Genomic DNA, 60,948 nt, shown 5'->3' with positions numbered 1-60,948 from the left:
GTGCAAACGCGATGGGCTGACCTTCCCTTAGATACTGAGAGGTCCTCCTGGTTGGCCACCTCCCTCGTGTATGCGGGCCACACACCCGTGTCTGTGGGGCTGCCAAGTGGGGTGTAGCCTGGACGTCCTAACAGACGTGGAAGCTCTGGGTCTGCAGCGTCCAGCTAGCTACTCCATCCAGAGCATCGTGCTTCTGTGTGTTCTGAGGGGCCAAGGCAATGAAGCATCCTTCATTTTCAAGGACACTGCCTGTTCACACCATGACTCCCCCCGCCCATCCAGACTGAGACCCCCGCACACACGTGGGTAACTGAACAGTAGAGGATACGAGGGTCAGGGGCAGGTGGGTTTCCTGATGAGAATCACAACCCACGATGACCGGGCACCTACCGGGGCCCTGCGGGCCTGCGGACTGTCCTGATCCCCCAGTGCTTGTATCACATTTGGAAGGTAAAGTGGACACTCGTGTCCCCCCCTCCCAGGCAGGCAGAGATCACGCCCAGGGCCCTCAACCCCTGCTCCCCCTGGGCCAGGCCCTCTCACCACACTGTCCGCTGTAAACAGGGCTGCACACGAAGACCAGACTTACTGTCCTACACAAAACCCCAAACCCGCCTCACACCCGAGATTCCCAGTGTCACAGGGAGGGACCCCCAGGGCACCGTGCGAGCCCAGAGCCTCGGAACTGATTCATCCTGTGACTGCAAGTCCGTGTCCAACCTGGAGGGTACCGTGCTCCGTGAAATAAGCCAGACAGAGAAAGACAAACACTGCGTGGTACCACTTATACGTAGAATCTTAAAGAAAAAAAAACAAAAGTCAAACTCATAGAAACGGACAGAGGACTGGTGGCTGCCAGGGGCCCCGGGAGAGGCGGGCCTGTCGTCGTCGTCATCAGCGACTCGGCGGGGCTCCTGACAAAGACACTGCGCTGGCTCCATTCTTTTCGACAAGCATCTCATCCCTCAATTGTGAAAATTGTGTAGCTGTCTGGAAAATCGACAGCACACGGAGGATGGAGTTCAAGTCTGTGCTGCTCTTAGGTCAGCAGTGTGGCTCCAGAGCTCAGATCCGTGGTCTGGGCCTTTCCATCTGAGAAAGGTCTCCTGGCTGGGTTTTGCTGAATGTTCCTTTCAGATCAAATACGCCAGGAGTCTGAGTTAGGCTTTGAAAACTCTCTTCTGAAAAAGTTTTAAAAGTGAAGCAGCAGAACAAAGCTAAAACATTTTAAGTAATTATTTTCAGAAGGCGACCTTCACAGCATCGCATCTTAGAGTACGTCATCTCACGAGGCAGCCGCCCAGCCGGCCCTGGTCTCCCGTGTGCCCCTCGCTTTCCCGAGAGGGACTCTCAGCGCTTCTTCCAGGTGAACTTCCTGCGGGCGCCCTCCTGGCCTGGCTTCTTACGCTCTCGGACACGGGGATCCGTGGTGAGCAGTCCAGCTGCAGCATAAAAAGAGACGCCTTTAGGAACCACAGAAGACGCAGGGAGGCAGTTGAGTCGCGTGAACCGACAGCTCCTGGAGTAAGAGGAAGCACCCAGGCCCACGGCCGACTCCCCGCCTCACATAAACCTCCAGACAGCAGCGTGCTTTCCCTTTTCGGGGCTATCTTCCTGATTTCTGGGACAAACACCAGGCACATTATTTGAGTCTGCTTGTCTTCTGCTCTGAGAGCTATGATCAATTCCTCTTTGGTTTTAAAACCTGTTCAACTAAGGACAAAGCTGTTCCTGTTTGGCATCACTAGTCACTGCAAGGAAAGCCGCCTGGCGCGCTTACCGTTACAGAAGCGCAAGTCTTACAGACACTGTGACTGTAAAGGTCTATACTGCCACACACTTCACCATCCAGGAGGTTTTTCTTTTCTACCTCTGGTCTCCATTATGTACAAGTAACATATGACTTCACGAACACATTTGAGAAAAGAAACTTACACTTTTTAATTTGTGTGACAATAGTATTTCTTGGGACTTTGTTTCAAGATCTAAAAAAAAAAAGTTTTAGAGTTGTGTTCTCAGCACAAGACTTCCATTCTGGGAGAGTAAAGTCGGTCTTGCTGGTGGCTTCCGCTCTCCCAGTCCTCAGGAGTGATTGCGAGTCACTCTCAGCCTCTGTCCCTGATGTGTTTATAAGTATTACACAGGCTGGAGCTTTTCACTGTTTTCTTCACTCCTCCAACACTAGCACTTCTTTTCACTGTGTGCCAGGCTCACATATTTTGTTAAGAGTACTTTTAATGCTGCTGCTGCTGCTAAGTCACTTCAGTGGTGTCCGACTCTGTGCGACCCCATAGACAGCAGCCCACCAGGCTCCCCCGTCCCTGGAATTCTCCAGGCAAGAACACTGGAGTGGGTTGCCATTTCCTTCTCCAATGCGTGAAAGTGAAAAGTGAAAGTGAAGTTGCTCAGTCGTGTCTGACTCTTAGTGACCCCATGGACTGCAGCCCACCAGGCTGCTCCGTCCATGGGATTTTCAGGCAAGAGTACTGGAGTGGGGTGCCGTTGTACTTTTAATGGCCACACAGCAAAGGCAAAACTTCACTTAACCATATACCCATGGCTTTTGCACGTACTCGACTTAAAAGGTGTGGGAAAAAACAACGAGCTTGCATGGAAGGCAAACCAGACCTGTCTGAATTCTAGCTGAAAAGAAAAGTGCTGATGCTTTATTACTTTTCAGGGCTCACAGAAACTCAAACTAGCCGTACCTTGGCGCATCCATTCAACCTCATCCTCGGTGATGAAGCTGCACAGGGCTCTGGACATGGCCAGGCGGATGGCCCCCGCCTGCGACGACCGCCCGCCCCCCGACACCGTGCAGGTCACGTCGTGCTTCCCAAGCCGGTCGAGGAAATGAAAGGGGAACATGAGCTGCTCTCTGAGGACATCACAAGAGATGGAGTTAGATTTGCGGCATATACACATGACTTCACAGAACGCTCACACTCTAGTCGTTTATAGGAACCACAACACACGCAGAGACACTGCTGTTTCGGATACTCAGACACCGTGAGAGTGGGGTCGGTCTCTTTTTTTCGGGTGCAGTGGCACAGCTTGCCTCACTGAGGGTGAGTGACGATGCTACTAAGGGAAGCTCTGCTCACCTGCTCGTTTGGGAGCTTAAATATATATCTGCTTTAATTCCTGAAACTTTTAAGATTCCCAAGCAAATGCTTATAAACATAAAGAAACTGAGACTAAAGTTGAGAAAAAAATCAGGAGATATGAGAGCATTTGCATCAGGGTGGTCAAGGTGAGAAAGAACCCCCAGGAAGCGGGGTCTGCACAGTCAGGAGGCAGGTACCCAGAATACAGCAAAAGTCTATGAGGACAGGGAACCACACCCAAAGGGGAGTAGCTAAAAACGGTCCCTCCACTAGTGATCTGAATTAACCTGGACTGGAGCTTCCCTGGTGGCTCAGTGATAAAGAACGAGCCTGCTAATGCAGGAGGTGCAGGTTTGATCCCTGGGTGGGGAAGATCCCTCGGAGAAGGGAATGGCAACCCACTTTAGCATCCTTGCCTGAGAAACCCCACGGACAGAGGACCCTAGTGGGCTACGGTCCACGGGGTCGCAAAACAGTCAGACATGACTTAGCAACTAAACAACAAACAACAAAGAGAAGCAATTGGGCAAACGCCAGGAAATCATAAGCCTTGTTGATCGGGATGTATCATCAAGTGTATTTCCTTTAGGATCAAAAAGCCAAACCCAAACGCAGATCTCACCTGTCTTGGGTCACTGGGAAGTAGAGCAGGTAGTCGACCCCATTTATTTCTATCTTCCCACTGCCATGGCCATAAACAACCGCCTCTGCATTTGCAGTCTTTCTCTTACCTTGAAAAATACAAGACATCTATGCGGTGAACATCTTGAAGCCCAGTGCTCTGAGTGAGGCAAAACTACATTAATTTCCTCCCCTCAGAGTAACAATACCTAACACTCTATTTAGGAAAGTTCTATAATTATTACATGTCACACAAAAATAAAACAGGCAAACTATACCATAATTGATGTAATGAACTTATTATGGGGGTGTTTTGTCCTTTGATCCCATTTTAGAAGTACTAAAACCAAGTAATTCACATTTGTTTACATTATTTTTTTTTAATTAAATTTACCTAGTATTCTTTTTTAAATTAATAAGAATATACTGAATCTCAACTGTAAATTTTTACAATACATGAACAGTATAATAAAGTATAACTAAAAGAAAAGGAATAAAAGGTTGAAATAAAAGGAATCCTCAGGGAAGATTACACTTCTTTGAAAATATTAACTGAAAATGACAAAGGAAGTGATGTTAAACTTTTTAGAGCTGCAGATGGATCATTTAATAGCTCAATTCTTTAAAGTGACACCATGTCAAATGGCTCTGGGCATCTATAAGGAAGACGTGAGCTGAGGACCTAAAGTTTTCGGGTTTCGTAGTTTTGGCGTCTGACGGGCAGATTCACTGAACATTTTCAGTGAATCTAAGACACTCTGTGATAAACATCTTGTTGTTTCCACCAGCTGAAAATGTGAGAATACCAAGTGCTAACGTGATTGTGCAGGCTATGGGTCCACATCTTTTCTTGGGACATTAAAGGGTTCCGTTTTTCAAAATGTCAACAAGAATCTTAAAACCTTGGAAATCCAGTGTAACAACAGCAAAAATAAACAAACGGACACAATGAACAGCACAGGGCGAGAGCGCACACACGCCCCACCGTCTCCCCGTGCTCGGGGGCGGGCCTCGTCTCCAGGGCGCCTTACCTTGGCCTGTGCTGAAGGCCATGCCCTGCTCGTCATACTGCAAAGGCTCGATCAGATGTTTCTTTGACTGAACGGTCACTGTCCTGCGGAACCTGCCCACAAATTCCTCTTCAGCTGCATCGCACAGCAAGGCTGATAACCTTTCCAGCAGCCGGATGAACTGTGCATACTGCAGACAATAAAAATTCATTAGGAGATGGGAGTGTAATTGCATTTGCTAAGTTTTTTCTATTTTTATATACTTGATCTTTCCAGTGTTGCTTTTCTTGATGAATTCTGACAGGATGACACTCGCACTGCTTCTAAAACAGCGAGCAGGCGTGGCATTCTCCCTGGGCACCTCTGGTGCTCAATCGTTTCTTTAGAGAAACAAAGAGATGAACCTTTCAAAGAAAAATCCATTTTTCTGAATTGGGATATTACAAGAAAGTGAAATTTAAATTCCGTTTCAAAAAAATATTTAGATGATCTTTGAGTGTGACTTCTACTCTTTTACTAGAATTGCTATCAAGAGGAGCTTCATAAATAATTTCCAGTGAGTTTCGCACAGTAAAATGGGGAGAGTCTGATTTTGAGAAAATGTACCTCTTAAATTATATTTCATAATACACTTGGCAAATATATCTTTAGCTGTTCAAGCTGTGTTACTTTAATGTTTATGATTTCCTTTAAAACTGAACAATCAAGCTATTTAAAAATTCAAGAGATACTTGACTTAAAGGGCAACCTCTTGAAATAAATTATCCTTGCTACTCTGTGCATTTTTTTAATAGTTCTTGAACATGTGATTAGAAAGTAAACAACTTGGTATTAACCCCTTAAAATTAGCAGCAGAGCAGTCACTCTGAAGTGTTTATGCAGGAGGAGACAGCTGAAGCTTGACATCCCTGGTGAGCAGAGCGTGAAGCCCAGCTTTCTGATAACCTGATTTATGTTTTTGCCAACCCTAAAAATCAGGCTCGCCTTTATGACCTCTGCCTTTATAGTGAAAATCTGCCACTAATGATTTGAAATATATAAAAATCACACAGGTAAGATTCAAAGGGCTGCTTCAGTGATTGCCTCCGAGGATGTTAGGAGAGAAGCGGTCTAAGGAAGGGTGAGATACTTAGGCACCCAGCCTGGTAGAGCTCCATCGCCTCCATTCCACAGCTGTCCTTCCCCAGCTGCTCTCAGTTCCCCTGAATGTGCCGTGACACCCTCGAACCCACAAGCAGGTAACTACAGGTGTGACACAGCCAGCCTCAGGAACTGAGATCATGAGTCGGGCTATCACTGACCACTCCTGCCTCCTTCATCTCAACACCAGTTGTCAGCTTCAGGATTTCTTCCATTTGTCCAAAGTACAAAGGCCCCATATATTTACAGACAGATAGATGAATAGATGAGCCTATATATTTGGTTGTTTTGTTTTCATGGCTGTGCACCTTTAACAAAGTCTTTGGGATATTTCCAAAATGAAAACAAACTTGTTATTTTATTAAAAAATGAAAGGAGCCAGGAAATGGGAAACACAGAAATGATGCAGTCAGTTAAGAGGCAAAAGACAGATTTTTTTCAGCTGCACCCAACACAGCGATACCGACTTGGCAGTCAGGCTATTAGAAATCAACTCCGGCTCTACCACTCACCAAATGTCCAACACCTCACTTTAGCAAACTGCAACTTTTCCAACACATTAATTTCTGTAATAACGTAAGTGAAGAACAGAGAAATTTAAGTATATGACTTAAAATCTACATGGTGGCAAGGTGCTAATGTCAGTCACTGCCATTGGGAGGGAAAAAACCTTTCTTGAAACAATCTGTGAAATTTATCTATACTCTCATCTTCTAGAAATAATCTAAATCCAGAACATCAACATATTTAAAACATCAGATTTCCTCTGATAATTTTGAAATATGCAAGAATACTGAGCAAATAAGAATCTGGCTGAGACCTAACCACGGATCACCATCTTTACAGGCTTTTGGGAGCCTGCTAAAAATGTATATTCCTGGGTGATGCCGGTGGGAATTCTGAGGAAGGCCTGGACCGTGGGAGACCGAATTTTGTTCCCAGCATTCCAGGTGATCCTGACAATGGTGGTTTTGCTGATTCTAAGAACTGGCCACACAGACACTGCATATGCTAAGCAGGAAGGGCACCCTGTGCTTCGTTTCTTTCCTATTTCATCTGTAACGGCTCCTTATACTTACCATTGGCCTGTAAAATTAACACCCGCTCTATTGAAGGATGTAAAAAATGACACCCGCCACACTCCCCCCAAGACAACGGGCAGAGACACGGCCAGCACACTTGCAGGGGAGGGTCTGGGTCTTCTAGGCTGCCACCTTCCTGGCCTACGCACAGAATCAGCTTCAAATTTTTTTTTTTTAAAGGAAAACTGTCTTAGGAACACATGCCTCTTGAGGAACATTACTATTAGGATCCTAAATATTAATATAGTAATTGTCTACAATCTTACGGCACAGGTCCCCTTAAATTAAAAAGATTAATTACTCACGTCTTGATCTGACAGTTTTTCTACTAACATTTCTTCCAGTTCCTCCTTAATCAGCCATCTGCTGCCAATCGGGTCTCTGTTAAAATATCACATGTATTCTCTTTTAAATTAACCATGCAATGAGAGTTACACCATGAAAGATCCCACAAGTGGTAGCGATTCTTGACGGGGGAACACACTTTTGTATTAGTACTACACAGCTGTAAAATTCCATCCAAGTGAATAGTTTTTTTAGATAGGTTATTACATTTCCTCAGTCTACTTTAAAAGAAGAGATACCCAGTCTAGCAAATGTCCCGTTGGCAGAGTTAGACTCGGCAGTGTGAAACGTGCTGGATATTCAAGTCACCAGATTCCTCAAAAATTCAAATTGTGCTTGCTTTTCAATAATTTGTTTGAAAGGAGAGGTTACGGAAGCACAGTAATCTGTCAGTGGACTAAAGTAGTAATGAAAAGTAAAGAAAAGGCTAGGGGTAGTACTTACAGCCTAAACTAGCCGTGTTCCAAAACCGGGGTCTTTTGAACAAGAGAAAACACAGGAACGTGCTGTGCTCTGTGTGCTCAGTCAGGTCTCTGTGCCCGCAGGGCCTCCAGCCCGCCAGGCTCCTCTGTCCCTGGGATTCTCCAGGCAAGAATGCTGGAGTGGGTTGCTACTCCTTCTCCAGGAGATCTTCCTAACCCAGGGATTGACCCCACATCTCTTGTGTCTCCCCTGCATTGGCAGGCAGGTTCTTTACCACTGTGTCATCTGGGTCAAAAATTTGTGTCTTTTGAATAAGAGGAAATATATGACTAACCAGTCCAAAATTTAAAACCAGTTGGTCAAGTTGATGGATCTAGTCTATCACTGTTTGCTAAACGGATGCACAAATCTTTAAACACAAAATACATAAAACACACACACACACATACATACATAAGCACAAAAATTTTGAAGAAATAATATTCAAATATAGTAATTAAGTGCCATTTAATGTATAAATCTGGAATGAAGTAATATAAAAATAATAACCTTAATATTTACATCCTCTCAAACACACAAAAAATTATAAAGATTAATGCTGAAATAATGAACACATTTTTAAGCTTTATGTAATGCCTAAGAAACACCAATGATAAGTGGAATGTTTTTAGTTAGTATTTTAACACCAAGAAGAACTTACTTGGATTTAGATTTTTCTGAAAACAGACCCTTGGCTCGCAGCTGGTCCTGCCGTTCTTCTGCGTGGAGCACCTTTCCATACGCTTCCTATGGCAAGTAAAACACGCTAGACCGGGAGACAGCACGTTCTCGTCACTACTTTCTACCTCCCTTGAGTCCCCTCATCTCAAAAGTACCCCTCCTCAATTCTCAAGTCACAGCTGCACAGCAAGTACTGCTGAAAATGCTCTTCCACAATACTGTTTCTCACTCAAACTGAAGCATGGTAGAGTAATTTCAATGAGACTTTAGCATTCTGCAGAGTAACACACTTCAACTGGATTTAAATAGCTCTATAAAAGGTTTACAACTAGCTCAGTGAGGATATTAAACACAAAATAAAGTTATAAATGATTTTCCTTAAGAATTCCTCAAAACCAAAAACTTTCCTTAAAAAATTCCTAACTTATATAGCAATATGCCTTTAAACTTGGAGAAATACCACTAAAAATTATACTTAGCACTGAACAACTTTTCTAATATTTAATACTTATGTAATAGTTAAGTCTTCACCATGTAGTCTGTGTCTTTATAAGTTCTCTATTAATATTTACTTCTCTTTATTTGATTTCTATTAATTTACTTTCTAACAAAGACTTCAAATCTATGTCACCTGTTAAACTGTAATGCAAGTAAGGGAAATTTACCATTTTGTTAGAATTGTAAAAAAGCAATAATCTGGCAACACAGGTGATTAATAAAATACATTTTTCCAGGAAATGAGTTTACAACAAGCAGAATAACGCAACCGTCTCCCAGTTTTTTTGACTGAGCCTATGTGAAGACTCATGTTGAATCGGTGTGTACTCATTCATCATTTCATACTAATTTCATGTGCGTGTTCGTTTATAATATACTAATCGACGGAACAGACATGCTCAAAGGATGAACTAGAGATGATTTATTTTTTTTCTTGCTAAATCATGAGAACATCCACTAATCTCAGAAGACACAACTGGTTACTCCGAGATGCCTGTCTGTATTTCAAACAGTCTTAATAATCTCCAGCTTGGGGGACAACCTTGTGTGGGGGCTGATCAGAGCACTATTTTATATTCAAAGCTGCCGACAGAGAGTCTGCTCTAAGAACAGGAGTGTCCCTGGCTGCTGCCTCTGTACTGACCAGTGCTTACATTTTATTATCTTCATTCTGCAACCTTTTCTCAGGAATCCATTTCTTTCAAGTGGAAAAGGGAGAACGGGCAGACGAAGGAAGAAAGGATGTGAGGACTGCACCTTTGATTTGCATAAACATAGGTGAGAAAAGCCCAGATCATACTCCATGGGCTAGGAATGGTGAGACGAGGACAGAGCTCATTTCCTGTGGCTGGGAGACTCCTCAGAGTGTGTTTTGTGTTGTTTGTTCTTGGAAGGAGAGTAGAACTGATAACTTAGACAAGAAGAAGAAAAGCAGCCACATGTAGAAACTGTGAAGCCGGGTTGAGCATCTCCAAAATGGTGAAGAATCACTAACCAGTCAGAGGTTCTACAGCTAAGACACCATCAGTAAAGCCCAATACCAGGTCAGAAATGCACCGTCTCAGGCTCCACCCCAGACTTCCGGAAGAGGAACCTCTGACATGGGCTTACTGATCTGTTAGAACCATGCCCTGGAGTAATGTACACTGAAGTCCGGGTTTAAATACCGGAACTACGGAAAGAAATTAGGTTAATTCAATTCTATTGTCCAGATTAAAAATAACTACCTCTACAACTTGGACAGCAAGAAGATCAAACCAGACAATCCTAAAGGAAATAAACCCTGAATATTCATTGGAAAGACTGATGGCTAAAGCTCCAATACTTTGGCTGCCTGATGCAAAGAGCCAACTCACTGGAAAAGACCCTGATGCTGGGAAAGACTGAAGGCAGGAAAAGAAGGGGACAACAGAGGATGAGATGTTTGGATGGCATCACTGACTCAATGGACCTGAGTTTGAGCAACCTCTGGGAGATGGTGAAACACAGGGAAGCCTGGCGTGCTGCAGTCCATGCAGTCACAAAGAGTTGAACACGACTGAGCGACTAACACACCCAGCTTCTTAAAGATCTATTTAATTTTCTGGAATAACCAAGGCAACAAAAACAAAAATAGTTGACCTGCTTCATAGGTTAAGTTTCAAGTCAAAGTTTGGGCTGCTAAAGTTGTTATTGTTTGCTGGTGACTTCTGAGCAATGTTTACATTAAGTCCACATTTTTCTTAAACTTTTCACTCTGCTTTTATCTTCTGAAGTTCATATTTAGTTTCATAAAAATGCATAAATAGTGTATGTAAAATCACCAGAAAAAATGTCGAAAATGAGAAAAACCACCCATGAAGGTACACGCCAAATTTTGAACATGCTAAGTTCTAATCATTTATGGAGCTTCCCTGGTGGCTCAGATGTGCTTTGACAGTTGTGATCCATCAAGTCATATAATGCTCACATTAAAGCCCCTCATTCAGTTCTCTAAATATTTAGGAAAATATATGTAAAGTTCTTGGCACAATGCCTGGTCTATAGCAATGGCCAAGAAAGGACACAGGGGTGAGGTATGGCGTTTGGGTGTCAAATAAGCGAAACCACTTTATGTGCACGCCGTTTCTACCTTTCTTTCTCTTCTAAATAATAAACCCGCTCTTCAGAGCCTGTCCTGGCTACTCTGAGACAAGAGTCGTCTGGAAAGTACACCCTACAGCTTCAGCTCCCTGAAGAGGTATGTGCACTAATTTACATCAGAAAATCCTCGAGAGTATAAAATACGCCAGGCACTGCCAACATCACAGATTATCAGGACTGGCTTCTGGTCTATTGTTCAATTTCCACTTAATTTTTAAGGGGCGCCAGAGGATTAGCCGTGACCCCAGCCACGCTAAGTTTATATACTGTATTTAATAGTATAATTTTCAAATATGACAGGAATAACCCAGATGTGAAATGCTGAATCATTAATCACAGCTATGATTAATATTTCATAAAATCAAAGCCAGTCTATCTACCCCTCATGTCATCAGATTTCCATAATGTATGAGTCGCATTTAGAAGGTGCCTAATTTGAAAATACCAGATGCTCAGGGTGCAAAAAAGAAATGCTTAAACTAAACTCTTCCAAGAGCATGAGCAATACGATTTTTAGTCTAAAGAAATCTGATTTTAGGCTTCCCAAATCTGTGTTGGTTTATTAATCATGTAGAAGTTCCAATTTTAGGAAAGGCAAACAAATAACATTTCTTAGGAGGGTGATACAGAAAAAGTCTGTATGTATATATATATTTTTTGATATACAAAATATATACAACTAACAGTAATTACTATCTTAGCTACTAGTTCAATACAGTTGAGACTTTAAAATGTTTGTTGGGAAAAAGAAAATCACAGAAAATAAATTTCCTAAATAACAATCTTCTCAAAATTTTTTGGCTACTGGCATATACAAAACCAACTGAAATAAACATACATATAATTCATTTCTCGTGGATTTCATCATGCTGTTTATCTAGAGTTCCAAGAGACATATTTCCACGGGAGACCATGGCTATCACTTCATGAACACAGTATGCTATACAGGTACACTTCATGTACTGCTATTCAGCACAAACAAAACAGTCTCACATACAGGTCACAGAGACAAGTTTCTGGGAAAGTACACACCAGGAGTAACTACACAGGAGTGCTTGTGACTCGATACCATACATTTTTACTACCTAAAGCTCCATCATATATTTAGAAAAATAATTTTATAAAAGAAGTGATCTGATTGAAATGAACAGAGGCGGTAAGTTGAATCGGTTTTTAAAAATTGATTTTCCAACATACAAGATCCACAACAGTAATTATTCACATGTGAGGAAAACGTATATTAAAGATACTTCCACAACAGCAGATTCTGTTACTCAATTAGTTACCAAAGTAACTCTCCACTATTCTTGCCTGGAGAACCCCATGGACAGAGGAGCCTGGTGGGCTACATACAGTCCAAAAGGCTGCATGGAGTTGGACACAACTGAAGCGACACAGCACGCACAGACGCATGTCAAGAACGGACTGCAAGCACCACGCAGATGCATGTCAGCATGGTCTGCAGCTTTCTAAAAGGAAGCCCTTAATGTAGCTGTAAAGTGGAATTCTGTAACACGTCACTGTGGGAAGGGTCACTGCTTTAAGTCCGTTTTTAAGAAGTGCTGCTTCCAAAGTTTTCAACGTGCACTACCCGGTGGCAGGGAGGATGTAAACTAAGGAAGAATCTGGGTGCCAGGTCCCTGGAACTTTCGTTAGTTGGGTCTGCAACAACGTAAGTGGAGATACACACCCCTCTGGGGCTGCTGTGTGAACCCAGAAGTTATGTAAGTCACTTAAAATAAACTGGAGAATTTCTACATGAGCCAGGCAAATGAATCCTGTTTATACCTACACTATCAGGATTAGAATCATTTCTTTTTTTTTCCACATTTTTAACTTTTTCCCCCCTAATTGGGTAGAATAGTTTAAGTATATAATAATCTGCTGCTGCTGCTACTAAGTCGCTTCAGTCATGTCCGACTCTGTGCCACCCCATAGATGGTAGCCCACCAGGCTTCTCCGTCCCTGGGATTCTCCAGGCAAGAACACTGGAGTGGGTTGCCATTTCCTTCTCCAATACATGAAACTGAAAAGTGAAAGTGAAGTTGCTCAGTCGTGTCCGACTCTTAGCAACCCCATGGACTGCAGCCCACCAGGCTCGGGGATTTTCCAGGCAAGAGAACTGGAGTGGGTTGCCATTGCCCTCTCCAATCTACTTATTCCTTAATTTGACCCTTCTTTGGTTAAAAATTTCATCTGTGGCCATATACTTGCTTTGAATTATAGAAATATTATGGCAATACTCCAATGTTTACTGTAAGACAAGTCATGAAATATAAATGAGGTTTCTAAATTCCCAGTGTAGCTTTTAGAGATGAAGAACCTTATCTTAAAGGTTATGGTGGGGAGAGCTGATGGAAAATTTCAATAAATGCTGAATGTTTCTGACAGCTTACAGTGTTTTCGAAGTGTCTCACACCCTTTCCCGAGCTCTGGTTTCATGGGACGTGAAAAGGTGTCTGGGTGGAGAGGTTTCAGGTCACTTCCTTTACTATCTTTTTTCATTCTGCTCCTGAAAGCTTAAATCATGTCTGAGAAATATACAAGTTCTACTGGTGAGTGGCTGTTAAGGAGATGGAAAGTCATCTGCTTTGGGTAAAAAAGGCAGATGAGCACGGCTGTCCAGCATTGAGCCCCTTAATCCTCAGTGATCCTTTGAGAAACCATAAGGCTCTCATCTCCTCTTATTTAAAATGACCTTTACTGTTTTAAGAATGTACTCATTAGTACTGTTTCACACTTCATTCACTACATACGTACATCTTACTATTTTGTAAAATAGATGGTTTTTATTGACTTTCCCAGGAACCTGGAGACAGCTGCATGGCTGTGCCCACAGGAGGGAGTTCCAGCCAACCTGCCTATGAACTCTCCGGGTGTAACACACTCAGGGTATAACACGCTCACTCAGGGTGTAACACACTCAGGGTGCAACCCCCAAGGACCAGGACGTGCTCCTGCACCTTACATTCTCCCCGTAGCTTCACTTCTGGGCAAAACAATGAGCTGCTTCTTTCTGAGAATCCTCTGCTTCCCTCAAAACTGCCCCAACTTCTCCACAAAAGAACCGGATGGACTAACTTCAGGCCAGTGGGAAACAGTGCTCACTAAAGCTTTAGATCTCATCCTCAACTGGAAGCTGCAGCAGGCCTGTGTTGCATAACTTTAACAGGCAGGCAGTGATCAGACATGGGAAAGCGGCTCCAACGTCATTACAGAAGGTCAACAGATGCCACAGAGGCCCCCGGCAGAGCCGCACACAGGCTTGGGATTGGTGCTCTTCTGCCAAAAAGCCTGGCCAAGGATGCCCATGGCTCACACCATCACAGACTGCCCAGGACACGGGAGAATCAGAGTTTGGCTTAGAGTCTTTTACCCCGTCACATGGGAAGAAATGACACCGACAGCAAGAGACGGTGGCAACAGTGATTCACTTCCCGCCCACCTGTCAGTCTTTGGGGGTTCGATGCCCTGGGCTGTGGTGGATGGTAGTAGGGAGGACTCCCCTCCCACAGAGCGAAGGGCACCCCTCCCCACCGAGAGAGGGCAGAGCAACACAGGGAGCAGCTTCGAGGTATATTGTCTTATATCACATGCGATGCCTGGTTCACCACAAACAGGGAGTGTTTAGTCACATACACAGTTCAGGGTTACAAGCAGCTTCTTGCATGACGCTGACCCACACCGGCCTGGCAAGGACAAGTGTGATTAACAACATGTGCCCTGCATGAGGTGCAAGCACTTGGCATGCACTTAGGGAAACTCCTATCCTTTTTCCCACACATATAATTAGTTTAAAATTTCATAAGGTGCAGTTTTTGAAAATACAAATTTTATTATCTGAATTAATATGCTCAAATTTAACCAAAACATCTGTAATTCACAGGTGTAAACTGTTCTGATGGACAACAAAAACAAATACCAAAACCACAGTGTTTGGGGGTCAAAACACGCAACAGACAAGACAGAGCTAAATTACTAGATTTAACTAAAATGCAGAAGCCCAAAGAACTCTCCTGTATGTAATGAAACTATATGATGCATAAAGGAAGACCGTTGATAAACTGAGTGTAATCTGACATTTGAGTTTAGACTGGGGTAGTATCTGATTGGCTGAGAAACCGACCAGATTCTTGAGTGATCCCTTTTAAAAACATATAAACTAAAGTTAGGCCTCTTCTCCGATGTGTAATTTCTTCATTATGATGGAATGCAACCAAATACCATGCCCTGAGGTTGCTCCGTTTCAGCCCAGACAAATGCAAATGGCTTGTCGGGTGACAGCTGTTTGATAAGGCTCCTCTCCACGACCCGCACGCTTTACTTTTTCCCGTGAAACTTGGGATGAAAGGCAGAAGGCAGGAAGAGAATTAATGTAGCATACAGTCTAAAGGCAATGCTACAACCGTGATTAAGTAGAAAAGTTAAAAGGCACAGATTTTCCACAGCTTCGCTGCGTGCAAGCCATCCGTGTAACAAGCTGACAGCCGAGCGCGCCAGCTCCATCACCTCTCCGACAGCTACTGCGCCGCTGCGCCCCTTTTCAGGGGGAATTTGCGTCTGTACCATGAAGCGTTGTACATTATTTCTGAGCTCTGCGGGGGGCTCGAGTCCATATGGAACCTTCACAAATATTACCACAGATCAAACCAGCGGCGTCAGGAGGCAGATTTGACATACCTATTTAAATGAGCGGCAGGGGTCCCGGGGCGGCCGCGGGCGGTGCGGAGAGCCTGGGCAGAGAGCGCGGCCGGCTCCATTACTCAGCAAAGATGCCCTCCGCATCCATCATTCATTTCATTTCTGCTGGGGCAAGAAGCTCATTTGCCCAAGGTCAACAGAAAGTGAAAGGAAGGTTTTCTTTTTTTCCACGCCCCTCCCCAAGAAATAAATGCACCTGACAACTGGGGATTCTATCCTCTGGCTTTGCAGAGCGCAAACACCAGCCAGCTTGACAAAGCAGAGTACCCATGTGCGCGCGGGCCAAGCTGCCCGAGAGTGCACTGGGGCCATGGAGGCCTGGAGACTGTTTCCGTTAACTGGGAGAAGTCATACTATGAATAAAATAAAACTTGACACCGTGTTCTAAAGATGAAGCGGGGTCTGTTGTTTAAAACTGGGTATCAGCATCCAGCCTTTTGTCACTGTAACTGTAGGAGATGCCCCAGTGTGTACACCATCAAACACCTGGGCTCTGCAAGAAAATACAACCTGTTCTCAGGACAGGCAAATGCGGTGGGGGGTCAAAATGTAGTGAAATCACTTCTTTGTGGGTCCTCTAGACCCTGATTCTAGCCTCATACACCGTGCTAGCCTATGAAAAACAAATTGTATTTGAATAACTAATCATTTCATGGCAAATAGATGGGGAAACAGTGGAAGCAATGACATATTTTCTTTTCTTGGGCTCCAGAATCACTGCAGACAGTGACAGACAGAAATTAAAAGACGCTTGCTCCTCGTAAGGAAAGCTATGACAAACCTAGACAGCGTATGAAAAGCAGAGACATCCCTTTGCCAACAAAGGTCTGTACAGTCAAAGCTATGGTTTTTCCAGTAGTCATGTATGGATGTGAGAGCTGGACCATAAAGAAGGCTGAGCACCAAAGAACTGATGCTTTCAAACTGCGGTGCTGGAGCAGACTCTTGAGAGTCCCTTGGACTGCAAGGAGATCAAACCAGTCCATCCTAAAGGAAATCAGTCCTGGGTGTTCACTGGAAGGACTGATGAGGAAGCTCCAATACTCCAGCCACTTAACGCAAAGAGCTGACTCACTGGAAAAGATCCTGATACTGGGAAAGATGGGGGGCAGAAGGAGAAGAGGGGGACAGAGGACGAGATGACTTAGTGACTGAACAACGAGAGGGAAGGACTTTGCCTCTTCCCAGGTGAGTGAGTGCCCCATCACCCAATGATGTCTTTCCTGATTCTGGCCCTGTGATGCACACCCACACCTGGATACTGACCTGAGCATCTCTTTCTCAACACGACCTTTGGAAGTAAAACCGTTTTAAGGACAAGCCATTCTGACATAACTTCTCTAGTGCTTACCTTTAGCAAAGATAAATTAATAAGATATAAAGCCTTTTAACATACTGTCTTACCTCTAGAAGTCTTACTTTTTGTCTGTTATGAAACGTACTAGGTAAATTCTGAAGCTGAGCAAAATCCCTGGTATCATTAGTTACTTAGCTAACAGTTGATGTTATTTACCATAAGTGTGATATACTTACATGCATTAATGAATAGTATGACTGTTTGCCAGTGTAAAAGAGAAAATGAAATGGGCGGCCATCTTCTCCCCACTGGACAGCTAATAAAAACCAAATGAAAACAAATAAGAAAAATAAAAATACAGAGACCAAATAGCCTGCATTTAATTGCGGTTTTGTAATTCTGCAATAAGACATGCTTTTAATTCTGATTAACTTTTAAAATAACAAAAAAAAGCATTAATAATTAGAATTGAGTTTGGCAGGTTTAACCTAAATTTAGGATATTTAATATTTCATACCCATTGATACAAAACAATGTTTATATTCCATAAAACATTCCTAAACATTTCACCATGAGGGTTTCCATAATTTGTTTTAAATTAACACACAAAATACCAGTATTATCTTGCTAGAACAAAACAATTTGTTTGGTTATTAATATAATGCACTCCCATAATCTTAAAAAGGAACACCAATAAAGTCAAATGTAATACAGTTAGGAAAATATAACACAGAAGAGAACGAAATGGATTTGTCTGTGCCACTCTGTTTCAACTCTGTGGAGACACACCTCCCAGAGTTTAAGAAGTCTAAAATAGAAGGGGCCCCACACAGGATGTTATGTGTGGTTCCTTTTGAAATACAGATAATCATTCACATCCAATAAACAGCAAACAAGCTGAGAAATGGCGTTGTAGCAGTAGATGAAGCCAACGCTAACTCCATGTCCTTGTGTGTGTATGGCAATGTTACTCTGTTAACCACTGGCAAGAACTCCGAACACGGAGGTTATACTCTCTACTGCACGAGTTGTAAACGCTTTTCTCCCCATCTGCCCGCCTTCCGACCTTGTCTGGGGTGTCCCTCACAGCTGAGACATGCACAGTGCGGCAGTGGACTCTGTTCCTGTTCCTTTATGGCGGTGCTTCTCAACTGCTTTTTCATTATCATCCCTACTAAGGAACCCTTACTAGACACTTTCTCCCTCATCGCCTGTCTCCCCAGGAAAGCTGAACACTGTAGATGCACCGAATATCTGCTGACACACACTGTGGCCCTTTCCAGGGCCACAAACATAGTAACAGCTAAGATTTTTTTGCCTCCTATGAACCAATTTACACTCCCTTGGGGGCAATACCACCCTCATTGAGAAAACCTGCTCTAAGACTCTGGGCTGTCTAAAAACTATTTTCCTATATACTATCTTCTGGAATTTTTCTATGTTTTTTCTGATCAGAAATTTAATCAATATGCAATTTATTAACACATCTGTGAGGCAGAAATCCAAGTACAACCTATTCTGTCCAATAAAGAGGGTCATTACTCCATCAGTTTTTTAAAGATAATATGCTCTTTTCTTTTGAAATGTCACCTGTACAGCATGTAGGGTATCTTCCTCTTCTGGGATAACTGGATTATACACAGGCCAATTTAAGTGAATACACTTAAAATGAAGGCCATTTTATAATAAATGGTGGAAAACAGGTGTGTACTGGTATCTCACTGTTGCTTTAGTTTGTGTCTTCCTGAAGCATCTTTTCATCCGCTTTGTTTCCACCATCTGAGTATGTTCTCCGGTGATGTGTGCTACGGTCTCTGGCTCATTTTTAAAGCAGGTGGTTGTTTTCTTATTGTTGAGTTTTAAGAGTTCTTCATACATTTTAGGTAACAGTCCTTTAACAGATGTGTCCTTTCTAAATATTTTTCTACCGGCCTATGTCTTGTCTTTTCATTCTCTTGACCATGTCGCTCATAGAGCAGAAAATTTTAACTGTAATGATATCCAATTCATCAATTCTGTCATGAACCATGCCTTCAGCGTTGTATCTAAAAAGCCAGGGGCAAACCCGTCTTCTAGGTTGCTCAGTACTGGTTCAGTTTCTCTAACAGGTACAGGCCGGTTCACACTGTCTACTTCCTCGTGCTCAAATTTCAGCACATGGCCTTTCAGTGAACTGGTCCACTCCATCTGGGTTATCAAGTGGGTGGGCATAGAGCTGTTCACAGTATTCCTTGATTATCCTTTTAATGTCCCAGGACCAGAATCGCTGCCCCCTTCCTTTGCTGATAACAATATTGTGTCCTCTCTCCATTTTTCCAGCTATGCCTGGCTAGAAGATTATCAGTTTTACTGTCTTCTCAAAGAACCAACTTTTGGTTTTGTTCATTTTCTCCCTTAATTTCCTTTTTTTCAATTTCACTGACTTCTCTTCTAACTTTTAATGTCTCTTTTCTTCTGCTTACTCTGATTTAACTTGCTTTTCTGTTTCTACTTTCCTCAGATGGATGTTTAGATAACTGAATTTAGATTTTCCTTCTTTTCTAATACATGCATTCAGTGCTACAGATTTCCCTCTGAGCACGGCTTTGGCCCACTCTTCTTATCTTAATAATCTTTCAGATATTAGAATCCCCCCACCAGAAGCAAGCTTAGAGATTACTGCTCTGGACTCCTTCACTGCATTTACATATGCCCACCTTCTGAGATAGAGATGCTTGTTGTGTGTGTTTATAAGTAAAAGTGGCATCTCTTGATCTATCCAACTATTTGTCCCTCTATTAGAGAGTGTGTAATTGAAAGAACTTAGGCTGCAAAGTCAAACTTCTTTGGTTTGTTTTTTAGCTTCTTTACTTAATAGTTGTGACCGTAACTGGGTTATTAACTCTTTTGTGAATCAGGCTGCTCATTTGTGAAAAAAAAAAAAAGAAAAGAAAACCACAAAATAATCACGAGGATTATGAGAATAAATGAACAATACTTAAAACACATATATAAAAAAATACAGATGGCATCCAGCTGCATTCACATCACACACCTGCTGCAGAATGAATGTCTGTGCCCACCCCCACCTTGCAGGAGCCTTGAGCCCCATGGAGAAGCCGCTGCAATGAGAAGCCTGCATACCGTAAGTAGAGAGTAGCCCCTACTTGCTGCAACTAGGGAAAGTCCACACAGCAGCAAAGACCCAACACAGCCATAAATAAATAAATAAAATAAATTAAAATTTTTTTTAAAACCCAGAAAGTGAGAGTAATCCAAATGCTCTGCTGATGAAAATTCATCCTCACCAAAACAAGGTAAACTGAAGGAAACTTCTGGTGAAACAAGGAAACTGAAACACAACCCTCCGAACTGAATTAAATATCCTCAAGCAAACATTTGGAGTTTTTGGAGAACACTTTGAATCAACAGTTCAAAACTGAAAACAGAATGGACAAAAAACTCAAAGAAATGAGACAGCTTGATTAAATTCAGGGGAGAAACAGAAAAAGTTAAAAGAATCAGGAATGTAGACTAGCTTATAAGTAATTTAAAAGAGAATAGACTAAAACATAATACATTAAAAAAAAAAAAGGAAGCAACCCAAGAAATGAAAATGAGATAAAGAAGTTAAGAGTCAGAGTTGGTGTGACGGATCTGGAAGGCAACCAAGGAAGGAATAACACTTATATAATTGGAGTCCAAAGGAAAAGAATTAAAAGTGGAACAGAACTAAAATTTGTAACTGTTAAGAGAACTATTTCTGGATGTAAGGACTTGAATCTACCTATGAAGAACTATCACCACTGTAATCTAACCCTCAATAATAATCAACTGGATGCCACGCTTTCACAAAGCTACTAAATAGACAAAAAACCCTTTAGACCACCAGGGGAAGATGACTAGCCCAGAACTCCTCAAGGCAAGGCAACAACGGAGCAGCAGTTTCAGTAACTCAATGAAAGAAGTACGAACCAGAGACTTTCTCCTTCAGCGAAGCTGTCCTCCAAGTATCAAAGCTATGAAAAAACAATTTTAAAAACTCAAGAATTTCTATCCATGAGCCCTTTTGGAAAATCTACCAGGAAATGAATGAACTGCATTCAACCAACAGATGACCAGGGAAACCTTAGCAAAAGGAGCTGTGGATAGCATTTAACCTCCCACATCGGAAAACAAGAAAAACAACAGTTATCTACTCACTAAAGCTGTTGTGAAAATTATGAGTTAATGTATGCAAAACACTGAGAACTGTACCTGGTCTGCTCTAAGTTTCAATAAATACCAGTTGGTGTATTATTCAGGACACTTTTCAAATCAATTAGAATCAAGTTACCCATGACAATTTTATACTTTTAAATACCCTCTGAATATCATTATGGACATTATGTTTTCCTCTTAGGTTTTCTTCTTCCATTCACCAGACTTGCTAGCACTTGATCAATTTCACCAATTTTTCAAAGGGTTAGTTGGTTTTATTTTTCCTACCTTTTCTTTTAAATTCCTTTAATTCAATCATCCATTTCATTCTTTCTCTGCCTTCTTGAACTGACTACTGTTCATTTTATTTCTAGTCTTTCTCAAAGCTTAATAAATACGTTTGCCTCTGTGTTAAACATTGTCCATATCCCATAGGGTTTAATATGAACTGTCATATATTTTTCAGCAGTCTGTAATCTCAATTTTGATTTCACTTTAACCCCAAAGTTTTACAGTTCTAATCCACATAATTTCTATTTTTATAATTTGTTGGGTTTTCTCTACAACCTACTGCATCATAATTCTATTAATATTCCACTGGCATCTGCATAGAAAATGTATTCTTTGTACTTCAATCTGTAGCTATAAAATCATGCTGTGTTACTCGAATTCTTTAGAGCCTTAGTTAACAGCTTTTTGGTTTAAACGTTTCCATGCTAAATGCCTGGTGCAAAAAGGTTCATGGTCGTCAAAGCCACTTAATGGATATTAGGTTTTATCAATATAAATTAACATTCCTGCCTCACTGAACCCTTCCCTAAGCTCCCTGAGTTCCATTCTGTCTGGTATTAGGGGTTCCTCTTTGCTTCTGTCATCAACCGGGTACATATCTTTGTTTTTCCCAATAATTTTTTAATCACTTGCTTTAAACAGCAGAGCAGGATTTTATGTTAACTCAATCTAGAAGCTTCCATCTTTTGATAAGGGGAGTGGGAGCACATTCAAAGTGCCATAATCTATTCAAATCTAAAATTCAATGATACTTTTTAACATACAAATCAATTTGTTCTGTATTTACAAAGTATAGCAAAATTGGTAAGTAGGTCAATAGACAGATGGCAAATTCTAGCTGATTCTAAAGGTATAGTGTTTGAAGTGAAAGTGAGTGTTACTTGCTCAGTTGTGTCTGACTCTTTGCGACCCCATGGACTGTAGGTAGCCCAGGCTCCTCTGTCCATGGAATACTCCAGGCCGGGAATGCTGGAGTGGGTAGCCACGCCCTTCTCCAGGGGATTTTTCGAACCCAGGGATCAAACCTGGGTTTCCTGCATTGCAGGTGGATTCTTTACCATCTGAGCCACCAGGGGAGCCCCCAAAACACAGATAAATGTACTTAACTGAAATGTAAGAAAATCCTACCAACACGGACATGTTTCCAGGATAACACATGGGCATTTTGCAGGGACACATGGACACTTCAGTGGTTACAGTCCAGCTGACAGTAGCAAAAGCTTCCTACTACTGAGAAGCTGGTGTGACACCAAAGGACCAGGCTCAGAGGGGCAGACACACAAGAAGAGGCGCAACCAACAGAGACACAGAACAGAGAGAGAAGAACACAGGTGAGGAGCCTCCGGGGCTGAAAAATGGAGAAACCACTAAAAGAGGGGGAGCATCACTATCGTTACGATCATCTACAGAAAAGCTCTAAGTGTAAGCTACCGTGCACTATGCCTTCAGTTTTACTTCTAGAAAAGCTGAGTTGTGTCTTTGATTTACATTCTAAATATAGCCTTCATTTATTATCTTCCCAGAAACTATTAATTGATGTCACAGTTTATTATCAACCACATGTAAGAGTTCAGAAAATATAAAAGACAGAAAATATTTATTAGAAGATTCAAAATACCTCTAGCAGGATCCAAAATAAAAGTTATCCTGAAAAGAGTGAAGCAGAGAATGGCAGAATGCCTAGCTTTGAACAGAGGTGAACATTCAGCAAAAACAGCAATTTGGAACAAATTGATTTTTAATAGACATATCTACTCTCTTACCAATCAATTTATTGGCTCTGAAACACTCTAATGCCACCCACCAACTGAGCATCTGTGGCCAGAAGGCGCCCCTCCAGTGTCTCCACACATTTTCACTGCTGAGGTACACGCTTACTAAGAGTCAGTTGTGTTTATTCCCAAACGTGTTTATTATAATTGTACTCGCTCCTACAATTACATGAATTAAGTATTCTATAAACAGATGAAACCTGGGTGAAAACAGAAAAAGACAGTAGCTGCTTCTCTGAAGACTAAGTTGAATGCTTTAGAAAGATTCAAAGGCAAGTTACTAAAAAAAAAAAAAAAGGTTTGTTCAACTTCAGTGTGGTTGGGGGGACATCTGCAGAAATATAAAAATATTGCTCTCTCAGACTTCTTAAGGAAGTTTGAGTTCTTTGCTCCGGTGTAAGGAAAGCGAAACTGAAACCTTTGATGGCACATCAGCGGGAAAGGTGCATGGAAGAAACGAGGAGGGACAGACGCACCCTCAAAGGCAAACTCTCCAGGGTTACAGCAAGTCTGCTCAATACAAATCTCTATTTCAAATGTTTTCAAGAAATGATTTCTGGCTTTAGTACTTTTTAAAGTAACTGACAACCCACCTTCCCCCCAAGCTTATCCAGGAAGCTTCTAATCTGAAATAGAAATATATACATGCTATTTCCTGGTGACCTTAAAGTTTGCCCCATGCTTTCTCCAAGGTTTCAGTTGACATATTTAGAAGATAAAGAGAAAATCTTAAAAGAAACTAGAGAAGACAGGGGGCAAGAGAATAGTGATGACTAACTGCTCATCAGAAACAACAGATCACACAAATAAGACCAAAAATTTGTATTTAGTGAAAGTATGCTTACAAAATGAAGAACATGTAAAAATTCTCATATTTAAAAAAGCTGAATTTGTCTCCAGCAGATCTATACCCAATTCTTCTTCAAAAAGGCACATCAGAATGCAAATAAACTGACATCAGTATAGGCATAAACTCTAACCTGATCTAGTTTTAATATTATTTAGTGAAAAGGAAACAATCTGCAAAGCCCAGTTATTCATTATTAGTTATAAAATATTCCTGACTTCTTTCACAACAACCATGACACAGATTTCCACACACCTGAGTGACTGAGGATACCTAACAGCACTGTGGAAAGAAAGAGCTAGTTTATTCTTGAACAAACTCACCTCTCTGTTTTGGAAAAATCTCTTCGGGATGCTGTAAAATAAATTAAAAATGTATTAGGTAATTACTGTAACATAGAAAGCTAAGTGAAATTAGTAAAAAGTATTAATAAAGAGAACTACCTTCATTATGGGTCGGGCTCGCTTCTCAAACAAACCACTGGGAAAAAGGTAAGTGATCGCCCTCTGAAAAGACACACAAAATTAACACCAGTTGTAAAATCAAGTTCACGTTTATGACTAACAGTAACTGAGTGCTTACTATGTGCCAGGTACTGAACCAAGGGCTTCACGGGCACTATCTTGCTGTGTAGTCTTTTGAGTGAATTAATAAAACCACCACACACATATTCCCCAAAGGGCAGGCCCCAATCCCCCACCGCCGTGACACGTGGATGTTTTCAGAAGCTCTCTGAACGTTTCCTCGAACTTGGGAGAGGCTCTTCAACTATGTTTTCCCAAGTGCGTTCTCTTCAGTGCCTGCTTCTCAATGGGGATGCTCTTGGCATTTTGAAAGTGAGGCTGCCCTGTAGGCTAACTTCCCCCATACAGCAGGTCATTCTGTCATCCCTGGTCCTTCTCCCAAAACCTCCGGCAGGAACATACCCAATGCTCTTGACACATATCGCCCCGGCACGTTTCCAAATGCCCTTCACCTCCTGGGGGCAGTACTGCCCCCAACCTGAGATGGACCACGTAAGGCCCTGCAGTCTTCTCCAGCAGCCTCCTCACAATCAGAAGGAAAAGCAAACACAAAAAGCACGGGTCTTCATCCCTGCTGCACATCATCAGATGAAAGCCTGTGGACCCTACAACCCTCCCCGAGCTCAGGATGGACTGGCAGCCCCTGCGGCACCAGCGCTCTTCTTTCAGAACCTGTTTCTTCTGCACAGAAAACATGCTGGGGACTTCCCTGGTGGTCCAGGGACTAAACTCTGTGCTCCCAATGCAGGGCCCCAGGTTCGACTTCTGGTCAGCGAACTAGATCTCACATGCCACAATCAAGGCTCCATGCAGTCAAAGAAATATATATTTAAAGAAAATGTGCTAGACCAGATCCTGCCCCTAGAAGTAGGGCCTATAAATTCTGGGGGGGGAGAGGTGGCAAATTCAATTACACTAAGGAGCCTAGGTGTGTCTCTGGGTCAAGTTTTACTCATTCTGCCTTCCGGCAATAAAACCAACACTAAAAAACAAAAACAACAAAACTCGGGTCAAACACCAGAGTGCTACTTTTGTGAACTTTTTTCTTTTTGAAAAAACCAGGGGCTCCTCTATCTCCTTCTCTGCTGAAGGTGGACTTTTTATTTCATAAATGATGTTGAGATAAGTGGTCACCAATTGGAAAAGATAAAACTGGACCCAAACCTCACACCACATATCTGAGTAAACCTCCAGATGAGTCAGAGAGCCAAAGGTGGAAAACGAAGTCAAAGCAGTACCAGAAGACAACATGGATGAGTTCCGTCAGGGCCTCCCCTGCTGGCCCGGAGGTAAAGAATCTGCCTGCAATGCAGGAGCCTTGGGTTCGATCTCTGGGGTCTGGAAGATCCCCTGGAGGAGGGCATGGCAACCCATTCCAATATTCTTGCCTGGAGAATCCCATGGACAGAGAAGCCTGCCAGACGATAGCCCATTGGGTCGCAGAGTCAGACACGACTCAGTGACTGAACAACAACATAGAATCCTTTAGAAATTTATAAGACTACAGCGTGGCTTATCTAAATCCAAAACAAAAGAATGTAAAAAAAAAACAAATTAACTCAAGTGTCACAGAGTAAAGTAAGGTATTTCTCATTTGTAAACATGCCGCTTACATCTTCAAATTTTCATGAGAATACTGGTGACTGCAGAGTTCCCTCCCATGAAGGCTAAATATGTAACTATATATTCTCAGGCTTTATGTCAAAGTATGAAAGGACTGCAGACGCCATGCGGGACATGGAAGCCCTGGGTCAGGACTGCAATCCCTATTAATTAGGGATCCCAGCTGGGCAGTGGGTCTGCAGCTGTTAACGTGATCAATGACTTACCTACATGTCATCTCTACTGATTCGCTTATAAATTACCAGCAAGTGAGACTAATGTACAGGTGCTAATTTATTTAAACTGTTCTCTGCAGCGCTACACAGCTTTATAAACTGCATCTGGCACCTAATGTTGGCTGTCAGTTGTACTTAGACATGCCTGTCCTAACGACTCTGTTCATTAGAAGTGAGCACAAATTATGAAATATTGTGAAAAATGATACATCAAATGGAATGGGCACAGCAAATCAATTAGAGAAACTTCACACAGCAGATTCGCACTTAGGAGAATAAAACACTCAGGTTTCGGAAGGAGGTCTATAATACCAATTAAAAAGTAATTGGTAGACTTCAGCAGTATTATATATCAATTTGCTGGCTTTTTTCCTGAATTTCTTGACTAACGCAGAACTTAACTTTTAATTCCCAAATACACTCATTAGTAAATGCAAGTGCAATTCTGTATCTGTAATATTTAGGATAACTGAAATATCTCCAAACTTAAAATTGATAGGCTGAATCAAAAAGAAAGATGCAAATACTGGTGGTCCTTACCTTTTTGTGTATTTGCAGCATGACTTTGAGAAAAGGATTTTGATGATCCATGTGAACCATCAAAAAGGGTTAAGAGTCAATCAGCAATACTACAAAGGTCTGTCTACTCCAGCAAGCAACGTGTGACTGTGTCTATGACTTCTGGGGCCCTGACCACCACCCACCTGACCAGTCTGCAGCCCTGGGTCAAGATCTGCAGAAAATATTTCTACCCCACTCCTGTTATACATGACGGGGCTATTTCTCAGTTTCTGTACAAAAAGACTCTCTCTTGGCCAAACTACAACTGCTTGACATTGAATTACAACCCCACGCAGCTCAGTGTCCATCTGACAGACACTACCACCCCCGACCACCCCAACCCAGCGCACAGTATTCTCAGATGAGAACACTCGTCTGAACAACGTCTGGCAGGCACCTGGGAAAGATTTATGGCACAGGAGTTGAGGTCCATGCCATTAAGGTCTACCTTCAAAATATTTAGCATGCATTTAAGTACTTTTTCAGCAAGATGCCACATACACAGACTACCACTGCTCGTCACGGGGTTCCCTGGCAGCTCAGTGGTAAAGGACCCACCTGCCAATGCAGGAGACTTGGGTTCAATCCCTGGCTTGGGAAGATCCCCTGGAGGAGGGCATGGCAACCCACTGCTGTATTCTTGCCTCTGGAATCCCACGGACAGAGGAGCCTGGCAGGCTACAGTCCGTGGGGCTGCAAAGAGTCGGACACGACTGAGCGACTGAGCACAGCACAGCACGCTGCTCGTCAGAGGGACTGCTTTTCCTGTCACCAGCAGCCCCAGTGATTTGGGAATGAAGAATGGTGCGCGGCTCCTTTCTTTTCAATATAACTGAATAAGTTAGACAAAATTCAAACTATTTTGAAATGGAGAACGTCTACACCTAATTTCTTTCTAGTGAATTTGCTATTTTACCAACTAACAGGGTATTTTTCATATAAATTTAGCATTAAATATTTTGCAAAAACATTTCCAGCAGATATACAATGCTGGAGCTTTATTAATAATAATAAAATTTCTAAATAATGTAACTTTAAATATCAACAGTGACAAGCAGAATTATTTTTATTCATAAATTCTACCGATGACATTTCTTCTTTATTTCACTAATCCACCTCAGCACTCTTTTTTAAAAGGCTTATTAAATTAAGGGTACACCAACATGCAAGGTTAGCGAGGTGGAGTTTTCATACTTTTACGTTATATATGCTTCTTTCACTGAGGCCAGAGGCCAGACTTCTAGTCCAGCTCAACCTTTTGGAATAAAGTTGTAAACCTAGAAGCCAATGAAAAAGGCCTATAAATGAGCTGACATAAATCTGTGATTTTACTTAGGAGGAAGGGCATATGGGTCCTCATGCCGAGTCCAGGGGCTCTTGGTTCTAACTCACACACCTAACAACCTGAGCTGTGCCAAAGGCAGGCAGGTGAAGGAGCGCCGAGAAGCAGAAGCAGAGATGGACACGTTGGCATGGAAGAAGGGCAGTGCCAGGTCATCCAGTACAGGGACAACACGTCCTCGGGGACCCCACAGTCTGACAACCATCCCAGAAAGGAAAATCCTGCGGCTCTGAAAGGTCCATTGCGCTCACCGTGTTCTACTAAGTAAGGCAGGGAGGCTGCATCTGATTGTAGAAAGTGTTATCCAAATCAAATCTTTGAAAGCATAGGAACAGCAGACTTTGGGTGAATGCCTTGTATAGTCTTGGCATCGGCAACAATAAACACCTGCCCTGTGAGGTTTTTTTTGAAGATGAAACACGGTGATGCATCGTGAGCACACACAGGAGGTTTCAGTAAGTGGCGGTATTCTTTGTTACAAATAACGATGAAAAGTAAGTTTCTCTCCCTTTGGACTTCCCTGGTGGTCTAGTGGTTAGGAATCCACCTGCCAATGCAAGAGGCACAGGTTTCTTCCCTGGTTGGGGAACTAAGATGCCACATGCCATGGACCAACTGAACCCACACGCATGGCAAGTGCAGAGTCTGTGTACCACAATGAAAGACCCTACACGCTGCAACTAACAGCTGACATGGTCAAATAAATTAATTTTTTAAAAAATATTTTCCTAACTTTATTGACTATGCCAAAGCTGTGTGGATCACAATAAACTGTGGAAAATTCTGAAGGAGATGGGAATACCAGACCACCTGACCTGCCTCTTGAGGAACCTGTATGCAGGTCAGGAAGCAACAGTTAGAGCTGGACATGGAACAACAGACTAGTTCCAAATAGGAAAAGGAGTACGTCAAGGCTGTATATTGTCACCCTGCTTATTTAACTTCTATGCAGAGTACATCATGAGAAACGCTGGGCTGGAGGAAGCACAAGCTTGGAATCAAGATTGCCAGGAGAAATATCAATAACCTCAGATATGCAGATGACACCACCCTTATGGCAGAAAGTGAAGAAGAACTAGAGTCTCTGGATGAAAGTGAAAAAGGAGAGTGAAAAAGTTGGCTTAAAGCTCAGCATTCAGAAAACTAAGATCATGGCATCCGGTCCCATCACTTCATGGCAAATAGAGAGAAAGAGTGGAAATAGTGGCAGACTTTATTTCTTTGGGCTCCAAAATCACTGCAGATGGTGACTGCAGCCATGAAATTGAAAAACGCTTACTCCTTGGAAGGAAAGTTGTGATCAACCTAGACAGTATATTGAAAAGCAGAGACATTACTTTGCCAACAAAGGTCCATATAGTCAGGGCTATGGTTTTTCCAGTGGTCATGTATGGATGTGAAGAGTTGGACTATAAAGAAAGCTGAGTGCCCAAGAATTGATGCTTTTGAACTGTGGTGTTGGAGAAGACTCTTGAGAGTCCCTTGGATTGCAAGGAGATGCAATCAGTCCTTCCTAAAGGAAATCAGTCCTGAATATTCATTGGAAGGACTAATGCTGAAGCTGAAACTCCAATACTTTGACCACCTGATGCGAAGAGCTGACTCATTTGAAAAGACCCTGATGCTGTGAAAGACTGGGGGCAGGAGGAGAAGGGGATGACAGAGGATGAGATGGTTGGATGGCATCACTGACTCAATGGATATGAGTTTGGGTAAACTCCGGGAGTTGGTGATGGACAAGGAGGCCTGGCGTGCTGCAGTTCATGGGGTCGCAAAGAGTTGGACACAACTGAGCGACCGAACTGAACTGAACTTTGGATATCAAATTATTTATTTTTGTCCTTAGAAACAAGCATTTTGTCAGTATAGAAATGTTAAAGAAGACCCATAAACTGTACTGTCTCTTTCCAGTGATACATACAGCCAGACCTCTTACAGAAAGAATAGTTTCAGAAACATAAATGGAAACAGGAATTATAAAATGATACATGACTTCCCTGGTGGCTCAGATGGTAAAGCGTCTGCCTACAATGCTGGAGACCCAGGTTCAATCCCTTGGTTGGGAAGATCTCCTAGAGAAGGAAATGGCAACCCACTCCAGTATTCTTGCCTGGAAAATCCCATGGACAGAAGAGCCTGGTAGGCTACAGTCCATGGGGTTGCAAAGAGTCCGACACGACTGAGCAACTTCACTTTCACTTTCACACAACTACAATGCTTTGGTAATGGTTGGTTGTCACTATCCTCTTCTGCTTTAGCTAATGACAAGAGTCAACAGACATAAAGTGTGAGACTTGGTAAAGCTGGTCAGTCAGTGGCAGTAAAGTGGAAGGCAGTGGCACTGCGTCACAGAGAAGGGTTCCCATTTCCACATGGGCTCCCAGACATGGGCGAGGTGAGAGCACGCCCCAGCCCACAGCGCAGAGGGCTCTCGGGATGAAGCGGCCCCAGGATGAATCCACGTTCCCGACAGGACTGCAGAGTCTTCTCCCCAACACACTGCCTCATGGAGAGTCATGCGACCGAGGCCACTGGAGCACTGGTGACTGACTCAAGTCACGGTAGATTTTATTTATCACAGCAAATGGCGATGAGAGCAACGACACAATACATTAGTCTCCTGCTCCTTAGATTCTGAGGTCGCAAACAGGAGTTATTCTTTCAGAGATGGGGAAACCAAGTGACGATGCTGTGACTTGCTACACGGCTAAGTCCACAACACTGCAAGGACTCTAACGCCAGCTTCTGTATCTTTCTACAACGTCACTTCAACAAATTTCTCTTCTAAAGAAAGATTAGTAACAAAGTTCTCCATCTACATTCCTCACAAGAAATCCAGCCTCTACATATTTTTTTAAAAAGGTTCTACATATTTTAAAAGAAGATAGTGTATGTTTTTTTCATATTAATTCATGATTTCACTACTTTAGTGGCTAACTCTAAAGAGGATTTTTATTATGTTCAATTAGCACAACGATAAAAAATATTATCAACTTACTTTCACTGAACACACACACACACACAGTTTTAAAAGTACAGGAAAGCTGTGACCTCTCACACTTACAGCAAGATTTTAAACACATCTTCTCTGGAAAACAACTCTATATTTTAAGGGCCAGAACTAATAATACTGCTTCTACCTGACTGAATGACAGAATCTTTTAGATGTCTCTAAATAATATAAGAAGGATACTCTAGATGAAAGACACCAATACGTATCTTTTTTAAACTTCTTAACAAAAAAAGTTAGCTATTTTTATATGTGAAAAAATTGTTTTACATCTTCAATATTTTTGCCTAAATGAATTTCATAAATGATTTCAGTGATCATTATTTTAGCAACTGGTTAAGTATTAATAATAAGGAAAACCCAATCTCTAAAACACATAAAATAATAACAAATGGTTTAATGTGAATACAGTGGCACCCAATTTTCCTATGTAAAAATTACGCAGTGAGCCCCGACTTAACTAGCTGTGTTCAGTCACTCAGTCATGTCCTGCTCATTGTGACCTGGGCTGTAGCCCACCAGGCTTCTCTGTCCATGGGATTTTCCAAGCAAGAATACTGGAGTGGGTTGCCATTTCCTTCTCCAGGGGGTCTCCCTGACCCAGGGATCAAACCCACGTCTCATTCGGCTCCTGCACTGGCAGGCAGGTTCTTTACTCACTGAGCCACCAGGGAAGCCCCTAGTTTAACAAGTCAATGAACGCAACAAATAAGTAAATAACTTGTATCCTTTAAAGTACAATAATAAAAAAACAATCTCTGATTCTTGTGAATTTTAACTGACATCTAACACTTCATTTAAAGGCTTTACTGTTAAGAAGTCATGTTTCACTGAACAACGTTAGAAAAACAAAGCTCTGCCCTTGTTCCCGTGATTCCCAGAACAAGCACTGCACTTACATCAACATCCTCCTGGGTAAAGGTTTCTGGGTCCTCCCCCATCATGTTGGCCAAGTGTCTCTTCCCGATGTTGAACTCTTCAATCTGCTTTTTAATAAAGTCCACCGTGTAACTCTCACGTCTTAAGGCTGCAACATTTTTCTTTGTTGTTACAGCCGGGGAATGTTTGAGCCTTAATATCTAGCAGAAAATACAAATGGAAAGACAAGATTTTAAGTTAAACAATGATCTTATAGGCCACTGTCTCTAAATAAAAGAAGACATTTCAAACAATTGTCTTTTTAGGACGGTACTCAATTGATAGGAGCCTGGAAACGAGATAAAGCGTGCTTTTAAAAGCCTATGCTCACAAAGAAGTTTAAACTACTAACATTTCAACACATTAAAAATAATAATAAAAATAACTGGGTGATATGCTACCTCCATTATCTGCTAGAAATATCCACATTTGATACCGACTGGTCAATGTCAGCTGCTATGGGACTTGACGTATAGTGAATGAGGGTTAAACGGTACAGTGCATCCTCAGTCTTGTCTGACTCTTTGCACCCCATGAACTGTAACCTGCCAGGCTGCTCTGTCCGTTGGGATTCTCCAGGCAAGAAAACTGGAGTGGGTTGCCGTGCCCTCCTCCAGGGGATCTTCCAACCCAAGATGGAACCTGTGTCTCCTGCACTGACAGGGGGATTAGCGCCACCTGGGAAGCCCAGAGAGAAACACCACTCCCCTTAAAATAAGCCTGTGTACATGCAGACAGAAAGCAGCAAGCAGAAGACACAGACCTGGTGTGCGCTTCTCATGAACAGAATACCCTGACAAAGCAGAAGGACACTTCTGAGGTCAGGTTACAAGAAGACTCTCCTCCCCCTCTTCTCTCTCTTGATCAGACCAAGGAAAGCAAGACGTGGTGAGCTGCCCCCCAGGGGTCCACAGGCCAAGAACTGAGGGTGGTCTCTGGCCAACAGCCAGCACAACAGCTGCAAGGATGTGAATCCTGCCCACACCCACACTGAGCATGTGGGCAGCAGATTTCCGCCCCTGGCCTGAGATGACCATGGGCTGCTGCCTTGCGGGAGACCTTGAGCAGATGGCCCAGTGCAACTGTGCCTGGAATCCTGACTCACAGAGTCCACGAGGGAAATATCTGTTGTTTGAAGCTGCTATATTTGAGGTTAATTTGCTATACAGCAATAAGTAATCACTCAACACCCCAATTCGGAGAAGGCAATGGCACCCCACTCCAGTACTCTTGCCTGGAAAATCCCATGAACGTAGGAGCCTGGTAGGCTGCAGTCCATGGGGTTGCTGAGGGTCGGACCCTACTGAGCGACTTCACCTTCACTTTTCACTTTCAAGCATTGGAGAAGGAAATGGCAACCCACTCCAGTGTTCTTGCCTGGAGAATCCCAGGGACAGGGGAGCCTGGCGGGCTGCCGTCTATGGGGTCACACAGAGTTGGACACGATTGAAGCAACTTAGCAGCAACACCCCAATTACAACAATAAAGCGGAGTACAAGAAAGTTCACTTACTCTGTTTTATAAGGAAAGAGAGGTAGCAACGACGGGCATACCTTTTATCAAGTTTTCTTTAAATAAGAACTTGGTAAACTACATGAGGAAAATGAAAATTTTAATGACCCAGTATTTTCCATAATTAAAGTGACGAGGGACACACTGAAACATCTTTGCTACCAAAGGGCTTTCTTTCCTTTCCCATTGCTAACAAAATCGAATTTTAAAAAATTCAAAAATTATCTGGGGGAAAACACAACTAATGCACTCAGCTGTATAAAGCATCTGCTACAAACACCGGTCAATTTTCAAATCTGCTTTGCAAAGACTTTTGAGGAATTTGCCAGTAGTATTAAAACTACTGAAAACAAACTGGATGCTGTGATAAACACAGAACATTATAACCTCCAGGAGCCCACAAGATGAGAGATGAAAAGAACAGATCCTTAAGAGAGAGGCAGCAACGTTTTTTGCAGTAAAAGCAAAATACACAAGGGCTAAGCCATGGAGTATCATCCAGCATTCTTCTCTGGCGGACAGTCCGATCAACAAAGGCTTGTTGGCTCAGTACAAACTTAGAAAGTGCTCAGTAGAAAATCAAGAGGACATACTGATGTTTATAGTAACAGTTTTCAAAATAGAGATTGGCCTACTGCTTTTTCCTATTGTGAATGTCATAAATATTACAGAAAGCTAAATGAGCATTCTTACAGAAAATTGTATTGATAGGCGTTAAGAATTCATGGATAACCTTTGTATTACACCGTGACTGTCAACTACTTATAACAAAGCCAAAACTACTTTTATTTGTGACAGTAAAAGAGACACGTGTACCCCAATGTTCAATGCGGCACTGTTTACGATAGCTAGGACATGGAAGCAACCTAGATGTCCATCGGCAGACAAATAGATAAGAAAGTTGTGGTACATATACACAGTGGAGTATTACTCAGCTATAAAAAAGAATGCATTTGAGTCAGTTCTAATGAGGTAGATGAAACTGGAGCCTATTTTACAGAGTAAGTCAGAAAGAAAGTAAATCAGAAAGTCAGTCAGAAGAAAGTAAGTCAGTCAGAAAGAAAAACACCAATACAGTATATTAATGTACATATATGGAATTTAGAAAGATGGTAATGATGACCCTACATATGAGACAGCAAAAGAGACACAGATGTAAAGAACAGACTTTTGGACTCTGTGGGAGAAGGCAAGGGTGGGATGATTTGAGAGAATAGCACTGAAACATGTACATTACCATATTTGAAATAGATGACCAGTTCAAGTTCAATGCATGAAATAGGGCACTCAAAGCCAGTGCACTGGGACAACCCGGAGGGATGGGATGGGGAGGGAGGTGGGAGGGAGAGGGACGGGGAGGGAGGCGGGGTTCAGGATCGGGGGAATGGGGAACACATGTACACCCGTGGCTGATCCATGTCAGTGTATGGCAAAAACCACCACAACACTGTAAAGTAATTAGCCCCCAATTAAAATAAATAAATTTTAAAAAATCAAATAGCATAGCAAAACACTTTCTAATCCCGTCTCGCCATTCTCTCATCAGTTATTATACCAACTGTAGTTGCTGGAACCAATTATTTGTCGTTGCCAGAATCCACTGACTGTGCACATCTCTGGTGCTTGGGTACCTACTGCGTCTTCCTGGAACAGAATCCCTCCTTTCTCATGTAACTCCTGGCAGACTCTCCCATTACCTCCTCGAGAGGATGCTGTCATTCTATCCATTTCAGCTCGTGTGTGTTAGGCTCTGCATGTCTGTGCTCCTCTGTATTTACCTCTACAAATCTCACAGTACACTGTGCGCAGATCCTTGATATTCACAGGTTTAAAACCAGAAAAATCTGGCCATTCACAAGTAATATTCCCTCCTCCACTCAAATTTGGGACACCAAGATATCTGCACTTGTACTGCACTTGTACTGAAGCACTGATGTGAAACATGGATTCCACAGTTCTGGTACACAGGAGAAAACCCATCGCGGAGGCTCCCAACTGAGCACCCAGGAGTCACAGTTTAACAGAACTTATTTCTTTTTCCTTGTTGCATCAGTGTCTCTCAAACGTTTCTGACTGTGACTGATAGTGACAGCTATTGCTTATATCACTATCTGGAATTCACTTATACTTAATAAACAAAAAGTAAAAATACCCTCTATAAGAAGGCTTTCCTCGTGGCTCAGTGGTAAAGAATCTGCCTGCAATGTAGGAGATGAGCGTTCGATCCTTGGGTTGGGAAGAGACCCTGGAAAAGGAAATGGCAACCCACTCCAGTATTCTTGCCTAGAGAATTCCTTGGACAGAGCTGGTGGGCTACAGTCCATGCGGTTTGCAAAGAGTTGGACATGACTGAGCAACTAACAACAACAAAGACACATAAGAGGTGTTTAATAATAATAATAATAATTGGAGAGACTTGTACTATACATGTTAGGTAAAGAAACAAAAAGTAGAAGAGACTCCATTCTTTAAAAAAATATGCATTTCATGTATGTCTGTATGTGATTAAAAAAACATAAAGAAAGACACAGAAGGATACATGTATTAGCAACTTTGGGAGTTCCAGGGAGGGAAAAAAATACTCTTGGCCGCCTCCCCCACACTGTCTACAATAAAGACATTCTGTAACCTACAGTACCTTTCACAGAAAATTGTGTGTATACAAAAGGATATACTCAAAAGAGATGCATGAGAAAATAAAAACTTCCAGCCTATTTTCCAGTTAAAAAACAATAAAAACAAATGTTTGATGGGTAAATGGATGGATCGGTTGCTGTGAGCTAAAATGTAGAAGAAAAAATGAAAAAAAGACAGTATTCCTTTTTTCAACAGTTTTTGATCATAGTACTTGACTTCTTTACAATATCTGGTACTGCTAATCACTTTCCCTCCTTGCAACATTCTCCTGTTTTCTATGACTCCACACTGCCTGGTTTTTCTCCTACTTCTTTGGTAGGTCATTCCCAATCTCCTGGGGGCCCTTCTTTCTCTACTGTTTGTCCTTCAGGGTCTGGTCCTTCTTCATTTTCCTCACTGACTGCACCTTCCCCCAAATAATCTAATCCATTAATTATCACACACAAGGTAACAGAGGACTTGTAAACCAGCTCTCTTCTTGAACTATGGCTTGCCTCTCTTTGGGTCCACTTCAGATCAGATCAGATCAGATCAGTTGCTCAGTCGTGTCCGACTCTTTGCGACCCCATGAATCGCAGCACGCCAGGCCTCCCTGTCCAACACCAGCTCCCGAAGTTCACTGAGACTCACGTCCATCGAGTCAGTGATGCCATCCAGCCATCTCATCCTCTGTCGTCCCCTTCTCCTCTTGCCCCCAATCCCTCCCAGCATCAGAGTCTTTTCCAATGAGTTAACTCTTCGCATGAGGTGGCCAAAGTACTGGAGTTTCAGCTTTAGCATCATTCCTTCCAAAGAAATCCCAGGGCTGATCTCCTTCAGAATGGACTGGTTGGATCTCCTTGCAGTCCAAGGGACTCTCAAGAGCTATTTGAACTGTATGACAATGCACCTGGATATGGACCCATCATTTCTAGTCTCCCCCAGCTTTTGAGCAGGTTCAATTTTATATACAACTGAGTTGCTGCACAGCAGAGAAGTAAGAGAAGCCGTCTCTGTGAGCACAGCTATACACAGTGTAGAATAAACATCCCTGAAGTTTTTTTGATGTTATCTCTTTCCCAGTCCTGAAAATAGTAAAGTTAATATGAAAAGCTAGATTGTGCTGTAAACAAATGTGATATTGTTTAGTTTACTTTTGGTTCTACACAAATATTTTTTGTACAACATTAAAGAAAGTGGACGTCTTTCTAAAAAAAAAAGAGTCTTCTCCAACACCACTTGGACACCACAAATATAACTATGCAATAAATGCAATTATTTCCAAAACTAAGCTCGTTTTTTTCCCCTCTCAAATTTTGTTCCTTTTACTCAGGTCCCATGTCAGTAAATGGCATTATCATCCAATCACTTCTGAAGCTAGAATCCTGGCTTCCCACTGGCCCCAGGATTAAATGTAACTTACAAGTTCTGGTCTCCATCAATCAGAGACATACTACCGAGAAAATTAACAGAATGGAAACTGCTCAGATGTAAGACACTTTAGAAATGTTTCTCTCTCCTCTCCACTGTATGACCTCCTGCATTAAGTCTTTGGGCCACTGCAGGAGTCCAGTTCTCATCCACCTCCACCCTCTTGATCGGGGTCTCGGGGGCCAGGGCTGAACCCATAATCCACCCAGGCGACAGGTCAAGGGAGGGGTCGCTCTGTTTCTGTCTCAGGTAAGTTCCCCCTCACTGCACCCTGAGAAAACCAGCCACAACCTCAAAGGTTGGCCGCTGCAAGGCAATTCCACCCTGTTTACCTGAGACCTCTGTTGACCACCTAAGATCCCACAGGCCTCGGCTCCCAATGCTGGGGGCCGGGGTTCGATCTCCCGCCAGGGAACTAGACCTCATATAACGCAACTAAAGAGATCTCGCACCCAGCAACTAAAGATCCTCAGAGAAACTAAAGACTCTGGAGGCGCCTGGCCACACCGCGTGCTACAGGGACCAGCACTGCCACCTTTCTCAAGCCTTACCTGGCATCTGGTACCTGTCTGCAGCCCAGAAGCCGCGGCTTTCCAGAGGCCTTGTTCCCGGGTGAAGCTAACCCTACCCGCAAGAAAGAGCCGGTAGGGAACTGCTGCGCCGCAGGACACACTGGGAGCTGCCATGTTGGGGGCAGGAGGCGCGGGCCGGAGGGCGATGGGGCAGGGCCTGCAAACTGCGCCGGCGCAGATGGGCGCCGGGTCCGCGAGGCTGCCGGGAAGAGGCGCGGAGCAGGGGGCGTGTCCCGCCACCCCCCGTTGGCTCGTCGCTGATTGGGCGCGGGAGCACGCGGGGCGTGTCCGCCCCCGCCCCTGGTCCGGGTCCCTAGTCTACTTGGCATCCTGGTCTTTCTGGGCATCCTGGTCTTTCTGGGCATCCTGAAGTCGGTGGCTCATTGAGTCTCCTTGGAACGACTTCCACATGGCTTCTCGCCAGCCCTTTCGTGCCACGCCCAGCTTGCCCTGGCCCCAGCTCCCCCTGCGCAGCCCTGACTTCACGCCCATTATTACGCAGCTCCTCTCCGAGCCTCTGCTCCCAGCCGACCGCGTCAGAGCACGGGTTTTCCCTCCTTCAACCTTCCCACCTGGGTCCGGGTCCAGGGTCTCCATCCTTCTGCGGGAAACTGGTTATTTCCTAAGTGTATGATGCACAGGCTAACCCTTACACGGGCGGGAACAGACACTCCCCTACTGTCGGGCTTCCCTGTAGCTCAGCTCGTAAAGAATCTGCCCGCAATGCGGGAGACCTGGGTTCGATCCCTGGGTTGGGAAGGTCACCTGGAGAAGGGAAAGGCTACTCACTGGAGAATTCCACGGACTGTCGCAAAGAGTCGGACTCGACTCAGCAAATTTCACTCTTCCTTTCCCCTACTGGTGGCTCAGTGGTAAAGAATTCACATCCCAATGCAGGGGACAGGGCTTTGATCCCTGATCTGGAAAGATCTCCTGGAGAAGGAAATGGCAACCCACTCCAGTATTCTTGCCTGGGAAACCCCACGGACAGAGCAGCCTGGCGGGCTACTGTCCATGGGGTTGCAAAGAGTGGGACAGGACTGAGTGACTGAACAACAACAATAACCCTTACTATTAGCAATACTAAGCCTCCCTGGAAACCCAATCAGAACTAAATATTAATAAATAGGTATGAATCCTGATGACCGTGCCTTACCTTCTGAGGCTTGTGCGCTCCTGACGGTAACTCCCAACATGCTTTCTACAAAATACTTATTAAAATAAGCAGTAAACAGCTCTGAAAATGTTTCCAAACACTTAGATTTGAAAGACCAGTAAAATTAATACACAAACACACACATATGGAAAATCTGAGGTCAAGTTGTCAAGCAAATAAGTATCATCTGCTATTACTTATTTTGTAAAACAGAACATTTTAATTAGTAAGAAGGTAGAATTGACACAATTGCAGAATGAAATGTGGTCCTTTAATTGGAATCCATTTAGTTGTATGGTAAGTTCACTCTTCCATTCTTTTTGTTGTTACTTTTTAGGCCAGAAGTTGGCAGAGGCCCATGAACTAGCATTTGGGAACCAAGATTTAGCTCATGACAATTTCACCAAGTATAAAACAATCAAGTATGTTAAAACCGAATTTATATCATTTTTAAAAAATAACATGTCAGAGCACATAAAAACTACAGAAGTACTCAAATCAAGGTTAGAAATTGTGGAGGGTTTTTTTTTTTTCTCTAGAATTCATGTTATGATATTTTACTTAGATTTACTGCTGCTGCTACTGCTAAGTCGCTTCAGTCGTGTCCGACTCTGTGCGACCCCATAGACGGCAGCCCACCAGGCTCCCCCGTCCCTGGGATTCTTCAGGCAAGAACACTGGAGTGGGTTGCCATTTCCTTCTCCAATGCATGAAAGTGAAAAGTGAAAGTGAAGTCTCTCAGTCGTGTCGGACTCTTAGCGACCCCATGGACTGCAGCCTACCAGGCTCCTCCGCCCATGGGATTTTCCAGGCAAGAGTACTGGAGTGGGGTGCCATCGCCTTCTGCTTAGATTTACCAGATTACAGTAAAGTAGTTAGTAAAGTAACTGTAATACATATCCCTTGTCTAGGGGCAACCCTTAGACTGCTGCATTCAATTTCCTGTGTAGCCTTTGAGTTTGGGAAGAAATACACCACTGTAAGTTAACACTGGGTGCATAAATCTGGAGACAGAAGGAAAGAGTGGAATCAGGAATGTACTGATAAACGTTTAAAATATGAAAAAAAAAATTTATGATTTTACCAAACAGCTGAAGTTTAGATTCGTTTAATCTTTTCTCATTTACTGAGCACCCATTATGTTGGAGACGTCAGGCATTCTTGGTCCTATATCAGGATTATAAAATCCCAACTATCCAACATGGTGGAATCATGTAAATATGAAAGTTTGGTTCTAAAACCAGCTTCTAATATAAATATCAGGAGAGTCAAACACTGCACTAACAAAACAAGTGCTGCCAGATATGAACAGCAGAAACTGTTAGGTGCTGCTGGTGAGGGTGTAAATTGATACAGTTTTCCTGAAATCAATGAGTCAGTGATCTACGTTAAGATGAACACACCACATAACTTCACTGATTACGTTTCTAGGTATATACCCTGCAGAAATTCTTGCACAGTGTATCAGGATACATGCATGCAAATATGTACAGAATCATTTTCTTTTGTAACAACACAAAAAAAACCCCCACACAGACACCTTTAAAGGATTCCTAGAAATCTCTGGAAATGCAGAGCTTTTTTGATCAATATGGAAAACTTTAAGGGGCTTCCCAGGTGACATTAGTGATAAAGAATCCACCTGCCACTGCAGAGAATGCCGGTTTGATCCCTGGGTTAGGAAGATCCCCTGGAGGAGGAAATGGCAGCCCACTCCAATATTCTTGCTGGGAAATGCCATGGACAGAGGACCCTGGGGGGCTACAGTCCATGGGGTCACAGAGAGTTGGATACGACTGAGCACGCACACAGTTTAGTTAGACCAGTGACCTCCCCTTTTGATAATCTATTTACAAACATTTTTGAGGATATTCCCTAGGTTTAAGAAATTTGTGTTCTCTACTTAGACACTGTACAACCCTTTTTACTTAATAATCACCAGCTGAGTATCTTTGGCCAAGCTCAGTACCTTAAAATCCCACATTCCAGGATCTACTAAGGTCTCCTATTAACTGTTCCTTTGTTAGAAGCATCTGGTGATGGAGGTGGTTCCCTTGCCCCATGAGAAATAGAGCGGCCCCTCAGTCTCCTCTCATTAAAGAGATGGGACAGTCAGGCACAAACAGAAAGGGTTGTAAAAATAACAGGCCACTGATGCTGTACAAAAGGGGTTCCAGAAAAGTGTGCCCCAATTTCTTCCCTGACACCCCCATTACATATTCCTTATGGTTCCTAAGGTTTCCAGTCCTTTGGGTTAAGACTGAAAGGTTGCAGTGTCTATCAGAAACTCTATTCAGTGGCCTGCCACATCACTGCACGCCCAAGGCTTGACATTAGTTATGTAGATGGTATCTCTAGGCAGAATCACTTTTGGCCTTGGGCCCCTTCAGTCTTCTGATTGCAAAACTGTCAGTGACTGAGGGGGCCCCCGATATTCTCTAGCGTCTGGGGCATTCCCTCTACCAATACCCTGCCTCTTTGCAGAGGGTGCATCAAGTGCAGTCTCCCCCCTAGTGCCCCTGTTGTCCACACAGGCTGCAGTGGTCCTGTCTGGGTACCCATGGGCCTGCCAGGGCCAAATTGGCCCCAAAAGACAGACCTCCCCATTGGTAGTCTCTGAATTGACTCAAAACTGTTCCTTTTTATGGCTGAGTAATATTGGAGAGGAGTAATTCTAATGAAAAAGTTGTGGGTTCAAGTCTTACTCGTTTACTTATTTCATGATATGCATCAGAATTCCATTCCCTTTTAAAGCTACCTAATATTCCATCGTATGTACAGACCACGTTTGGTTTATCCATCCAAGTGTCCAGGGACACTTGAGTTGCTTTCACCTTTGAGCTTGTAAATAATGGTGCTACAGACATGAGTGTACAGTGTCAGTTCAGATCACTGCTTTCAGTTCTTTGGGGTATATACCTGGAAGCAGCATTGCAGGAGTCTTGTTTTTAACTTGGCCAGATTTTTAACTTAATCAACACAAGTGAGTGCCCATAAAAGATAACTTGATAATTTAAATCTACAACTTAAAAAGGCTCTAGTTGTATTGACCACTCCCAGCTAAACAGATAGTATACATGGGGTGTGAAAATGAGTAATGTAAATCTCACTGGAGTTTAAAAATATTTCTAAGGTAATTTTAGTACATAATTTCTATAGATCAAGCTTCTATTACAGTTTAAAAACTGAATCTGTCTCAGCCCACAAGTAAATGTATTCTCCCAAGATGCATGTATTTACCATATTGATTGAATTTTAATAAATAAGAAATAGAATAAATATCTCCTTTGGTTTTTTGCCCCACTGTGTTCAGTGTGAACCCCATCCATCTGCATATGCTCTTTACCTACCAGCTGTCAGTTATGTCTGCTATAAAACAGACAGCACTTAGGGAGCTGTCAGTCAACGCTGTTATGATGCTTCAAGAATCATTCCTTCAGGCTTCATTATCAAAAATAAAACAAATTTACATGAAACATAAAGGTGGATTGATCGCACGGTTTGCTGTGCATGGAAAATGACTTCAAACACAAGTTCAAGGGGCCATGTGCTTGGTCTCCTTGACCGTGTTTGTAATTTGTTTGTTTAAAGTCATTTTTTAAAGTGCATTGCAACAGTGAAAGTGGTTATCCTGATAGAGTGGTGGGACTATATGTTGTTCCCCTACCTGAAATAATAGTGTGTAAAAAATGTTCTATGTCATTGTGGGTGTCTCTTTATCCATGCCTGTGGCCTGGATTTGGGCTGCATCCAGGTATCCCCTTTGATGGATGCTGAGTGAAGGTAAAAAAGACCTAGAAAAGAGGAACTAAATGAACACGATTGTAGCCTGGATATAGTCAAGAGCCTGGGGCTTGCAGAATGAAATAGAATTGGAATCAATAAAATCACTAAGGGCATGGCAAAAATAAACAATAATCAGATTCCAGAAAACCAGAACTAAAGTGTACTTCTTGAGGCATCAAAGAGACAATTTTAGGACCAAGAGAGGAAGTACCACTCTACCCAGCAGGGAGGCAACTTAAAAAGCGCATTACTCCTAAGAGGTTGATGCGACCTGAAAATGTAAATAAGTAGAAGAAGACTGTGATCAGACCTGAAAAATGAAAGTGTTCTCATTCAAAAATGTACTGAAGGGTAATTGTCAGTTTTTACTCGTAAAGGTGAGAGCAAATCTCTAGGGTCTCTATCAGAGAAAGTGCGTGGATTTAGATGGACCACAGGGTATGATTCTAAGCAATATAACAGAGAATTGTATAAATTGTACTTGCATGTACATATGGGTTTCCCTGATGGTTCAGATGGTAAAGAATCTGCTTGCAATGCAGGAGACCCGGGTTCGATTTCTGGGTCTGAAAAATCCCCTGGAGGAGAAAATGGCAAACTGCTCCAGTATTCTTGCCTGGAGAATCCCCATGGACAGAGGAACCTGGCAAGCTACAATTCACAGGGTTGCAAAGAGTCATACATGACTTAGTGACCAAAAAACAACACAAACACAAACCCCCAAATTATTCAGATTTTGCCTACTCAAAGATAGCTAGGAATGTTCAAGTTCTAAGACTCAAAGAATTCTTCCAGAAAGGTCAAACTTTCAGGGAAGTGGATACTTAGTGATTTGAAGACATTGGATAGACCTGCCCCACAACTCTGCTGACTGCCACCCAGCTGGAAAGTGGAGTTTGGTACGTTAAGAATTAAAGTAAAAAAATAATCTACACAGAGACTACTTTATCACCCACTATTTATTGATGTATACTTTGCAAGGCTCTGTGATAGGAACTATCTGGTTATTAAGATGATACCTGTCTTTCAGGAGCTTATTAACTTATAGGAAAAAAAGATATTTACACAAATCTAATCATTCTAGAGAGGCTGTGATGTAGTTGTGAAAGAATCGCAAAGTAAAGTGGGAGTTTGCAAAGGAAAACATTACTCCCTGCCAAATGGATCAAGATGGTTTTATTTCCTAAATGTTTTAAAGAGCTGCAAATCAAAATAAGGAAACCATCGAACTCATTTCTTCACCATTATGCAGAACCACTTCTAAACTCTCTCTGAAAGCAATTAACCAATTCCATTTTACAAACCCTACAAAGTGGAATTTTCTATCTCAATTTATCAGATCAGGCGATTAAAAATTATTCTGCAATATCCTTAAATGACTCTCAAGAATTTGCACACCACCTTTCCTATTTCCAGTGAAGAAACATTCCTGGCCCATTTTCCAAGTGTTTTCCAAAATCAAGTATCCTACCTGAAAATTGAAATTGTGTCCAATTCCACTGAGCAGATCACAGCCTAGTGTGTGATTAAACCATCACATCTCTTTATGAATAAAGTTCACTGTGATTAGATTGTAAACACCTGCATGTTGTTATTTTAACTTTAGACTCAAAAGAACATTTTATCCTAGGAAAATGCAGGTTCCTGAAATAAGCATGTAAATTTTCAAATGAAGCTATTAGAGTTACATTCTTAATAACCTTGAAGTTTAGAAACATCTATGCTTACACGGTAAATCCATGATTTCCCGTCATTTATGTGTCCAGCACTCTTTAGATATAGGTTGCTGACCTCAGGGTACACACTTGTCAGATATTCATGTTCTTTGTGCCTTCATATCTAATTAGAGCAATGAGTTTCTTTATGTAGTCAGAACTCAAGTTCAATTTCAGAATTCAACTGTTCATGCAATTTATAACAGGGGAGATAAAATTGACAATACGAGCCTGCGTGACTTCCAGATTTTGTTATATGTTTCATCTACTGTTGGAAAGAGAAAGTGAAAGGAAAGAAATGGGATTTTGGTTTTCATCTTTTGTTTTTTGAGTCAGTATTATAGAATTACATCTTCCCAGCGGCAGGGAGGGACTCCCAAGAAACCACATATGGAAGCACTGGGTTATTAACGTTGCATCAATCTGTGCTCAGTTGTGGCTGGGGTGTATTACCTGGTAGTAAGTAACTGACGAAGTCATGGAACAGGGTGGTGAGTCAAGCACCATCTCCCTGGAACTGCACTGCGGGTGCTAAGATGTGCACCAGCCAAGTGGATGTCTAGGACCAGTGAAAGTGAAAGTGAAAGTCGCTCAGTTGTGTCCGATTCTTTGCGACCCTATGGTCTGTACAGTCCATGGAATTCTCCAGGCCAGAATACTGGAGTGGGTAGCCTTTCCCTTCTCCAGGGAATCTTCCCAACCCAGAAATTGATCCTGGGTCTCCCACATTACAGGTGGACTCTTTACCGTCTGAGCCCCTAGATCACAAGGGAAGCCCCTAGGATCACTACATCCAACTATATATCCAAGTCTCATACAGAGGCCTCTGATTAGCCAGAAATTAAATCATGCCTGGAGCTCTAGCTGCAAGGGGCTCTTTAACTTCCCAGCTTTCGCTGTGCAGGAGGGATGACATTTTTTTTTTTGTCATCTTGCTTACTGCTCTATTCCTAACAGTTTTCCAAACAGTACCCAGAACCTGGAACATAAACATCTGTTGAAGGAAAGAAATTGGAAGCTAATTCATGGTTTTTGCCACATCCGCTCAATGGGGATACGGTTTCCCAGGTGGCTCAATGGTAAAGAATCTGCCTGCAAACGCAGGACACACAGGTTCGGTCCCTGGGTTGGGAAGATCCCTTGGAGTAGGAAATGGCAACCTACTCCTGTATTCTTTCCTCGAGAATCCCGTGGGCAGAGAAGCATGGTGGGCTACAGTCCATGGGGTCGCAAAGAGTCCGATACGACTGATCTTAAAGGTATACTCAGTGGGGATATATGCAAAGGAGGCTTAGCGTGTACAGATGCTTAGATGAGATGAATTGGGGTCTTTGTCAAATCCCTGGAGGACAGAGTCCATGCCTGTTTCGTTCATACTGTGTCCCCAGCTCGACTATCAACAGACTCTTGCTGGTTGAATGAATGATAAGTAAAACATAAGCTGTCATTTTCTTCTGTCTCTACCTTTCTTTAGTGGTCAAGATTTACATATCGATTATTTTCCTATTTTTGTTTGCTATCGTACAGACATCATAGTGGATGCTTTTATCATTTGGTTTCCTTTCCCTAAGTCGAGGATTTGTATAAACTGAGGTTTGTGAGTATGTCTGTGTGCACCTCCTCTTCATGCTGACAGCTGAATTTATTTATTTTTTTAGATTATACTTTACTTATACTTTTAAAGACTATACTCCAGTATATATAACATTATAAAACGATGACTGTATTCTTTGTTCTGTGTAATACATCCTTGTGGTTTATTTTATTTTTTATTGGAGTGTCATCACTTTACAACGCTGTGTTAGCTGAATTTATTTTGCTGCTTCGTTAACTCAGAGTAAGTCTGGCTGTTACAATAACAGCGCTGTTGTCTGCTGCGTCCGTTACTATTTTTACTGCACAGAAAAATATCCTTGAAGATCTTTATCCTCACAGAAGCTTTCTTCCTTCTAAGCCTAGAAAACGGCACCTTGGCTCTTGAAGCGAGGCTAATGCCACAGGATTAATCAGAAAGTGACGATCATCATGTCAGCGCTCCAAAAGCACGTCCTTGCTGTGGCTTTATTTCTGTGAGTGGGAGTGAAGGATACCCTCCCTTTTTCTACACTCAGAAGTTTTTTTTATTCTTTATTTTTAAAACTCTGATTTTTCTTTTCCTAAAAAAAGTCATTGGTGTTTCATTTTCTGTTCTAATACCTATAGGAACCTCCATTTCATTTTATGTGCAGACCCAGTTTCTGCATATTTCTATCAGTGAATTGTGATGATTATTTAATCGAATTACCCCAAATTCATCACCTTTAGGAATTAATTAAAGGGAATTTATTGCACATTATACACAATTCCGTGTTTTATTTCACAAATTTACACTTCATAAGACTTCTTTCCAAAATTAGATTTACAACCATATCTACAGCAGAAAGTATACCTTATATTTATTCAATAATATATTTTTAAAGCATTTTTACATATTTTACGTCATTTGATTTTCACAACAACCTAATTATATTTCAAGTCTACTAGAAACTGTGTCAAGTTTGAATACACTGGCTTGATATTTTAAATGCTAAAAACTGATATTCACAATGGAGAAATGTTATTTGAGCTTTAAGAAGAAAAAGCCACCTATTGATACCGTGAAAGTAAAGTATTCAAAGGAAAAATAAAACATTAGGTAGACTGGTTGCAAAAATAGAATTACTCCTTGCATTTCTTTGATGTTCTTAATTTCCAGAACACACAAACACACGTGTACACACACAGTCAATAAAGATTACCCTGAATAAGATGAAATAAATTCTTTAATAATTTTTGAAATAATTTCATCACCACAAACACAAATTTGCCCTAAATATTGATATCCAGGTTTCATGAAATGATCCTTTGGCCAGGGAGTCAAGCTTATTCTCCAAATTCAGGGTAAGAGTGAGTCAGCAAGGATTCAGAAAACAACTGGCTGAATGTTTCTTTTACTCTTTTTAAAATGCTTTATTTATTTTTGGCTGTGCTGGGTCTTCGTTGCTGCTTGTGGGGGCTATTTCTCATTATGGTGTGCAGGCTTCTCACTGCGACAGCTTCTCTTGTTGAGGAACATGGGCTCTATAGAGCGTGGACTCAGCTTTGTGGTGCACAGGCTTAGTGGCTCCACCACATGTGGGGTCTTCCTAGACCAGGGATGGAACCCGTGTCCCCTGTATTGGCACGCAGATTCCTGTGCATTGACCCAGCAGGGACATCCTGCTGAGACATTTCTTCCATCACTTCCCTGCCATTGTCCTTCAGTGCCTTATTGTTCTCATCCTGTAAACTTTTTCTCTCTCTTTCTTTTTGTGGCAAAATAAACACAACTTAAAATTTATCTTGCAAAACTGAAACTCTGAACTCACAAAACAGTAACTCTTCATCCCTTCTCCTCCCCACCTCCTGACAACCACTATCTTATTAATTTTTTCTTTATGAATCTGAACCTCAAGGAACCTCAGGTAAGTGGAATCACACAGGACGCGTCTTTTTATGACTGGCTTACAGATGGCATAGTGGTAAAGAATCTGCCTGCAATGCAGAATATGCAAGAGACTTGGGTTCGGTCTCTGGGTCGGGAAGATCTCCTGGAGAAGGAAATGGCTACCCACTCCGTTATTCTGGCCTGGGAAATCCCATGAACAGAAGAGCCTAGAGGGCTACAGTCCATGGGGTCACAGAGTCAGACATGACTGAGCACACACACACACCCCTCACTTAACATGATAGCCTCAAAGCTCATCCATGTTATGACATATGTCAGAATTTCCTTTTTGAAGGCTGAATTGTATATTACTTTTCTCATCCATTCATCTGTCAGTGGCTGCTTGGTTGCCTCTTCATTTTAGCTATTATGAATACTGCCCTAAATATTGATAACTACTATGTAGTTACTATTTGCATGGAATATCTTCTTCCACCTTTTGTCTCCAATCTATTATCATCTTTCATCTAAAGTGATCCTCTTGAATTGGGTAGATAGTATATAGTTGGGTCATGTGTTTATCCATTCTGCCAATCTGTCTTTTTTTTTTTTTTTAGAATAGTTTTATTGCTTTGCCAGATAAAGGGGGCCACAGCAAGTTAATGGTCTCTAAACTGTGCGTCCTTCAATCTCTGTCTTTTGATTGGAGAGTTTAATCCACTTACTCTCAAAGTAATTACTGTTAAAGAATTGATGTTCAATCGCGAAGTCATGTCCGACTCTTTGAGACCTCATGGCCTGTAGCATGACGGATTCCTCTGTCCTCCACTATCTCCCAGTGGCTTCCCAGGTGGCTAGTGGTAAAAAGAACCCTGCCAATGCAGGAGACATAATGAGATGCAGGTTCAGTCCCTGGGTCAGGAAGATCCCCTGGAGGAGGGCATTGCAACATATGCCAGTATTCTTTCCTGGAGAGTCCCATGGACAGAGGAGCCTGGTGGGCTACAGTCCATAGGGTCGCAATGAGTTGAACATGACTGAAGCAACTTAGCATGCATGCATGCCACTACCTCTCAGAGTTAGCTCAGATTCATATCCATGCAGCCGATGATGGTATCCAACCATCTCATCCTCTGCTGTTCCCTTCTCCTGCCTTCAATCTTTACCATCATCAAGGTCTTTTCCAATGAGTCAGCTCTTTGCATCAGGTGGCCAAAGTTTTGGAGCTTCAGCTTCAGTATGAGTCCCTCCAGTGAGCATTCAGAGTTGATTTTCTTTAGGATTGATTAGTTTGATTTCTTTGCTATCCAAGGGACTCTCAAGAGTCTTCTCCAGCACCACAGTTCAAAAGCATCAATTCTTCGGTGCTCAGCCTTCTTTATGGTCCAATTCTCACATCCATACATGACTAGTGGAAAAACCACGGCTTTGACTATATGGACCTTTATCGGCAAAGTAATGTCTCTGTTTTTTAATATGCTGCCTGGGTTTGTCTTAGCTTTTCTTTCATGTCTGCAGTGATTTTGGAGTCCAAGAAAAGAAAATCTGTCAGTGCTTCCACTTTTTCTCCACCTAGTGGGGAAGTGAACTGTTTCATGAAGTGATTTGACCAGATGCCGTGATCTTAGTTTTTTGAATGTTGAGTTTCAAGCCAGCTTTTTACTCTCTTCTTTCACCCTCTTCACTGATAAGGAGAGACTTCTGTTATTTTTTGATTGCTGTAGGCTGTCTCTGTGCTGATAATCACCCTGAAATGCAAACACAAGGTCATATATTTGTTTCCTCAGGCAAGCATGATGACTTTTCTCGAAATGTCCTAGACCCTAAATGTTTGACTCTCAAAAGAAGAAAATGAAAAGGGAAAAGGGAGACTGAAGAAATTTTTAGAAGACATGCGTGTGTGCTAAGTCGTTTCAGTCGTGTCTGACTCTTTGCTGTTCCACAGACTGTAGCCCGCCAGGCTCCTCTGTCCATGAGATTTTCCAGGCAAGAATACTGGAGTGGGTTGCCATGCCCTCCTCCAGGGAATCTTCCCAACCCAGGGATCAAACTCACGTCTCTTGCAATGGCAGGTGGGTTCTTTACTGCTGAGCCACCTGGGAAGCCCCCATATCTTTAGCTAACAGCTACCAGTGGGCCCAGTGAAAACGCAGCTCTCTTGCTCCATTTGGGATAAACTGTGACAAAAAACTCACAGATTGGTTCTCCTGCAGGATCAGCCTGTTTCTTCTCTTCAGCGAACTTTGCCCGAGGTCACACCCTTGCTTACTTTTGCTCTTTTCGTCTTGCTCCACCCAGCAACCCCATTCATGATTGGTTCCCCCTGGGAGCACTTCCTGAATAAATCATTTGCACACACATTCTTGTCTCAGGATCTGCTTCTGGGAACCCAGTGAGGCTACAGTTCCTTGGTGGCCTCCTAGAGTAACTAACCAACCATACAAAAATGTTCGTTAAGGAAGGAAAGAGAAAATCTTAGAGTGAAATGTTAATTGGAAAAGAACAAACTTATTCAGCAATGCTTGACGAGGCCTCAAAGTCACCAAAGAGGACATTCTATTTTTATTCTTCATTTGAAAGTTAAAAGATTATTCTGTGTTTTTGAAAACTGCCCAAAGATCCCATGCCACAACTACTGCTATTTCCACCTATTAGGCAACAGCATCAACAGCAAAGTACTGTCATATATTTGATCATCAGTATCAAATTTGCAGAGATGAGTATATGTATTCTGCCAGGATAACTTAACCAGGCAGACTTGTGAAACTAACACACCCTAACTAGATGCCTTGTCTACTGGCTACTGGCGTGGGACCAATGATGACATGCCCATGTAGAAACACGGTTCCATGAGAAGTCAGAGCAGACACCATTTTCCCTTCTTTCTTGGCAAGAAAATACTGGGTTACTTTTAAGTGGGTCACGGTGATGCAAGAGTCATTGCTGGACCACTTGCGAATAGAAAGACAAAGTAGATCCAGTCTAATTTTAGACACAGGGGGCTCAAGAAAACACTGCTCATTTTTGCTCTTAAGCCTGCAGCCTTAGCAAAGAAGCAAATACTAGACCAAGGTCAAAAGTGGCCTGAGCCTTCTCTGAAGCAGTCGTTTCTCTAACCTGGAATTGAGGCCATACCAGCACAAAGGCAGCTCCTTTCTTTTCTAATTTTATGATCTGTGCTTTTTCTTTTAAGTTTACAGTGTTGTGTAGGTTTCTGTCATACAACATTGTGAATCAGCCATAATTATACAGACATCCCCTCACTCCCAAGCCTCGCTCCTCTGCCACACCCTATCCCTCTAGGTCATTATAGAATGCCAGGCTGTGCCCTATGTCACACAGCAGCTTCTCACCAGCTGTCTTACACCTGATAGTGTATATATGTCGATGCTACATTCTCCCTTAATCCCACTCTCTCCTTCCCTCAATGTGTCCACAAGTCCATTCCCTACATCTGCGTATCCATTCCTACCCTGCAAATAAGATCCTTTCTAAACACACAGATTCGAAAGCTGTAGAAAAGCCTTCATCTTCCAGAGCTGTCAGTCTAATGCCTTTTTTTGACAATGAGATTTACTAAAGAATTTTATAGAGAAAAAAAAGAGAGAGAAATTAAGCAAACTGTCCAGATGTCATCTGTTAAAAATGTTTTATTGAGACAATAAACAAATAACATCAACAAGTACTAAAATTTTAATTAAAATATGATTTACAATGTTGCTCGACACCACTGGAAGCATTCTTATCGGAGGAAAATAAGATTGCACCACTTCGTGTCCTTAGGACACTCAAATAGCCCATTTGACTTTGCGGGTCTCCCCCACGTCGTGTGATCTCATAATGTCTTTTCCATGCCCATGAGCGTGAAAATGTTCTATAATACTTGAAAACACAGTGGTGATATCAATCCTTCCCTTTCATTGCTGGCTACATCACTAAATAGATGTATATTATGTTCTCTTGCCTTCTGCTCGGAAAAATCTAAGTATTGCATTTCTGTCAATTCATTGATTGAAGAGCTTCTCCCTCAGAATGTTGACAGCTGTTTCCAACATTTATAAAATAACTTGGATAACAGCTGCCAGCAGATTGGCTAAAGAAGATCTGGAACCATGTAATTAGCATTCATCAGACATGCACATTTCCTTTGAAAAACCCCTCCAGCCCAAAGTTGGCTCTCAGGAAGCTGATGATTCTTGTTAAGTTCAGAACAGGTCTGGCTAATGCTTAACTGTCCATTAGCTGATTTTAAATGGAGCATATTAATAGAGTTACTATTGAGTGCTTTAATATTGAATGCTATCATAATATTGAATGCTAGCAGTGAGTAATACTGCTTTAATTTTTGTCCTTCAGCCATCAAACGTCCATGTGAGAACTCTCTCTTAATGATACCATGCACTGATAGACCTCTTGTATTGTACTTGAGCAGATGTAAATCCCAAATTTTTAAAAAATAATTTGATTTCTTCATTTTTGGCTGTGCTGGGTCTGCGTTTCTGCATGGGCTTTCTCTAGTCAAGGTGCGCAGGCTTCTCACTGTGGTGGCTCCTCTTGCTGTGGAGCGCAGCCTCTAGGGTTGGTGGGCTCAGTAGTCACGGCAGTCGGGCTTAGTTGCTCCATAGCATGTGGGATTTTTCCCAGCCCGGGACGAACCCATGTCTCCTGCATTGACAGGCAGATTCTTTACCACTGAGTCACTAGGGAAGCCCTCATTTGACCATTTAAAGTGGAAATAAACCCAGTCACCTTGAGCCACCAGGGAAGTCCAATTAATTACCTTTATGGACATAAAAATACTCTTTGCAAGAAATAACATGAATATGTGCAGTAATCACCACTATGTTAAGGAGTGCCTTGAAATCTTTGAAGTAAACACCAAAATATCAGCGGTGGACGTTCAGTGCAGCATGCCTGTGGGAGGTTTCTCCTTCTTCCCACATATGACAAGCATTGTATATGGACATGCAATTCTTACATGATTGAAAAAGCTAAACTTTATATTATAATGCTTTGAGAAATTAAAGGAAGCTCCGAGAGCACCTTCAGAGTGAAAGGGAGTACTTACCCTTTCTTGAAAGTATCTGAAACACTTAAGTATCTTGAAAAGATTGGGACTTAAAAAGAACTTTCCCAGGGACTAGGTTCCTATCGGTTATAGGAACAGATACTATTAATGCAGTTTTTGCAACATCTACATTGCAGAGACTATAAGAGGACTAGTGTCATACAAAGAGTGAGGACATTCAAACACAGGATCACATTAAAAAATAAACTTTTGTATTTGATGAGTCATATGACTACAGATCTGAATATCCCTGGAGCAAAGCTCATGCTTCCTTGGGGACAGATGCTGCTGTTAAATCCTCCTGAACGCACATCCACACCTGTGCATTTGTTCAGATGCTCAGTTCATCAGGTATTCCTTTCTGTTCTGTTTCAGTCTTCCAGGGTTCTTGTTGACTGTTGCTTCTTCCCTGACCTTGTCCCTCACTCCAGGAAGGGTTCTGCATTCTCCTTCTTGACCTCTTCTCTTTGACCTCTAACACGCTGACTTGCCTCGGGCTTCACCCTGTCTTCTGGACCAGGGGTGGACCTCTCATTGAGTCTGTCCTCACGGGAGAACTTTCATGGGGAGAATCAGTCTCGTGTAGGGAGGCCAAGCAAATGGAGACCAGCCTTCTATCTCCTCTGAGCTCGGATCCCCATCACTCATCAAAGTGGAAGGAGCAGACAGTGGTGAGTCAGGAATCAGAGTCTCTTTGGTCCTTTCCTAGGACAGCCTATGTTTTCTGGTCCTGGTCTTGGGCATCCCTAGTGGCTCTGTGGTTAAGAATCTGCCTGCCAGTGCAGGAGACACGGGTTCAATCCCTGGTCAGGAAGATCCCCTGGAAAAGGAAATGGCAACCCACTCCAGTATTCTTGCCTGGGACATCCCATGGACAGAAGAGCCTGGCGGGCTACAGTCCATGGGGTCACAAAGAGTTGGATGCAACTGAAGTGACTCAGCACACCCGTTAAGACCTAAATGCCTTTTTCTCAATTTCCAGAGGGAACAAGTCATGTGACAGAAGATAGTGGGAGGGCCAGCCCCAGCCAAGCCAGTCTGGACAAGAGGCCATCAATGTCGTCTCTCTGACCACTTAAAACCAAGAACGCTCAGATAATGATACTGCTGTTCTGGATGAGGGGAGCGAGAATAGAAAGATGGACAATTAATGCCGCTTAATGTCTTTTCTTTTTGGTTCACAGTGTCAAATAATAAATAGACCTTTTGTTTCCTCCCACACTCTAAGACTGTTTAATTTGGGCTCTGGAGAAATGGAATAGGCTTTCTGTAAACCCAAGTTGTTACCAAGGCCATTCTGTGATGAAGTTCAAGTCCAAGTTCAACCACGTATACTGCGTGCAGATGCTACGATATTTCATGTTTGTGTGACACTCCGTGTGGGTAAGGGAAGTGTATGTAGCATGATTGCCATCTGCCATCCATCGTTTTTTTTTAATTTCTGAAATTTGTTGCCACAAAGTCATTGAGCTTGAGTTTAAGAATATATTTGAGCTTTTCCCAACCTTGTATCCACAGCAAGTGACTTTCTGAAAAGTTCCAAATAGACTGAAGTCAACTTAATCTCATCTTCCTGTGTATGGGTGAAGGTTCGATGCAAAACAGTGTGATAAGCATTTGGGCTTATGATCAGATCAGATCAGATCAGATAAGTCGCTCAGTCGTGTCCGACTCCTCGCGACCCCATGAATCGCAGCACGCCAGGCCTCCCTGTCCATCACCAACTCCCGGAGTTCACTGAGACTCACGTCCATCGAGTCAGTGATGCCATCCAGCCATCTCATCCTCTGTCGTCCCCTTCTCCTCCTGCCCCCAATCCCTCCCAGCATCATGTTTCCAAGGTTTCAGGAACATAAAGGTATCAGCTGGACGTGATACATTTCTACCCATTTCCATGAACCCACTCAGAAGGAAAAGCCAGTACATTTTTATAGCTCAGAAAAATCAGTTATTTTCCCAGGCAAATGCGTGGGTGGAATTTTCGAGGCATTTTCCTACGTCACACCTATGACTGGAGAACAGAATAAGCTTCTTTGTGTCTCAGGAAGGGGAAAGGCATCACGTACCAAGTGCCTCTTGGCTATGGCACAACAACACTATTTAGCATGATATGTGCTTAAATTATAGATTTGAACCAGCCTTTAGGCACGTCGCCAATATATAATAACTGACATTATGGCTGAAATAGCCATGTAACGTGGTATAATGCCGTGATGGAAGCTTGACCCTTTCCATCTAGATTTTGGTACTCTGCAGACTGAATACTATCTATACTTGCTTCCCTGGGTAGATGACAGAATTGTGCAAACTGTTAGAAAACATTTGGCTATAACACAGTAATACTTTGTAGTGACTTTAGAGGGAAACCATTCAAATACCAACACACTGAGTTCATAAGGTATTTGAATGTCGCTTGTAGTTGATGACTGTTTCTGGGACTTCTGGGCTAGAATGAGCAGAATACATTCAACACTGCTTATGCTGAACTTCTTCGATCCATTTTCTTTTAAGTTGGGTGCTATTCTTTAGATGCACAATTCTCATTTGTCTCAGGAAGATTTTTGTGAATAGAAAGTCTCTGCTTGCTTTCTTTCTTTCCTTCTTTCTTTCTTCCCTTCTTTCTGTCTTTCTTTTCTTTTTTTTAGTAAGGTATCAAGGTACAAAGGGAAAAAAAAAAAAAAAACATGGGCTTTGCAGTCAGATGCAGTAATCCACCGTGGCCACTTTCTAGCCAGTGACTTACAAACCTCCTTGATCCTCAGTTTGGAGGGATCTGCATAATCAGGGCAATATTTCAGCAATACAGGTGTTGGTGACCATTAGCAACAATGGTGTGTAAATTTCAGAGCAGGTTACAGGTATTGATATGTTCTAAATAGTTGATATTATTGTCTTTGTATTTTGTGAAGGTAGGACAGATCTGTATTTGTGTCTGTGGTTCATCTCTTAGGTATGCACATTAAAATCTTCTTTTACTGTATAAAACATTTAGCTGGTGCATTGAACTGGTTCTCATGTTCTGTCAGGCACATGCATTTCTATTCCTGATAATGGTTTAGCTAGAAGTGCTTACATCATTTGGGCATGAAGCAGATTCGCGGGGCTGAGCTCTGAGGCACGGCTGGTCTGCTCCCTGTGTTGCCTTCCAAGGCAGACACTTGTACTTAAAAAAAAATATTTTTATTTATTTATTTGGCTGTACCAACTCTAAGTTACAGCATGTGGGATCTAGTTCCCTGACCAGGAATGGAACCCAGACCCCCTGCATTGGGAGCACAGAGTCTTAGCCACTGGATCACCAGGGAAGTCCTAAGTTTGTTCTTAAAACGATAAAGCCAAGTAGATAATATTTACCCCAACCAGCCCACATAACAGTATACGATGAGGATATCATATGATCACTTCAAAAATGTTACTATTTATAATGCCATCTTAAATGACCTCAAAAGTGCTGCTTATAATTTTTTTAAAATGCCTCTTTAAGGAGTTATTATTTTAAATAGCTCAGTAAGTGGAATCACGTACTATTTGTCTTTCTATAACTGGCTTCTTTCATTTAGCACTGTGTCCTCAACGTTCACCCACATTGTCACATGTGGCAGGATTCCTTTCTTTATTAAGACTGATGGTATGTGCATATATTCTACATCTTCTTTGTTTATTGATCCATCAGACCACATTTAAGTGGTCTACACATCTTGGCTTTTATGACTTGAGAGTTATAACATCTCTTTGAGATCCTGATTTGCATATTTTGGGGATATGTGTTAATATACAATATTTGTTTTTCTCTTTTCGACTTAGTTCACTTAGTATGACACTCTCTGGGTCCATCCACTTCTCTACAAATGACCCAATTTTGTTCCTTTTTATGGCTGAGTAATATTCCATGTATAAGTGTACCACATCTTCTTTATCCATTCCTCTGTCAATGAACACTTAGGTTGCTTCCAAATCCTGGCTATTGTAAATAGTGGTGCAATGAACATTGCAATACATGTGTTTTGTGGAATGACCTTCTCTGTATATCTGCCCAGGAGTGGGATTGCTGGGTCATATGGTAATTCTATTTTTAATTTTTTAAGGACCTTCCATACTGTTTCAATTGTAGCCCCCAGCTGTATCCTCCTCCTCTACTTCATTCTTCTTCAGAGACTTATCCTTTCTTACCAGTTCTTTCTTTTTATGCTTTTTTAAAAAATACGGATCTACTTTAAAAAAAAAAAAACACCTTTTTATTTTATACTGAGGTATAGCCATTAATAACATTGTGGTAGTTTCAGGTGTATAACGAAGGGGCTCAGCCAGACATACACATGTATCCATTCTCCCCCAAACTCCCCTCCAACCCAGGATGCCCTTCTAATCAATTCTGTATTCATCTGTTTTGATCATGGGCTGTCTCCCCCAGCTGGAATGACGGGCATGGGATTTGTAAATATCCATCATTTTCTCCCCATTGCTATGTCCCTAGAGCCTAGAACACACCCTAGACCCCAACAGATACATGAATGGATAGATCAGTGAATGGAAGCATGCCTTTCCTTTGACTGGAGTGACAGCCCTTCCTCATGCAAATAAGGGACAAGTATGTAATTGTGCTCTTGAAAATGTTTCCAATGTAAAAAAAAGTAAAAATCTCTACCATGATTATTGCTGTGAATACAACTGACATGTTACTCTTCAACTTGAAATGTAAAGTAAACATTATTTTCAGCAGAAAGAAAGCTGACTATTTGCATAAGGGTTTTGCTCACCTTGGAGAAAGAAATGACAACTACTCCAGTATTTCTTGCCTGGAACACCCCATGGACAGAGGAGCCTAGCAGGCTACAGTCCATAGGGTCCCAAAGATCAGACATGACTGAGCAACTGAACACACACACACACACACACACACACACACACACACCTGCTCACCTAGGTGTTGAAGCATAATTAACAGGGCACATCCATGTGTCTCTGGAGCCTGAAAAGCAAGAGAAGTCAGATTTTTGAGTCTGTGGCTGATGGTATCCATTTGTCATCCTTTTCCACTACTCCCCAAATGAAAAATGAGCTGAAACATTTTTTTTACAACAATTCCTAGCTTTGAGGAAGTTTTCAAATGTAGTAAGAAATGTGTCTTCATTTTTCAAAGCTCTCTGTAGTGGAGAATTCTTAATCTTATGTTAACTTGAGCTCAGGATGGAATTTCAACGATGTGAGGAGGGTTGCAGGCGCTGTGTTCTGGTGGAAAGGAATTTTTGTTTGTTTGTTTTGGATTTTTTCTCCTTCTGCCTTTGCCAATAGTTTGCTCTGAAATTTCAAGGAACTCTCATCACGGTTCTGTTTTCAGGCTGCAAAATACGAGGGAGAGAAAGAACTGCTCTATTGTAAGCATGTTGTCATGTTTTATCAACAAATGTTGGGAAAGGAAAAAATACTTTAAACTGAGAGAAAGAAATTTTCAAGTTCGTGTAAAGTGCTATTATGTATTCAACATGTGAGCGGAAAGGTGGTGTTTAGGACTAATTGTGTTAGCTTGGTGATTAAAGGCTTCGGCAGGAGATTTGTCCCTGTGGTCGTCCAGCGTGGTCCTTGTCCACGCTGAAGCTGAGATCCACCTCCATATTTGCACACTGCAAAAACTTTGTTAAACCACTGCAAAATAGTGTATTGATACTAAATTAAGTATTCTTTCTACTCTAGATTTCCTTGCTAGTCTGATATATCTGGAAGTTTACAAAGCACTTTCTAATATGTTCATCTGGGCTTGAGAGAATCAAGGGTTTTAATGAATCTCTTGGACTAAGTTATGTGACAGCATTTTTTTTCCCAAATTTTAAACTTTTAATTTTGTATTGGAGTATAGCTGCTTAACAAAGCTGTGATACTTTCAGGTGAACAGCAAGGGGACTCAGCCACACATATACATGTATCCATCCTCCCCCAAAGCCTGCTTCCATCCAGGCTGCCACAGAACATTGAATAGAGTTCTCTGTGCTATAAAGCAGGACGTTATTGTTATCCATTTTAAATACAGCAGCGTGTACATGTCCATCCCAAACTTCCTAACTATCCCTTCCTCCCACTCTCCTCTAACTCTGGTAACCATAAGTTTGTTCTCTAAGTCTGCTTCTGTTTTGTTCGGTTCAGTTACGCAGTCGTGTCAGACTTTTTGTGACCCCATGGACCGCAGCATGCCAGGCCTCTCTGTCCATCACCAACTCCCAGAGTTTACAAACTCACGTCCATTGAGTTGTTGATGCCATCCAACCATCTCATCCTCTGTCATCCCCTTCTCTTCCCACCATCAATCTTTCCCAGCATCAGGGTCTTTTCAAATGAGTCAGTTCTTTGAATAAAGTGGCCAAAGTATTGGAGTTTCAGCTTCAACATGAGTCCTTCCAGTGAATATTCAGGACTGATTTCCTTTAGGATGGACTGGTTGGATCTCCTTGTAGTCCAAGGGACTTTCAAGAGTCTTCTCCAACACCACAGTTCAAAAGCACCAATTCTTCGGTGCTCAGCTTTCTATATAGTCCAACTTTCACATCCATACATGACTACTGGAAAAACCATCGCTTTGACTACATGGACCTTTGTTGGCAAAGTATTGTCTCTGCTTTTTAATATGCTGTCTACGTTGGTCATAACTTTTCTTCCAAGGAAGAAAAGTCTTTTAATTTCATGACTGCAGTCACCATCTGCAGTGATTTTGGAGCCCAAGAAAATAAAGTCTGTCACTGTTTCTACTCTTTCCTCATCTATTTGCCGAAGTGATGGGACTGGATGCCATGATCTTAGTTTTCTGAATGTTGAATTTTAAGCCAACTTTTTCACTCTTCTCTTTCACTTTCATCAAAAGGCTCTTTAAGTTCTTCTTCGCTTTCTGCCATAAAGGTGGTGTCATCTGCATATCTGAGGTTATTGATATTTCTCCCGGCAATCTTGATTCCAGCTTGTGCTTCATCCAGCCCAGTGTTTCTCATGGTGTACTCTGCATATAAGTTAAATAAGCAGGGTGACAATATACAGGCTTGACATACTCCCTTCCCAATTTAGAACCAATCTGTTGTTCCATGTCCAGTTCTAACTGTTGCTTCCTGACCTGCATACAGATTTCTCAAGAGACAGGTCAGGTGGTCTGGTATTCCCATCTTTTAAGAGTTTCCCACAGTTTGTTGTGATTCGTATAGTCAAAGGTTTTGGCATAGTCAATAAAGCAGAAATAGATGTTTTTCTGGACCTCTCTTGCTTTTTCAATGATCCAACAGATGTTGGCAATTTGATCTCTGGTTCCTCTGCCTTTTCTAAA

At 42.2% G+C, this 60,948-nt stretch overlaps 1 protein-coding gene across 1 annotated transcript; it reads right to left on the bottom strand.

Moving 5' to 3' along the window:
* Nucleotides 1–778: 778 nt before the first annotated feature.
* Nucleotides 779–38,932, bottom strand: MRPS9 (mitochondrial ribosomal protein S9). Its single transcript, XM_061431806.1, has 11 exons — nt 38,458–38,932; nt 32,329–32,508; nt 24,598–24,660; nt 24,478–24,508; nt 17,302–17,381; nt 8,429–8,514; nt 7,266–7,341; nt 4,760–4,928; nt 3,730–3,838; nt 2,709–2,878; nt 779–1,442 (listed from the first exon to the last, which is right to left on the bottom strand). The coding sequence occupies exons 1-11, from the start codon at nt 38,590–38,592 to the stop codon at nt 1,351–1,353; spliced, it is 1,191 nt and encodes a 396-aa protein (XP_061287790.1). The 5' UTR covers nt 38,593–38,932; the 3' UTR covers nt 779–1,350.
* Nucleotides 38,933–60,948: the final 22,016 nt, after the last annotated feature.

The sequence above is a fragment of the Bos javanicus genome, chromosome 11 (assembly GCF_032452875.1).
Source record: "Bos javanicus breed banteng chromosome 11, ARS-OSU_banteng_1.0, whole genome shotgun sequence".
NCBI classification, from domain to species: domain Eukaryota; kingdom Metazoa; phylum Chordata; class Mammalia; order Artiodactyla; family Bovidae; genus Bos; species Bos javanicus.
Note: the sequence above shows the minus strand (reverse complement) of the source record. Positions and strands in the feature narration are given on the sequence as shown.

Excerpts from the sequence above, each read along its gene's own strand:
- MRPS9 (XM_061431806.1), bottom strand. The coding sequence starts at position 38,592 with ATGGCAGCTCCCAGTGTGTCCTGCGGCGCAGCAGTTCCCTACCGGCTC. Across the intron at positions 8,515-17,301 it reads CATACTATTCATTAATGCAT|GAAGCGTATGGAAAGGTGCT; the intron begins GTAAGTATATCA and ends TACTTGCCATAG. Across the intron at positions 2,879-3,729 it reads TTCCCAGTGACCCAAGACAG|AGAGCAGCTCATGTTCCCCT; the intron begins GTGAGATCTGCG and ends TGATGTCCTCAG.